The sequence below is a fragment of the Pelodiscus sinensis genome, chromosome 1, assembly GCF_052426305.1.
Source record: "Pelodiscus sinensis isolate ZL-2025 chromosome 1, ASM5242630v1, whole genome shotgun sequence".
Lineage (NCBI taxonomy): Eukaryota > Metazoa > Chordata > Testudines > Trionychidae > Pelodiscus > Pelodiscus sinensis.
In genome coordinates, this window is record NC_143052.1 from 248,057,863 (window position 1) to 248,129,951 (window position 72,089).

General features: G+C 44.3%; 1 long non-coding RNA gene across 3 annotated transcripts; it reads right to left on the reverse strand.

Annotated features, from left to right (window-relative positions):
- Positions 1–9,417: 9,417 nt before the first annotated feature.
- On the reverse strand, positions 9,418–27,470 carry LOC142827059 (uncharacterized). 3 transcript variants are annotated; one of them, XR_012901438.2, is made up of 4 exons: positions 27,238–27,470; positions 13,792–13,888; positions 12,983–13,094; positions 9,418–10,224 (listed from the first exon to the last, which is right to left on the reverse strand). It is a non-coding gene; the product is annotated as an uncharacterized LOC142827059 (long non-coding RNA). The 3 variants fall into 3 exon arrangements; XR_012901433.2 differs by having other exon boundaries at positions 27,226–27,470; XR_012901434.2 differs by having other exon boundaries at positions 13,690–13,888; positions 27,226–27,470.
- Between the last annotated feature and the right edge of the window lie 44,619 nt (positions 27,471–72,089).

Here is a 72,089-nt window from a genome sequence, read left to right on the forward strand (position 1 = left end):
CTAAAGTCTTTCTTCATCTTTGTTATCACTGAAACCTATCCTCAGATTGAAGCAGCATGCATAAGAAGTGCAGCATGGCCCATTCAGACAGAGCTGCCAAGCCTGTAGCCACAGGGAGTTCCCAGTCATTGTGGCCCAATCTTTCCTGGAAGATGAGGAAAGTGCCACATTTGCTGTGACTGGTGTTCTGATTGATTCATGCTAAATGAGCCTTGTGCTGATCACTTGCACCTGCCAGGGAAGCAGGCTGTTTTCTGCTTGAAGGTGTCTCTGGCTGGTTTCCTACCACTCCTGTCAATAACCCTCCATCCACTAGATCTCCACAACATTCTGGAGACATGTTCCTTACTCATTGCCTGCCCCCTCTTTTACCTCTCATTGGGCATGGTGTAGGAGACCAGAGCTGCTAGGGGGGGAAATTCATTGGGACCCAGCTCTGCCTTGACATACAGCCTGAATCTCTCACTGTAAGTAAGAATCTATCCCTTAATATGAAAGCTACAATAGCTATAAATGTTCATCTCCCTTATGCATCATGAAGGAAGCATTTGGGCATTGAATGTGTCATTTTTGGGGTCATTTTATACATTATGCTCTATATTTTTGTTCAGCTCAAGAAACAAACACAAATCTGTGAGTCCTAAAGGACTCTTTTTTTAAGCACTGAAAATGTATAAAGCTTTTTTTTATACGTTAAGATATTTATTTCTGTATGTAGGGACATTTTAATTCTAAGCAAAATGTTTGAAATGTTACTTAATTGAATCAATAAAATTTGTTTCCCCAAATGAATCTGACTTCACAATCTTTCATTAAGTTGATTGATGCACTGACATCACCGTGTTGTTCTTACGTTATTGAAAAGTTAATCATGCATGCACCTCCCACCAATACTATATTAAATGTGAAAGAAAAATAACTGATCTTTCATATCTCTCCTGTGTCTAAGTAAGGGCCAACTGCAGTATGGCTCCTGCCTTTCCAGTACAGGACTGAATAGGAATGCTGTTAATTTCTGGAAGACACCTTCAAATACTGGGAATGTCAAAATGATAATATCCTTCAGAGTCGAGCTCTGGAAAGGTTCCTTCAGTGATGGCAGATTTTTCTGAGATGCAGGTGAGGTGAGACTAAGACTCAAGTACTGTAGCCTGAGACACACTGAGGTTGGATCTAGACAGTGGTGCTATTTTGGGATACTTTTGGTAACCTGAAATAGTGTTTTCTGCATCTTGACAATGCACCCATTATTTTGAAAGTAGCTACATAATTTGTGTAGCTTAAATTGAGTAGCTTATTTTGAGCCAAAGGTGCAGTGTAGATACACCCTGAGTGAGCACTGGAAGATTCCACTTCAAGTATTTTTGTGCCTAATGTCTGACATGCCCTGAATGCAACAGGAAATGTAGCCACAGCAAAGTGGAAAGTATCCTAGAGAAGTATTTTTTCTATTAATGGGCTAAATCTCTACAGATAGATTGTGTGACTTCAGTAGTCTTCCTATCCATTGCTCCTAGCAATACCACTCTACAGTGGATGGTGAGGGAACCCAGGCTCACCCTCTACTTCGGTTCCACTCCAGAGCCCTGTAGCAAGCAGTTAGTATATACGTCTACACCAGCCTTGATGCTCTTGCTCCTGGTGGACACTGATGTCACCAATGCCTCTTCCTTATCACAGAGAGCTCTGTGGTGTTCACTAGGGTGTTGGCTGCCTCCTGGCTTAATAGTGCTCTCCACACAGTCTAAATCACCCACATTTGCTGCTTAATAAGTTGATTGGGCCAACCTGTCCTAACCCACCCCTTTCACATGAGGTTCATACTGATTTCCCTTTCAGCAACCGTCCTCACTGATTCAATTACAGCCTTGGTCACCAACCCATCAATTGCGATCAACTGATTGATTTTGGGGTCATGACTGGTCGATTGTGAGGTGTTCCAGCCCCCTTTTATTGTTCCCCCCACCCCTGGGAACAATATTGTGCTCCTTCCTGGGAAAATGGAGGTAGTGCTGGCTTCCTATGGTGTGTGTGTGTGTGTGAGAGAGAGAAGTCTCCAGCTGTACGCCAGATCCGGTGTCTCAGCAAGTGCGCGTGCTGTTCCTCCCCTCCCCAAAATGGGAGATGAGAAGTCCCCGGCTGCACACCAGCTCCAACTTCTCAGGAAGCACGCTGGCTGTTTTGGGGAGGGGAGGAGCAGTGCGTGCACTTCCTGAGCAGTTGAAGCAGGCATGCAGCTGCAGGACTCACCCCTTGCAGGAAGACGGGCAGGCAGCATGGGGAAGGAAGTTCACGGCTGCATTCCAGATACAACTTCTTAGGAAGTGCGCTGTCTGTTTTGGGGAGGGGAGGGGCAGTGCACACCATGGAATCCCCAGGTACTGGCTGAGCTGTTCCTGTCTCCACTCCCTGGCCAGACCCCCCCTCCCCCCACAGCACCCTGCCCCCCCACCAAATTCCACAACAGCACCCTGACCAGGCTCCCATGAGTCTGCAGCCTGCCCCCTGCCCAGGCCCCCATCAGCACCCTTCCCCCTGCCCAAACCCCCACCAGCACCCTGCTCCCTGTCCAGAAACCCACCAACACCCTGCTCCTGCCCTGGCCCCCACCAGCACCTTTCCCCCTGCCTAAACCCCCATTAGCACCCTGCTCCTGCCCCCTGGCCAGACCCTTACCAGCACCCTGCCCATATACTATCCAGCACCTTGCCCCTGACTCATGGCCAGAACCCCACCAGCACCTTGCTACTGGCCCCTAGCAAGACCCCATCCAGCACCCTGTCCCTGCCTCTCCCTCCTGGCCAGACACCTATCCACAGCTTGCTCCTGTACCCTATTTTCCACCCAGTGAGGCTTGGGGGGCTTTGGAGGGTTTTTTTTTTTTGCATCTCACTTGTGTGGTCCCCGACTGATTTTTCTGTGGGTTAGTGACCCCTGACCCAAAACAGGTTCCCCTCCCCTCTCATAAATAAAGACAATCCTGAAACATTGTGTGTTTGACGTAATCTTTTATTTAAAAATGAAGCTTGGCCAACAAGCCCCCAATTGGGGCCAACCCCCCATCTGGCCACAGCATCGTAAAACTCATGCACCCCCCCAGGGCTCAACCCTGAGCCTATCCTACACCGGAACCCCCAGTCCTGAGCCCCTTACATCCTGAAACTCCTGCACCCCCACATCTCCAGTCTTCTGCCACAACACTCCTGCACCATCCACACACTGCAAATCTGTGTCCTGAGCCCATCATACTCCCAACCTCCCGGCCTTGAGCCCCTCATACACCACAACTCAAACTCTTGCACCCTCACATCCACAAGTCTGCTGCTTGCTCAGCACCCCAACCCTCCACCTGACCCCAACACTGTCCAGCCTGGAGCCCCCTCCCTGAGCCAGCATCCCCTTCTCCACCTCTTCCTGCTCCCAAATTCCCTCCCAGAGCTTTCACCTCTCACTCCTTCCCACACCCAAATCCCTCATTCCCACCCCAGACTCCACACTTCCTGTCTCAACCCAGTTAAAGTGAGTAAGGGCTGGGAACAGCAAATGATGTAGAGATGGGGAACAGAGAGGGCAGGACCTCAAGGATGGGGTGGGGTAGATCTTGGCTTGCCCTGACATTTAAAAAGTGATCTTGGGTGTAAAAAGGTTGGAGACCACTGACTTACAGATAAGTGAGACCTGGTCTAACTTATGGTTCTATCTATTGTAGACAATATCAGCATATAGGCATTTTATGGGAAAGTCTTTTAAGTGGCTTAATTCTCTGCAAAATCCTATTAAAAACAGTCCCAGAGAAAAAAAGGGGGAAAAAGAGCTGTAATGGGAAACCACCTGGGAGAATATAAGGGATGCTTGCAATTCTTTTTAAGATTTTGTCAAATGAGATATCCAAACTGATATTAGTGCACCCCAGAACACTTATTTTAGGCTGCTCTTGGCAACCCTAGCAAATAGAGGAGTAGATATAAGAATGCCAAGCTTTTTCTCATTCTTTGCTTGTAAAAAATTGCAGAAGTACCTAGGTAGTATATTTAAAGCACTAGGTCAACGTGGGGCTCTAACTTTCTGTTGTCACCTTGTTTGTATGTATTGGAGATATTAGATATGTCAGGGCTCTCAATCTGTAGTAAGAAATGGATTGAAGTCTCTGTTGTTCTCACCAAAACAGCATTGTAAGATAATTGAAAACAGATATCTTGCCTGCCTATGCTTAAGAATGGCACTGGCACTGACTGAAAATTTGTTAACTAATAGAAGCAACTGGAAAAATACAATGCTATCTGATGCCTATGCAAAACCTTAGTAATTTAGTTATATGCACTCACTTCTTCCTTCACATCCTTATCTTGCTTTGTTATTATCTTGCTTTTTTCATAAACCTTTCTGAATTTAGGTATAAACATTTATATTAGGTTAGTTTAATGACAGAACATTTTGTTAAGGGCTTTGTACTGTACAATCTGTGCTCCTAGTATGATTACATTTATAAATGGAAAATAACAAATGGAAGGTTCTCTTCTAAATAAGGAAAATATGCAAGACACAATACAAATAAATAAGGGTATGTCTACACTACAGCGCTAGTTCGAACTAACTTAGTTCGAATTAGTTAATTCGAACTAAGCTAGTTCGAACTAGCGCATCTAGAACTAAAAACTAGTTCGAACTAGCGTTTTGCTAGTTCGAACTAGCGCGTCCACACTGATTGGACGCAGGGGGGCATTTAAGGGCAGCTGAAACCGGTTCTGGCAGGGCATCAGGTCAGCAGTTGCTTTGTGTGGCTGCTGTCTGAGGCTATCTGAGGCTCGTGCTTAAAGGGACCCCCCCTGGACAGCCGGTTCTCAGCTTTTCCTGCTTGCTTGCCAACCTCGCCGAGGGACAGCAAAGCGTCGGTCTCTGTGCCCGTCTGTGTCGGTGCTTCCCTTCGGGGGGGACCGCCGCAGGTGGCAACATGGAGCCACGGCTCGCCCTGCACCTTCTGGTGCACTTTCTGGACTTGCTGCTGCAAGCCTGCCAGCAATGGCTCGAGGCTGCCTGGTACCACCTGGGGAACGTCAGCCCCCTGCCTCTCCGCCTGGCCGCCCTGGGGGCCGTGGAGGAGCCGCGGCGGCGCCCCGGCACCGGCGTGCCCCGCCGCATCTGGCGTCTGGACACCAGCAGCGACTGGTGGGACCGCATCGTCCTGGAGCGCTGGGACGACCGACAGTGGACCCAGAACTTTAGGATGAGGAGGGACACCTTCCTGGAGCTCTGCGAGTGGCTCGCCCCTGCCCTGCAAAGAAGGGACACTCGCATGAGGCCCGCCATCCCCCTCCAGAAGCGGGTGGCCATCGCCCTCTGGAAGCTCTCCACGCCGGACAGCTACCGATCCGTCGGGAACCAGTTCAGCGTGGGGAGATCCACTGTCGGAGCAGTGCTCATGCAGGTACGGCGCTCGTCGGCCACCGAGCCGGGGGGGTGGGGGGCTGCGAGGAGGGGATGGGCCGCCCCAGGGACAAAGGGGGGGGCGGGAGGAGGCGAAGGCACCCCGCACCGGAGGGGTCGGGCTGTCCCGGCCGTACTACACGCCGCCAGGGGGTTGCTTCCGGGAGTGGGGCGCGGGGCACTGCCAGGGCACGCACGCTCCCAGCCACCCGGGCGCCCCACTGATTGACGCTTTGCTGTGTCTCTCTCCGCAGGTGGTCAAGGCCATCAACCGGGTGCTGCTCCGCAGGGTGGTCCGCCTCGCCGACCTGGATGCCGTCATCCGGGGATTCGGCGCCCTCGGCTTCCCCAACTGCGGGGGGGCCATCGACGGGACGCACATCCCCATCCGTGCCCCGGAACACCAGGCGTCCCGGTACGTGAACCGCAAGGGGTACTTCTCCGTCATCCTGCAGGCCGTGTGTGACCACCGGGGACAGTTCACGGACATAAATGTGGGCTGGTCCGGCAAAGCACACGACGCACGGGTGTACCGGAACTCCTCCGTGTGGCAGCGGCTGCAGGACGGGACCTTCTTCCCCGACCGCCACATCAGGGTCGGGGACGTGGACATGCCCGTCTGCCTGGTGGGGGATGCCGCCTACCCACTGCAGCCGTGGCTCATGAAGCCCTACACGGGGCACCTCAATCCCTCCCGCCAGGCCTTCAATAACAGGCTGAGCAGGGCCCGCATCGTGGTGGAGGGGGCCTTCGAGCGACTGAAAGCCCGCTTTCGATGCCTCCTCACCCGTCTGGACCTGGCCGAGCACAACATCCCTCCCGTGGTGGCGGCATGTTGTGTGCTCCACAATTTGTGTGAGCGGAAGGGGGAGGCTTTCCTGCCAGCCTGGATGGCTGAGGCTGACCGCATGGCTGGACACTACGGTCAGCCCCGCACCGCCGCTGTCCGGGAAGCCCAGCGGGGGGCCATCCGGATCCGGGAAGCCCTGCGGGAGAGCTTCCAGGTGGAGGAGGAGGAGGACTGACCTCTCCCTGCATGCCCCACTGGGGCCTTCTTCCACCCTTCCCCCCCTTCCCCTTTCCCCTCCCTACCTACTGTCAAATAAAGACACCTGTTTTTCCAACAAAAACGTCTGTTTATTTCACAGAACTGGGGTGGGGAGGGAGGAATGAAGGTGGGAGAAGGGAGGGGGAAACCTGGGACGAGGGAGCTGGAAGGGGAGGGGAGGGAAGGGAGGAAGGGAAAGGAAAGCTCAGGGGTGGGAGTCCGGCTGCCTCTCCCGTCTCGCCACACTGCGGGTCCGGGGGCGTCGGTGGGGAATGGTTGTGGAGGGGGGGGCAGAGAGGACAGGGGGTGTGGAGGAAGCAGGAGCGGAAGCAGGAGGAGCAGGGGGAGCAAGAGGGGGAGCAGGAGGGGGAGCAAGAGGGGGGAGGAGGAAATGGAAAGCGGTCCAGCAGGCTCTGGAGGTGGCCTCGCAGGGCACGGCCCTGCTCCTCCAGGGCCTCCAGACTCCTCTGGCACAGCCTGAGGTCCTCCTGGACCCAGTGGTCCTGGAGACGGAGCTGTCGGTCCAGGAACCGGAGATGCCGCCTCTGGTAGTCCTCCTGGTTCCTGGCTGTCCTGCTTGCCCGGGCGCGGGCGGCTGCTGCAGGCGGTGTGGTGCGCCCTGCAGGCCCCGGTGCTGCAGCTGTGGTGCAAGAAGACCAGCGGTCAATGACCCCAGGGGCCCAGGTGTGTGAAACCCAGCTCCCCTCTGCAAGGCCAGGGCCCCTGCAGGATCCCCAGCTGCTGCTCCGTGGTGGGCAAGGCCCAGGCGCACGGTCCCGGGGCTCCCTCTCGCCCCAGCCCCCCCGTACACATAAGGGGAACACGAGGGTACTCACAGGTGGACGCCTCCCCGGCCTCTGATGATGCAGGCGAGCGGCTCTGTGGGGTGCCTCGGGGGTCCCGGGTCCTGGGAAGGCTGGCGGCAGGCTCCTGGCTCTCAGAGCCCTCCTCCTCCTCCTCCGTCTTCAGGAGCGGTCCCTCTGCCCCGGGGTCAATCACGTCCCGGGGGGCAGGGACGGCATGAGGCCCCAGGATGCGGTCCAGGGCATGGAAGTGGGGGCAGGCCTCCGGGTCAGCCCCTGGCAGGCAGGCCCGGGAGTAGGACTGCCGCAAGTCTTTAATCTTGCAGCGCACCTGCTCCCGGCTGCGCTGGTGGCCCCTGGCGGCCAGGCTGGCAGCCATGCGTCCGTAGACAGCCGCGTTCCGGTGGCTAGTGCGGAGATCGTGGACATTTGAGGCTTCCCCCAAAACCTCGATGAGGTCCACGATCTCCGCACTTGACCAGGCGGGCGCCCGCCTTTTGCGCCCCCGGGCAGGCTCCCGGGAGCCGCTAGGCTGGTCGTGGGGAGCAGTGGAAGGCTGGGAGCCCTCGGATGGCTGGCTCATTGTGTGGCAGGTGCAGGCTGTGCAGGCACGGGTGCTTGCAGCCTTGCAACTGGCACAAAGTGAGTAGCCAGCCCGTGGCCCTTTAAGGGCTCCGGGGCCGGGAGGGGGGCAATAGAGTTTCCCTGGTGTTGGCCAGAGTGGCCACCAGGGAAACCTGGGAAGCCTTAGCCTCCCACTAGTTCGAACTAAAGGGCTACACAGCCCTTAGTTCGAACTAGCTAGTTCGAACTAGGCGTTAGTCCTCGTAAAATGAGGTTTACCTAGTTCGAACTAAGCGCTCCGTTAGTTCGAATTAAGTTCGAACTAACGGAGCGCTAGTGTAGCGCCTAGGAAAGTTAGCTCGAACTAACGTCCGTTAGTTCGAACTAACTTTCTAGTGTAGACATACCCTAAGATATGGGCTTTCTAGCCTCTCATCACATACATTTCAATGTGCTTTCTCTCTCTCTGCAGTAACTAGATGGGCAGACCTTGGAATCTCTATAAGACAAATAGTAATATGTGGGACATAATGAATGTGTGTAAATAAGTCTGGAAGAACTAAACATGTTTACAATTTTTTATGCATGTAGGGCAAATTTCCAGAAGCCTGCACTAATGCAATTGACCTGATACATACTCTAATGTGGTTTCAGTACAGTTTTAGGCACTCCAGGGAATTTTCAGAACAAGTTTTTGGTTGTGTCTAACAAAAGTGGTTCCTGGTGGATGAGGGGCTGGGCTGTCAATCCACATTTTCAAAATGCTTAGAGGTGTCTTCCGTGCTCAGCCACATGTTCCTGACTCAGTCATGTCAAAGGCCCAGCTGAACCCAAAGTCTCAAGTTAAGCCATTCACACATCTGCATACAGATGTTGTTTTGTACAGGATAGATGTGGGAGTACCAAACAGATTAAAAAACCCCAATCAAAGGAAAATACAGATTAGAGAGGGCAAATGCATGGAGAGTTTCAGACATCTAGTGCAAGTGTAAGAAAATAAGCAGTGACTAAAGGGTCTGGGGTCTAGGACCAGATGCAGAAGTGCAGGAGAATAGGAAAGGACAGGACAATAATGGAGGGGAAAAAGAGGGGGATCAGTAGTCAGCTGCATAAAGGGGTTTGCAACTCAGAGGGGAAAGCTGCATCTGTAACTAACTGCATCACAATACTGAATCATGCTGGGTGGGACGAACATTAGGGAATGCAAAGCTAACGTTGGCTCTGACAGAGGAAACAGTCATGCCCTTCAGACAGGATCTATGAGCTGAGAAGGACCTCCCTTGACCTTAAAGAGCTGCGGGTTCTGGATAGGTAGAGACTTGCCCCACACAACATCATGCATTCCTCTGATGACCTGAGGGGGTCTGACTAACAGGACACATGACCACCTCTGAGGCACTTCCTGGGCTCCCAAGTGATGCAGGGGTGTGCCTAAGCAGCCCAGTCTAGCTCATTGGGTGTTACTTCCACTGATGTTAATGGGATTTGGGTGCCAATATCCAAGGATGGAATTTGACTCACATATAAAGTATGACATGCACATTTATGCCCCGGAATCAATTTTACTAGATCCAAGGCTTGTGTGACTAGAAGCCCTTTATTCTTCACATTTCTCAAAGATGAACATCAGCTGTGACAAAATCAAGTGGGCCATGTTTGGTTACTTTTAAGTTACTTTCTTTGTCACTGTTCTTTGGCTGGAGCATGGTTCTTTTAACATACACATGATTATTTCCAGGTGCCCAAATCCTCCAGTAGCAGTTCAGTTGACCTGTATTGTCTGTATGGCATTCTAAACAGCCTGTTGACTTTTGGTAACATCTCCATGAAACATTCCAAGTAAGTTACAATCAGTCAAAAATCACAAATCTCAGGAACAATGATACTTCTTTCTTAAGTCACTTTCTCCTCTAATCTTTGCATTAAGCATAGTCAACCTGAAATGTTGTTAGACAGATATACTTTCCTCCTTGGGCTCTCCCCCTTTTGCTGCTCTACTGGCCTTGATCATCAAATTCCCATGTCCCTGAGCTCTTCATCTAAACACGAATCTCAAAGGATTAGTTCCTTTATTAATTGTCAAATTATAATAATTTACAACACCATAATTGTACCCAAACTCAGATATTCACAGCATCTTTTTGCAACCTTTAGGATTTCCTCTGTGAGAACTTTTAGTTTTTGCTGTTAAATTTTCCTTAAAAAACACAGTTTTACCTCTTATTATCCTAAACTAACAACTTTAAAAAGAGCCATGTTTTCATGTGTTAATTGCTCAGTCATAAACTGTTGCTTTTCTTCCTGTGATACTTCTTTCCTTGTTTTCCGGGGAATCTTTGTTGATCTTTCAATTAACTCTTCCCAGGCTTGTCTAATTACTGTAAACTAGAAGACAGGGTTAGGTTACTGGAACTTTTAAAGATAAATTTCTTTTAGAGACACACATCTCCTCTGCTTTTAAACACTCAGAAAGTGCCAGACGATGCTAATAAAATAATCTGGTCCCATTGACCCATGAAAGTTCAGGTCCTTTCCTGATAGTTTTCTTAAAAAGCAGAGTGACGTAGATAATTCTGTCATCAAGTCATAGGAACTCTGCAAGGGAGTAAGTTTTGATTTTGGAAAAGCAATCTTATCTGATTGTTTGTTTTTCATAAATAGTATCAACAATGTTCCAGTACTGCACAAAGGGCCAGATTAAAAAAAAAAAAAATCAGTGAGTTGCACACCATTTCTACTCTAGTTGGTCTGTTCACTGTACAGCTGATTCAAGAAAGAAACCATGAGATGTTACACAGACATATAGGATATTAATATAAAAAAATTAGAGAATTCAAATGCAGGTATTAGACAACAGGCCATCAAAATCCAGACACCATTGTCTTTATAACACTATTCTCATCCTGCCAGCAAGGACTCAGTCATATACACAATGAGCATCTTTCCCTACATTAGTTGAAGAAGTGAAAATAGTGTAGCCAGAGAACATAAAACTCCAAACAAATAAAACACACTCCAGCTGTTCCTTTCACTCTTAGCCCGTCTTCTCCCAAGGAGATAAACCTAGTGAGACTCTGTTGTGATTAGTGCAGTAGAATGAGTTTCAGGGTTCTTGTCTTCCCCCACTATTTACCTGTGACTATATTAATGTTATATATTATTAATCATACCAGTGGTTTCCAACCTTTTTAACCACAAGATCCCTTTTGCAATTTAAGTGCAATGCAAGATCTACCTCATACCCAAATACCCTTGTCCCACATCCTTCCTGCCCCTTCTTTGAGGCCCCGCCCCTGCTCCCCCCTTCCCTAATGCCTTACCCTGCTCACACCATCCCCCTTCTTCTCCCATCCTCACACACTTTCACCCACTTTTCTGGTCTTGGACCTAGGGGTTTGGAGTGTGGGAGAGGCTCTGGGCTTAGCCCAGGGTGGGGGATTGGAGACCAGGAGAGGTTTCAGGGTCCAAACTCTGGGAAGGACTTTGGGTGCAGGGGGACTCCTGTTTAGAGCAGGAGGTTGGGTGCAGGAGAAGGTTCAGGGCTGGGACAGAAGTCAGGAAGCAGGCTCTGTCTTGGCACTGTTTAACTGAGATAACTCTACTTCTCCGCATACAAGCTAAGACAGGCTTACTCCTGCCCTATCCTGCACCATTCCTGAAAGCAGCTGGCATGTATGCAATGGCTCCATCGTACCATGTACTGCCCATCATCTACAGGCACTGAGCCCACAGCTTCTACTGGACTTAGTTCCCTATTATTGGTCAATGGGAGCTGCAGAAGTGGTGTCTTCACACAAGGACAGCATGTTGATACCCCCTGCTCTGCCTTCTCAGGGGCTGCAGAGACATGCCTGACACTTCCAAGAGCAACAATTACCATAAGGATAATTACTCCCACCACGACAAGTTAGGCATTTTAGAACTCACTACTCAAAGAATTAAATTTAAGCATAAGAGAGAAATGAAAATTATGGAATGCACAGACCAGTCAAAAACCAAAATTAAAATACTTTGCAAGCAATAAAAGAAGTAACAACAACCCTCCACATATGTGTTGGGTCAGGAGATGAGAGTGAAGAGCAGTGTGTGTGTTTGTGAGAATGACAGATACACATACAGGCTATGTCTAGATTGGCATGATTTTCCGGAAATGCTTTTAACAGAAAACTTTTCTGTTAAAAGCATTTTCGGAAAAGAGCATCTAGATTGGCACGGATGCTTTTCCGCAAAAGCACTGGCCAAACCAGTCAGGATCACCTATCAGAGGCTCCAAGATCTACTGGTAGATCTTGATCTACTGGTTGGTGACCACTGATTTACACAGTACCATAGTAGTGCATGACAAATGAAAAATATGGTCCTTGGCTCAAAGTGTTTATCAGAGCTATAGGACAGTTTGGGGAAGCTGCCACAGTCCCCGTGCTTTGAGAGGTCCTGCGGTAGCTGCCCCAACTGTCCTATGGACAGGATCCATGGGGCCCAATGTGGCCTGGGGGATTACCTGGGGCGGGGGGGGGGGGGCTGGCATAGGATGGCAGCAGGGGTTGGCATGCCCCTCTCTGCAGCAGTGGAAGCCCAGGAGGTGGAATGACACACACAGCAGTCTGCGTTGCTCTGCCACCATCTCGCAGTCAGGTTATGCTGCTTCACTGCAGTGGCGGGAAGCACAGCCCCTTGGCGCAGCCTCAGCCCACTCTTCTGAGTAATTCAGGATTTGGAGGAGTGCAGCAGGCTGGGGCTGGGCCAAGGTGCTCAGTTTCCTGCTGCTACTCTGATGAAGAGGAGAGCAGTGGGCTGGGAGATAGGCAGCGGGGCAGACAGAGCAGCGCAGGCTGCTGGGTCACTCTGGCTCCCACTACTGCGGTGAGTGTGTGTGTGTGGGGGAGGCGACCCCTGCTGCCGCCTTGTGCCAGGCCCCCATACACCTCTGGCTGGCATAGCTTGGGAGGAAGGGGCTTTGGGGAAGGAATGGGAGGGGCAGAGAAGGGACAGGAAGATCCAGGGCTGGAGCAAAGGTAGGGCTCCATCTACCCTTTGGGGAAGAGGTGTAGTGGAGGCAAGGTAGGGCAGAGCAGGGATGGGAAGAGGAGGGGCAGGGGCAAGGCCTAGGATGAGGAAGTAAACAGGAACAAAGATGACTTACCAGTTGGAAGAGAAGGAGGACATATACAGCACATCAGGACCCCATCTGCAAAATGGCTGGCTGTTTAGGGCAGCATTTATGTGTATCTGCACATGTAAAAATCCAGCAGCTCCTTAAAAGGTGATCCAGGGAAAAAAATCCTTAAATTAAAAAGTGCAATCACCATCCTGTTGAGGAATCAACATTTGTGTGTAACAGGGTACGTCTAGACTGTGAGGGTTTTTCGGGATACCGCCCGAAAAAACTCCGCCGCGTCCAGGGAACGTGTTTGATCTTCCGCTATTTTTTGCGGAAGAGCAAATGTGCTCTTTTGGAAGCCCCTGTATTCTTCATTCCACAAGGAAGAAGGGAGCTTTCGAAAGAGGGTTTTTCCCAAAATTTGGCCCCATCTAGACTGGGCCGAATTTTGGAAAAGCCTCTTCTGACAAAAGTATTGGAAAAAGATATGCAAAATGGGGGGTGCATTTTGCGTATCTTTTTCCGATAGATCCTCACAGTCTAGACATACCCACAGTCTGTTTGACTTCTCCCTGGTAACCTGACCCAAAGCCCAATATAACGAAAGGAAAGACTTTCACATAGGAGTGGAACTAAATGGAAGAACCGACAGCCACCCTGGGGTATTGCTATTCCCGCCAAAACTGGAGAGCTAGAAAAAAAATGGGAAAGTTTTACGTGTAATTTAATCAAAGGTATTGGTGTGACACCTCATGCATGTTTCTTAACAACAGCGAAAAATCTCAGCTGAGTCATTCTTTAGTTCAGCTGCTGTTCCGGTGAAGCACTGAAACATCCAACGCTGAGCTCACTTGAATGTGCATGGGGCTGCAGGCTCCTCCACTCCCCTGCCTGAGTAGCCTTGTGTCAGGAAGAGCTTGTTCCTCCCAGCCTTTGTAACATAGCAACCTGTGAGGATGAGGACAGAGCATGATGAAATCTGCAGCAATCATCTTCTGAGCCTTCTTCCCCAGCCACCACTTCCTGAGCCTCAGTGAATTAGGAAAAAAAGTGCTGCAGAAGCTGCCAGCGCTGCTATTGGATCTGCCAGATACACCTCTGCATTTTTGTTGGTAGTGCAAAGAATAGTCAGCCAGGAGGACTGGGAAGGGATGAGTGAACTGCCAGTGTGGCTGAGCCTGGGGGAAGAGTTTAGCCTGGAGAGGAACAGCAGCACAGGTAGCTTTTGGCTGGTGGGGGGAGGAGAGCTAATGGAGGTGGCTGCTCATCTTTGTGTTTTGCATTTGCTGCTGCAGTTCTGTCCTTGCCAAGATGGAAACAGTATCTCAGGAGCTCAGATTCTAACCCAGCTGCACCTGATTTCAGCCAGGAGCCAAGCAGCAGTTTGCATTTATTGGGTCTTTTGTTGTGCTTGATGCATCTGTATTCCTTTCACTCGGATGAGTGGGAGGGAGAGTGAAGTAAACAAAGGAAGATGCCTGCATTTCTTCCATTCCTGGCTAGAAGGGAGGCAGTAGACAGTGTCCTACTGCAGTAGGAAACTTGGGGAGGCGGCTGTAGCCCCCCCTTTATCCCTCTAAATGGCACCTTTGTATTCTACCCTGGATATTCTGTGGTCTAAACGTGATGCTAGGTGAATTACAATGGCGTGGAAAATGAGCCATTAAAGCTCCTACTGAAGTATTTTTATTTACCCAGCACAATATTACCTGAAGCACTGACATTCAGCCATCCCCCTACTCTTTTGAAAGGTGACATGAGTCCTTTAGTCTTTGATCCTGCCAACACTTATACATTTGCATAGCTTTTAGCATATAAGAGGCCTACTGAAGTCAAGACAACCTCATGAATAAGTGTTGGCAGGATCAGATCCTCACACTGCACAGTGACTTTCATCATTCTAGAAAGATCCTAATATGCTTTGTGCTGTATGAAACACTTTGGGATCTTTCAGCATGAAAGTTACTATATGATGTAAGGTTACTATTAGCAGGGCTCGACAGATAATGCAATCTACTCGCCCGTGGCTGGTTCCTCCCTGTAGTTTATTCCTTACTCTAATTTGCTCCGTTTTTTGTTTCACAAAGTTATGGTACATGAACAGTGCAACCAGACTGACCACATATAGACATATAGAATATTTAGTAGAAAGATTGAAAAATTGCATTACAATGATGTCTGACAGCTAGGGACTAGTCTTTTGTCTTTGACCTCAGTAGGAGAAATTGGGAGCTTGAAATTAGTGAATTTCAGTTGATATTTAGAACCTGCCTCTGCCTCACATTTAAATCAGTTGAGAATTTTTAGAGCTTGACAGGAAATGGTTTTTCCAATAAAAATTCTCAAGATTAAAAATAAAAATCTTGTCCCAAATTGGGATGAAGAGTAAAAATCTTTACATAAAACATAAAATTCCATTTTGTTATCAGGTCAGTCAAAATGTTTGATTTAAATTTAGAATTTTTTATTTTAAAACATTTTAAAATCGAAATGAATGTAAGTTTTAAAAAAATCATTTTGAACTAAAATATGGAAATTTGCGACAATTTTGAAAGTTTTAAAAAAAATTCAAGGGAAAATTAATTGAAACTAACCATGTTCCAGAAGAAGTTTTGGTTTCAACGAAACAACTTTCTTCTAATGAAAAATATATCATTGAAAAATTCCCCAGTCACTCTAAGTTTTTGTCATTGAGATCAGTGGGAACAGAACGAGGCCCTACATATTAGCAGGGACTGGAGGACTGCTTGCAATGCAGCTAGCTGAAGTTTAGATCTGCAATATAATTAATTATTAATATGTAAATACAGCTCATGCTGGGATGGGGAAGGAAGCCGGGGTGTGGTTATATAAACCCAATTCAGCCAGGGCTGATGGAGGAGCCATTATTAGAATAGAATGTGGTGTATTGTAACTAATTTGGCTGTTGTGGGGGTCACAAACCATGCTACCCCCAAATGTAGGAACAGTAAAATATGATACCAGTGCCTGCAGGAAAGACACCATCATTGTAAGGGGTCTCAAATAAACAAGCCTCTCCCTTCCAGAGTGAGTGAACTGAGTTGGGGGGAAGGGGCTTGAGCGAGCCTGCTTCATGCCTGCCAGGTGTGAGCTGTAAGACTGGTTCAACTTGTCCTCCCATCTTCCTCCCATTCTAAGGATAGACCAAAAGCAGACTCCATCAGGAGTCTTTTTGTTTTTCCAGTGTAAGCTGGAATCTTTTGCCAGCCTAGGTGGTGGCTGAAGAGTTGAAATCACTAAGACTATGTCTATACTGCAAACCTCTTTCGAAAGAGGCTTTTTCAAAAGATACTTTTGAAATAGCCTCTTTTGAAAAAGAGCGTCTAGACTACAACTGGTAGTTATAGCACACAGTTTGGATGCTCTCTTTCAAAAAAGCACAATTTGCATTACATAGTACCTTTTTTCGAAAGAACACTTTCCTTGTAAAATGAGGTTTTCCGTGGTGGAAAAAACTGCTGCGTTCTTTCGAAAGATCACTTTCGAAAAAAGGCGTTCTTCCTCGTGAAATGAGGAGTACCGCCATCGAAAGAAAAGCCGCGTTCTTTCGATTTAATTTCGAAAGAACGCGGCTGTAGTCTAGACGCAAGTGAAATTTTATCGAAAAAAGGCTATTTTTTTTTAAAAAACCCTGCAGTCTAGACACAGCCTAAGGGTGCATCTACACTGTGTGGGAGAAAAATCAAATAACTCCAATTGTGTCTAAAGGGGGGAACTGTGCAGAAATCATAACTTTCTAAAAGAAAACTGCTGTAAGGGTTAAAAGTTTTCCAGACCTCTCTCCCTGTAACAGAGAGAAATCAAATTAGCTCTAATCAAGACACTTACAATGCCTCCCATCTCAAGTTCATGGAGAATCCTAGTCTGTCACAATTTGTCATGTAAACCCTTATCTTTGTCACAGTTTGCCTTGTAGACTCCTCCACTCAAGTTCTCATGTGGCTTTGTGTACTGTAAAAACTTACTTCTAGCACTCCTGGGGTGAACAGAAGTCTCAAAGTACTTCTGCTGAGACTTTGATATGTTAAAGAAGAACAATCCACAACTGAGCTGTCTAAGCATTCTGTATAAAGGATACCTGAATCTGTCTGTCAGGGCTGCTGCTTCACTCTTGGAAGTGACAGCCTGCATGCATGCATCATAAAGTTTTCTCTTCTAAGTTTCTTTCCTGCCTCACTGATTTGACCTCCGGCCTCGAACCCTTCTGGGGGCTCTGTACCCCAGGGGAGCGAGATTTCCCCCTCAATTTGGTGTCAGGGGTGGGATGGCTTGGAACTCCAGTTGGAAAGGCTGATGATGGGGAATGGGAACGGACTACAGCGCGCATCTGGAGGGTAAGGGATCCATTTAAAATCCCCCGGTCCGCCTCCCTGTTCTCGTCACCAGCTGGACTGGCTGGCGGTAAGAGTCATCTTTTACTTAAAAAATTTTTGTTAAGAGGCTTGAGGGAAATTTAAAATGAAAACACTGGGTATAGCCAAATAGGGGTTGAATTTTGTTGTTGTTGTTGTTGATGACTGATTGGTGGCGAGTCCAAGCGCATGGTTTTGAGTGAGTGAAGTCCGGAGTGGGACCGCAGCCGCACCAGCACTGTCAGTGTCACTGCACAGCTGCTGAAAGCAAGGGCGGTTTCCCCCGGCACATAAGGAGTGTGAGTGAAGCTGACAGTTTGTGTGGACTCCCACACTATCCTTGGAGAGGGTAGTGTTGCTGGACGCCTGTACTATCCTTGGGGAGGGTAGTACTGTTGGGCTCCTGCGCTGTCCTTGGACAAGACAGTGCTAACATGGATAAGATTGCTCCCTCAAGTCTGTCTCCTACTGAGGGAAAAGGTTTCTCACAGCCTGGGACTCCCTTGTCTCAGATGATCAGTCAGCTAGGTATTGCCTGCAGGTTTGAAACTAAGGAGACTTAAGGAATTATTGAGCATTTGGAATGGCTATACTCAGGGGAATTCCCAGAATACATGACAATTAGAACTTTGACTTACAAAAGCTTGCTTATCTTAGAGTTTTCCTCGAGGAAAAACATCCTAACCAGATGGAATATTGGTGCCTCTGGAAGGATGTGGCAGTAAAAAAATATATAATCAGAGCATTATGGCTAGCAAAAAAGATTCTATTGAAAAGCTGCAGCAAGAATTGGCTACTCTAAAGAAACAGCTTGATTCCCCAGATGTGCCATTTGCACCCCCACCCCGCTTTGGACCCTTGTCAGCTGAACATTCTTTCCTGTTATCTCCCTGTTCTCCTGTAAACCTTATGGGACTTGACTTGTTGTGTAAATTGGGTGCAAACCTTCTCTGTAGAGAGGAAGGGATATTTGTTGACCTTTCCCCCTATCAGGCTCCAAATTTGATGGCATTACTACTCTCAGAGGAATCTGATGAGACCTCAGGACATACACCCCTCCTGGACCTCTCAGATGTCCCAGAGACATTGTGGGCAGCCCATTGTGAATGAAGTGGGGTTGCTAGCCTCTGCAACACCAGTGCAAATAACATACAGACACAACAAGCCTTTCCCAAGGGTAGCCCTGTATCTATTGGCTAGGGAGGCACAAGAGGGCATTAAGCCTGTAATCTCTTCCCTCCTTAAACAAGGGATACTTGTTTATACAACTTCACCATGTGATACACCTATACTACCTGTGAAAAAGCAAATCTATAGATTTGTAGAAGACCTAAGAGCCATTAATAAGTTTGTAATCCCTAGATTTCCAGTAGTACCTAACCTGGTTTTCTGTAATAGATTTATGTTCTGCCTTCTTTTCTATTCCAGTGCATAAGAATTCCCAATTTCTCTTTGCCTTTTCCTTTCAGGGTCATCAATTAACCTGGACATGTTTTTGTAAAGTTATTGTAAAAGCCCTACTCTGTTTTCTCAGTTTTTAAAAAAGCTGACCTTAACTCTCTCTCTCTTCCCTGCAGTTCAGTATGTTGATGATGTGTTAATTGCTAGTGAAACTGAGGAAAGATGTAAAACTGATACCTCCTATGTGTTAAAGTGTCTTGCTAATAAGGGTCACAAGGCTTCCAAAGCCAAATTGCAATTTGTAAAACAAAGAGTTCAGTACTTGGAACATTTACTTTCAGGAGATGGCCGCCAGTTAACACCTGAGCGAATCTCAAGTTTTTTTCATTCCTCACCCTTTCACCAAAGTCAGGTATACAAATTTCTGGGTACTGCAGGATATTGCAGACAATGGATTCCTAACTTTTCTGGACTCACCAGGCCCCTTACTATTCTACTCTTAATCTTAGCTCCTGACCCAGTGACCTGGTCCCCAGAATGTGAATCTGCTTTCCTTTCCCTTAAAACTCTTCTGCACAGTGGGCTTACCTAAATATAGCAAGCCTTTTACTCTGTTTTGTCATGAACAGGATGGAATTGCAGCTGGAGCTCTCTGTCAACCCCTTGGACACACACCTCGTCCAGTAGCTTATTTTTCTGCAACACTGGACTTAGTAGCCCGTGGGTTCCCACTTTGTCTGAGGGCAGTTGCAGCTACTGCTGAATTACTTTAAAAAGGCTCAACCTGTCACATTAGGCCACAGCATTATCTTACAGGTCCCTCATGCTGTCTCTGCTCTCTTACAGTGATACCGCACCCAGCACCTATCTGTTCAGAGACAAACCCTGTATGAGAATGTTATCCTCTCTTCCCCAAATGTGGTAATTCAAAGATGTAATGTACTTAACCCAGCTACTTTTTCTCCTTTACCCTCTAATGGTAAAGCACATACCCATAACTGTGAAGAATTGCTTGAACACTGTGTAAAACCTCCCCAAAGATTTGTCTGATCAACAGCTGGAAAATGCAAATCTTGTATTGTATACTGATGGCTCATATAAAAGAAATTCAGTTGGTAAACTAAAGGCTGGATATGCAGTGGTCTCAGATAATAATGTTTTAGAGGCCTTGTCTCTTCCAGGAACCAAAATCAGCTCAGGCTGCTGAGCTCATCGCTTTAATTCGTGCTTGCCTTTTAGCGTCCGGACAGTCTGCTGCCATTTATACTGATTCAAAGTATGCTTTCTCTGTCTGTCATGCCACAGGACAAATTTGGAAACAACGAGGTTTCCTTACCTCTTCTGGCTCTGCTATCTCTCATGGTCCCCTTATCTCCCAACTCCTTGATGCTATTCAGCTACCCACATCCCTTTCTATTACCCATTGCCCGGCCCACACAGGTGCCACTGATCCTGTTTCTCTGGGTAATGGGAATGCTGATGCAGCGGCCAGACGTGCAGCAGCACATGGACCTCTGGCTCCCTTTCAGATTCTGGTCTCTCTTTCCCTCCCTGTTTCTTTGCAGGACCTGATAGAACTACAGCAAGCTGCTCAACCTGCAGAGAAAAACCTTTGGGAGAAAGCAGGCTGCTCCTTATCCCCAGCTGGGATAATGGGTGCACCTGATGGCTGCCCAGTCGCCCCAAAAATCTCTCACACGGCAGCTTGCTCAGGTGTCTCATCAAATGACACACATGAGCAAAAGGGGGGTGGCCTCACAAATCCCAAAACAATGGTACCCCAGGCATGCACCTAGAAGCTGTCTCAAGAATATCTAATTCATGTGTGATTTGTAAGCAGTTTAATGTTGCAGGAGGCCCACAGGCTAGCAGCCACACAGAAAGAAGAAATCTAGACATAAAATGACGGTTAGGAGAGCTTGCACCTGCAGGTAAAGGAAGCCCTCCCAGCACCTACTGATGTGCCGTGCCACAACAGCCAACCAGGCGACTACGTGTTCGTGAAGGAACATAGCAGAAAGAATTCCCTGACAGCCCGGTGGGAAGGACCGTTCCAATTGCTGCTCATCACCCACACAGCAGTAAAGGTGAAGGAGCGCCCCTCGTGGATCCACGCAAGTCATGTATGCCGAACTGCAGATCCAACAGAGCTGATTGACCCCGTCACCCAGGACCCCTCCCTGGAGGAATCACCTGAGGACGAGGTTCAGCGGACCGAGGCGGCAAACTTTCAAACCAGACTGTTACCAAACCGGCCTCCACCAGGAGCTTCGAGGTACAACCTGAGAGGTAGGACTGTGCCAGCAAAGACCTCCAGGTGAGCCTGGTGCCCCATAGCTCTCACAAAGGGGAATCCATTCCAGTACTGAGTGAACTAAAAGACTACGAAATCTCGAAGAGTGCCTGCAGAGGCAAGCCAAACAATACTAACTGATTAAGTTTAGTTAAAAGACTGCTTTGCTAGTTGCTAGATAATTACTATATTATTATTATCCTTTCTACTTTAGAGACTTAAGATACTATAATAAGATGGGGATTGTTTTCCTTCTTTTAGTAGACAGAATAGCCTTAGTATATAACTATCCCCACCCTTATTGGGAAGCCCTGCAAAAGGTTGTGTCCCTCACCAATACAAGTGATACAAGTGACTGTTGGATATGTGAACAGCTTATAGAAGGCTCTGAAGGCCTTTTACCATTACAGTTTATCCCAACTCCTGCCTCCCTGTGGACCAGACCCCTAAAATTCAGATCTACTGGTAGTCAGTACTCTACAGGAGAGCGGGAGTGGGTAGATGCCCAGAATGATAACACTGTGCCAGAAGTACATAGTCATGGGGGGGAACAGGCAGATTTGGCATAAAAATCTGATTGCCTCAGGGATTTCCCTTACTCAAGCATTACATCCATCAGGGAATGCTTCCCTTATGTTTCCCTTATGTTTTAAAAGCAATATTGGCACTGGTAAAGATCTGGGGGTGAATGGGCAGTGGATCATTTACCCAACTGATAAAGAAAACCTCCCTCTAAGATAAGAATTCATCCCAGCAAAAAAAAAAGAATACCTAAAAATGTCTAGAATAACTTTGAGTAATACTCCAATAGGAGTATTAAAGGGGGGAATTGTGGGAGAAAAATCAAATAACTCCAATTGTGTCTAAAGGGGGGAACTGTGCAGAAATCATAACTTTCTAAAAGAAAACTGCTGTAAGGGTTAAAAGTTTTCCAGACCTCTCTCCCTGTAACAGAGAGAAATCAAATTAGCTCTAATCAAGACACTTACAATGCCTCCCATCTCAAGTTCATGGAGAATCCTAGTCTGTCACAATTTGTCATGTAAACCCTTATCTTTGTCACAGTTTGCCTTGTAGACTCCTCCACTCAAGTTCTCATGTGGCTTTGTGTACTGTAAAAACTTACTTCTAGCACTCCTGGGGTGAACAGAAGTCTCAAAGTACTTCTGCTGAGACTTTGATATGTTAAAGAAGAACAATCCACAACTGAGCTGTCTAAGCATTCTGTATAAAGGATACCTGAATCTGTCTGTCAGGGCTGCTGCTTCACTCTTGGAAGTGACAGCCTGCATGCATGCATCATAAAGTTTTCTCTTCTAAGTTTCTTTCCTGCCTCACTGATTTGACCTCCGGCCTCGAACCCTTCTGGGGGCTCTGTACCCCAGGGGAGCGAGATTTCCCCCTCAACTGCACCATTATTTCGAAAACAATGCAAGCATCTACACAGACATTCCGTTATTTCAAAATACTTTCAAATAACGAATGACTTATTTCGAAGTCTGTAAACCTCGTTCTACGAGGAATAATGCCTACTCAAAAATAGCTATTTCGAAATGAGATGTGTGTAGATGCTCCACTGTTGCTATTTCTAAATAGCCCCTCACCAGGGCCATTCTAAGTTATTCCTCCCCAGTGCCTCCTGAGGCTCTAAATCAAGATAGCACATCTGCATTAGGGAAGCCTGCCTTGGACTAATTTTGAGGCTTCCCTACAGTGTAGACGTGCTATTTCAAAATAAACTATTTCAGAATAACTATTCTGGAATAGCTTATTTTGAAATAAGAGTGCAGTGTAGACGTACCTTAAGTCCTCCAGGTGAACTCTGTCAGGTGCACTATGTGTTTCTTAGTGCATATCAATGTAGTCCTGTTTGAAACAGAAGTTTATTAATGCTCAACGGCAGGGTCTCCACAGAGGAGTTAGAGAGCAGCATGCTGGTGCATTGTACAACTCATATCTCAAACCTGGACTGTAAGTGCCCTTAGTTTTCTCTATGAAGTGCCAGGATTGAAGCAGCACACTGCAAGCAGACAGTACCCAAAATATCTGAATGATGGCAAAAAGGCAGGCTTTCATGGGTAAGGTGACTGAGCATTTAAGTTCAGCCACTGGTTGTTTTACCAAGATCAGACTAACACGGCTACCTCTCTATTACTTTCAGACATGAGACATGAAAATCTTTCAATTCTGAATCAGTCATAGAAATTCAGAAAATCATTTGTTCTCTAAGTACAGACAGTATCTGTATGTTTCAATAAATGTAATGTTCAGCCCCTCCATCTGCACTTCAAAATTTGCATTGTCAGCATTTGTGCTTTTCAGCAGAATTAGAAAAGGCAAAATGCCAAAGCAAAATCAAGCTGGTTCCAATATTAGTAAACAAAGCAGGAATCATCTAGTCCAGTAGGAGCTGGGAAGATTTACATTAATATTAAGATGTTTTAGTTGCTTTAAAATTATACAGAAGGCTGCAGTTTCTTATGCATCATTTATATATAGTTGAATTTCATAATTGTTTCTAAACACAACTGGAACAGACAGATCCCGCTAGAATAACTGGTGTCATGAAGACTTTTACTACTGGAACCTTATTTCCAATATGTAAAGGCAAATTTATGTCTTTGATCACACTTCAAGTTTGTATGTTAAATCCGTCGCATTAGAATAACCTTTTTATTTACTCTTCAAAGAGCTTTTGCTGGGAAAGTGCAGCTGATGGCACACTAGTTGCTGTCTCAGAGCTGTAGCACTGTATTCTAACTAATATCTCTACCCAGAGCTCATTAAATCGGCACTTACTTGCATTTTACACAAAGGTAAGAGGTTCAGGATGAGTACTGGGATGTCTGATCTCGCCTTATACATCGATTATTTTTTGCCACTGCTCTAGGCTTTGCATGAGTGAACTTATTCCTGACATACAGTACAAAGAAATGGCTTCTTCCTCTCTCTTATTAAACTGTCACAGCACATCTGAGAACCGGGTAATCCACAGCAGAGAATTATGAAATTTAGAAGACCATGTAGAAACTCTCATAATGGCAACATTTAAATGTTCATTTTCTACTCAGCTACAAATTACAATTCTTTATATTAATTACTGTATTCAGTTTTATATGACTATTTTGTCCCTCCCCGTGTTTAAGTTGCCTCTTTCAGTTCCGTATATAGTACTTACGAATTTAACCAGTTTTTGGCTATCCAAGTCTAATGAAGACTTTTGTATGTATAAGATTATGGCATCAGTGGTATTGGGATGAATGTGGGAAGGCTACATTGTCAGAAAATTTAGCAACCCCTTTTAATGCTGCCATAGCCATGACTTAAAAGTACAAGGTCTTCAACAATTGCAGGTGTCTCTTCACCCTCCCCCTAACTTTAATTTCCATCTCCCTTCCAGAACCCTCTCAGACCACATATGCTGCAGTTAAGGTAGTGGAGGAGGGGAACCCATTACTTGTGTCATTGTGTGTGAGTAATTTGTCTACACTAGTAATTGAGCCACAAAGCTTTTGTCATTCACAGGTACTTAACTCTTCCCCTGCCCTTCCCCACCACAAAAGCTTTGCCACAGCAAGTACTAATGTAAGCAGTGCTTTGTCTGCAAGAGTGCTCTGTCACTAAAAGCTGTGTAATGTAGACATACCCCTTACATTTACAGCAGTTCCTGCATCCCTTACACAGGATCTGCTCTCTTGCCTCCTGAGGTACACAGTCAAATAAAGGGAGCTGGGAAACACAGAGTCAAATCTCCATCCTTAGGCGATGTCTAGACTGCAGGTTTCTTTCGGAAGAAGCTTTTCCGGAAGAGATCTTCAGAAAAAACTTCTTGCAAAAGAGAGCTTCCACACAGCAAAAGGTACTTTGAAAAAACTATCTGCTTTTTCGAAAGACAGCATCCACACTGAATGGACTCTATCTCGCATGTAAGCTGTGATTACTATAGACAGAGTGGCCACCAGGGCACTTGTGCTTTTTCCTCTTTCCTCTTCTTTCGAAAGAACTCCCTCTTCCCATCCACCCATGCCTTTTTTCGAAAGAGCTCTTTCAAAAAAAGGCTTCTTCCTTGTAGAAAGAGGTTTACCAATGTTGGAAAAACCCTTCTATTCTTTTGATTTTTTTTTTTGAAAGAACATGATTGCAGGGTGGATGTAAGTGAAGTTTTTTCAGAAAACGGCCGTTTTTCAAAAAAACCCTCTGCAGTGTACACATAACCTGGCTGGTTTCTGAGGGTACTAGACAGCAGGCCTGACTGCCACATTTGAAACCTTTTATGTTGCATTGGCAGATAGAGATTGTAAAAACAATGAATTTAGCCACTGGGACATACCCAAGACCAAGAATTATCAGACTTCATAGCACTGTGAATACCTTCTGATAACAAACATTATTACACCTCCTCATTGGGATGGAGGGACCAAAGCCTGAGCTCACTCTATCCCTGCTGCCCCAGAAGTTGAGAGTGAGCCAAAGCCTGTGCCTCACCACCTTGGGAAGACAGGAGGGGTAAAGCCAAAGGGCTTCATTCTAGCTCAGGGGCCTGTAACCTGAGCCCTGCTGCTTCTCATAGTGGAAGTCCTTGGGTTTCATCGTTGGCCCTGGGCCCTCACAATCCCACTTTGTGGTTCTGACCCACAGTTTGATAAATTCTGCCCATGATGAAGAGGTAGTCATCTCCAGTTGCCAATAAGTTGTCATAATAGCTCATAGACCCCAAGGTAAGATGTCACCGGGGGAGAGGCTTGGCTATGACATGGTTTTACTCTAGCTGTTGTGTAAGCCCCTTGGGGCCATGGACTGCAAAAGTAAGTCAGTGAAGCCCAGAAGCTCTAGCTTTCACAGAGACTGGTACAGGCACACAACTAGCCTGGGTACACAGGGATATACACAAATGGATTGCTCTTTCTCTGCTTCCCCTCTACTGTACCAAACAGCACTCAGAATGGAGAATGAACCTCCACATTCCTAGTGCAGTGCTCTCTCTTGACCCCCAGTAATTATGTCAGATATCAGAGAGAGAAACTAAGCTTAATGCCCCACCCCCTGCCTGCTCCTGCATCCAGTCTCCCAGCCAGATCCCCACCTCCAGCCTGCTCCTGCACCCATTTACCCGGTCAGACCCCCACCCCAATCCTGCACCCTACCTCCCACCCAGACCTCGCACTTCCATGCCTTTCCCCCCCACTCCAGCACACTGAACCCCTTGTTTAGGCCCCACACCAGAGCTTAGGAGGCCCCATAAAATCTACTAGCCCTGAGACCCCAGAAATTGAGACTGGTAACATACATAAACCAGTAGGAGAGCACTTCAATCTCCCTGGACACTCAATAAGAGATTTAAAAGTGGCCATCCTTCAACAACAAAAGATTTGAAAACAGACATAAAAGAGAAACTGCAGTGTTGCAATTCATTTGCAAATGTGATATTATAAATCTGGGTTTGAACAGGGACTTGGAATACCTAGGTCATTGCAAAAGCAATTTTCCCTTTCTTGTTATTCACACCTCATCAACCATTGGGAATGGTCTGCATCCACCCTAACTGAATTGGCCTCATTAACACTGGTCCCCCAACCTGATAAAGTAACTGCCTTCTTTTCAAGTGCTACTATATTTATTCCTGCCTCTGTAATTTTCATTCCATGCATCTGACAAAGCGGGTTTTTGCCTACGAAAGCTTATGCCCAAATAAATCTGCTTCAGTCTTCAAGGTGCGACAGGACTCTTCATTGGTTTTGCAGATGCAGACTAATAGAGCCTTGCAAATCCACGGATATTCACTTTATATTGAGGGATATTTGGCTCCATGGACGTGGATATCTGGGGCTCATTTTTGTGGATACAGATGCAAAATATTGTATCAGTACAGGCCTCTACAGACTAATATGGCACCATCTCTATGTATTAGAGATTTGGGCCCAGCTCTTAAAAAGCATTTAAGCACCACTCACTGATTGCTAGGTGCCTAAATACCTTTGATGAAAATGAATTTAGGGTCTAATCTTGAAGATGTAGATTGCCTTTATCTTTCCAGGAAGGTCAATAGCAAAATACCCATTGACTTCAGTGGTGCTCAATGAAAGTTAAACAGAGAGCACTTTGCTTATTGCACTGAGCAATGCACTAAAGCACAAAGAGGAAGCTCTTATCAGACAATCTCCTGCTTTGAATGGACTGTGAAAATCTAACTCGGTCAGTCGGACGGCTTTTTACCTCACCCAGTAACTAACCGAAGACAAAGGCAGGATCAGCTCTGCTTTCGGGTTGTTCAAAGTTCATTTCTTGGTCACGTGGCTCAGAAAAAAGAGTTCAATCCCACTCACTCAGGGCGAGGCCCTTCTGTAGTTCTGCAGAGCAGTCTGCATGGAGATGGTTTCACAACTCAGATGCTGAGTAAAGTGGCTGTGTTGCAGGAGCAAGTTGAAGTAGAGCTAAGGCAGCCCATTTTAGGCACTGTGGCCCTCTTGAGGGTGGTTGAATTCCCTTCACTTGTCAAATCACCCCAGCCCTGCCCTGATTAAAACAGTAATGGGCTTAGTCATTACATGACCCACCACCTTGGGCTTGGCAGCTTGGCTTGGGAGATTGCTGGGAGAAAAAAAGGCTAGGGAAGTTTATTCTTGTTTTTACAGCATGCCTTCCCTCTCCCTGTGACTATCTGGCATCACAGGTGAATAATTATGAGGCTGGTATCTTGGCTTGCCACACGCTCTCAGGCTCTGCAGGGAGTGTCAGGACATCCACACTAATGTTTAGTGCAAAGCTGTGAAAACAAAGGTTCCCAGATTAGTTGGGCTGCTGACCAGGTTATTTAGTGCTAACCACTTTGTTTGCCCTTATGTCTCAACCAAACAATTCCCCTTTTCCATTCTTTTATTTGTACATGCACTTATCAATGAGAACAGTTTGCAGGGGAACATTTTACTAAATAGGATGATTCATGTAAGCCATGTTTCTTAGACTGTGGAATGCCAATATATTCCCTTTCCTTTAATTAAGAAAGCAAATAACACACAAGACAAATATCAAAGTGTTAGTAATCTAAAATGTCTTGATTATTTGAAATAGAAATTAAAGAGGGTTCAAGGAATACAGGAGCCTGGTTCTTCCATCTTTATAGTAGCATGCTACTAAGCCTGTATCACGGATTTCAGTGGGACTACTCATGGAGGAAGGTACTAATTATTGTGGGTAAAAGCTGGAGAACAGGGCTGATAATACGGTTTTAAAAAATAGAGAAAGTATTTCAAAGCTGCAATTGTTTTCCCTCCAGGAATGTTTTAAAATGAATTATCAACCTGGCTTGTCAGTGTTTTGTCTTGATGTACTTGTGGTGATAGGTAACTGTAGGTAAATGAAGTAGAACAGTTGTTTCTGGGGTAAAGTCAAATGGAATTAAAGAAAAATTGTTACCTGGTTTTTATCAAAGGCACCAGGGATCACATTCTCTTTAGAAGAAACACCAAATTATGTGCTTTGAAAATCGCTTTCATATTTTCTTTGACATTTCAGAGCTAGAGCATTTTCCAAGGGGCTGTCATTTGTTCCTAAGTGCTGGGACTTAGCATCAACTTTTTATTTCATGCAGCAGAAAATACTTAGCTTGCCCTTGCTTTATTGTGAGTGAGCAGAAGCTGTCAAGTGACTAATGCTCCTAGAATATCACTGAGATATTTATTCTATTCTTATTGCTCTAAGGCTTATGCTCTGTTTTCCTGGGGTATGTGTTGGCTACAGAAAGGCAATATTTATTGAGAATTACCTGTGAAACTGTGATCTACTAATATGATCGTTTGTTTGGCCACACAGTCCTGTAGGATGGGATTTGTGATGAACACCACTCTGTACAAAGCTAGCTTTTCTGACAAACCTGACCTGAAATTAATTATTTGCATCTCATCGAAGGATTGAGTTTAAGATGACTCAGAAAAAAAGAGAGGAAATAAAATCCTCTCAAAATAAATTTCTCAAACTATGCACAAGATGGTAGATTTGTCTCTGTACAGAAAAGAAAAGGAAAAAAAAAAGCCAGCATGATAAATTGCCAAAAGATCCTCCTGAGATGTACACTAGCACTAGGAGATCACATTTCATCCTTTCCCCATTTTGAAGCATTAATTTTAATCTCTGAATCAGAACATGCAAACAGGAAAGCGAGATTACTGCAGGGAGAAAGGAGTTAAAGAAGAGTCTTGAAAGCCAGTGCAAAGCTCAGTGTTTAGATGTACCAAAAAAAGAAGATATTTTTACTCTTTGAGTACACAGTTTATAACTATTTTTTAAAATGTTGAATCAAAGATTGCTTGAGGTATAAACTTTGGTTTTAAAATCTGGACATTTAACAGCACATCAATGCCAACACCACTGTCTCAGCTCAGACAAGCACTCAGAGTCTGTGTTTGTTGATTATGCCATCACATATGCCATCATATGTGGGTATGGGGTGAACAGGGGTTGGGTAGGACATAGATCTCCTTTCCAGAGTTAGTATTGTCTCAAAGACAGATTTCAGGTTGTGGCCAGTTATGCAGCGGGCAGAAAGGCCACAAAGAACATCTCCTTGTTTTGTCCCAGTAAGGCACAATTACAGCTGGCATGAAGGGAGGTGTTCAAACTTGCACCAGTTTAATTAAATTCTTAATTTTGTTTAAGAGTGTCTTAATTTTGTTGTCGCTTAAACCAGTTTTTAACTTACTTCAAATACATTGAAATAAGCCTAGCACAAACTGAAATGAGGGTCCTCAACTCAGTTGCACCATTTTAACAACATAGGTTTAAAATCACAACTGAGTTAAACTGGTGCCATTCTGCTGGTAGATAAAGCACGAGAGGCAAGAAACTAGGCACTCTCAAGACATTAAGGCTATGTCTTCACTGGAAAGATTTGGCAACAAAAGTGCCGTCAACGTGCAAAAGTCACCAAAAGTAAAAAACAGTCAAACTGGTTTTTCTTCCTGCAATTGTTGACGTTCCATGACTACATTGTGAGCACCCATTGACAGAAAGAGCAAAGCAATATGGGAAAGCATTCCAAAGTGCCTAGAGTCACCCTCAGCCACTAAGCACTGTGGGAATACACAACATAGTCCTATGCATTTGGGGAACATGAGAAAATGTCCCATCAACCAGCTCTTTGCTTCCCAGCATTCCCTGAGCTTCCATCTTACTTTCATGCCACTTGAATGACAGTCCTTGATGCAAACTCCCGCATATGCCATGAGAAATCATGGATTCACAATTCTCTCCCATTTTGTGAACAATGTGCTTAAGACATCGCGCCTTACAGCACAGCTACAGATATGCCCCATTCTGTTCTAAATGGTTTATGCTTTCAAAATGTGAATATATTGTTGAGAGCTTGAGGCATTTTTCTCTGGGGGCTTCTATAGAGGCAGTATACTCCCAGATGCCCCCAAATGCCAGGCTGTGCCTTAAAGACACACTGCAGCCTTGTTTTTAAATTGTAAATCTTCTGTAAATTAGATAATACTCTAAATCTTAACTTGCCCTGAGGATAAGCATGTGCTTTTCAAAGTGTTTCTTTCAGTGCAGAATTAAAAATTTAGATTACCAGAGTGTGTTAAACAATGAATATTTTATTCTAGCACCACTGGGGAATTTACATGAAATGCAGACATAATCTCTCTATTGCAGCCTATTTGTCAGATTACTTGTACATTGGCCCTCGGGCACAATACTATGGGCCCTATTCTCCAGCTCTTACCCACAATAATTACAAAAATTCAGAATCTTCTGAAAATGGTCAAAATTGAACCCAAACATTTAGATTTCCATCAAAACAATTTTGTTATAAAAAATCATTTTACGGTCAAACTTTTCAATTCATTGAAAATTTTTGAAACATTGCAGTTTTGATCTGACTCCAAAAGACTTTCAAAAACCTTTTTGAAGCTGTATATTAATTTAAAAATACATTATTCACCTAGCTCTAGTCCTCAAGGTTTGTCCATCAAAGACCTATGCATGCTCTGCTTACAGAACAGAAAAAGAAGGGACATATTGAGGGATGAAATCAGAGCTTAAACTTTCAGAGTATTTCTCGGTGCCTCCCTACGTGCTATAAAAATGCCAAGGCCCTGTGGGGGAGGGTGGGTTTGGGACTCTGGGCTTTAGACTTTGGTCTCGATGGGGATCTTCTACCGTGCAGCAGGGTGGTAGACATGGGTCTGAGTTAACCCTGGCTGTGGAAGGCCAGTCCCAGTTTGCCCCTTCTGCCCAAGTCCATGCTCCATCTCCAACCCCCAATGGAGTCAAGCCCACCTCTCACTGCATCTTTCCACTTCTCCCTCCAACCACCTGCCTCAGTTCTGGGCCAAGAGCAGCCTGATCCATGCAAGTAGGAGAGGGCTTGGGGCGGAGTGTGGGTGGGGCCACCACTGTCTTTTTGGGAAGGCAGTGCCTCCTCTGTCTTCATTACCCTTCATCTGTAGTGGTGAGGCTTGGAGTTTCTGTTCTGTGGGGTGGTAGGTTTCCTGGCTTCAGCTCTGGAGAGAGGGGCTCAGGGCTTTAGCCCTGAGGGAGGTGCTAGAATCCCACGGGTTTGAAGAAAATTTACTAGAGCTTCACTCCGGACAAATTCAGCTGAATTTAAGCCCTGAAAGAAGTCATCTCAGGACTCTAGTGTCTCCCTCTGTGTGTCATGCTGTACAGCTATGTGGAAACCATTCTGCTTGTCTGGAGATACTCTGTCTTAAGACAAGAAGTAGCTCTCCGTATTCACTTTCTCCAACCCCACACACCAGCATCGCTCAAACGGAGAATAACAGAATGGAAGGATAGGGAGTGGAGATGAGACTCCTTCCACATCTCTCCTCCCCCGCTACTCATAGAAATTAAAGAGTTCAGGAGAGCCCTTTGCTTATTTCTTCACGTCCAGACCCAAGGTCTTAGGGAAGCCACACGGAACTGCCTTGAGGGTGCCTCTTACTCCCTTTGTACATGTACAATCCAACCCACCATCTACACCCTGATTTTCTGTGTACATTCTCAGTTTGTTATTGCACATTGATGCAAACAGAAATGTCAGCTGAAGAGAGTTATGAATATGCCAGGAACTTGCTTATCTGGTGTTAGTACTGCTTGTGATTTCTCATAGGCTCTGAAATCTTAGCCGAGCAGTGCCCATTTCAAGGAAAGCATGTGAGAGGAATTTCTTTATCCCTCCTTCAAAATTTCCTGAGACCAAAATCAAAATTATACCAAAATTCATTTTGCATGGCAGTGAGTAAAGTCATATGTCTCAAAAGCAGAACTGTGTCTGCAGAAGGAGAAGATGTGTTTGGCTAAGCATGTTGACTAGAGGCGTTATGGCTGTGTAAAGCAGATCTCCAAAATGCCTCCTCTATTTTGCATCAAACACTGCTAAAAATTTCCTTCTGCCCAGAAGAGCATGCATGAAACATTTTCAGACATGGGTATGTGTGTAAATCGTGCTTAAAACAAAAAGCAAGCTTCCACCTTAACGAAAGAGAGTCGGCTAGCTTGCTATAATGAAGTAGTTCTGGACAATAAGGAATGCAATCTCACAAAGCCTTGTACTCTGATACAAGTTTGTTTAGAATTACCATTAAATTGTAGTGCACTTCACAAAGACATAGCTGTGAACATTTCAGAATGCAGTCATCAAACAACCTGTTACGTTTGCCAAGAAAAATAGGCAATTATGAACATTATGTCCAACTATGCATCATATGTGCTCCAATCAAAACCATTTAAATGCAGTCAAGCATTGCTTTCACACATAAAACCCTAACCTATGCTTGATTATAACTCAGCATACCAGGTATGTAGCCTAGGATGTTGGCCAATAACAATATTCCATTGTCTAAGAATTTTAATCCATGCACCCATGCTTATAAACAGCACAATTTTGATTGAAAAAGATTACAATTATTAAAACCTTTGCTGCTTTCATGAGTCTGCCCAAATCTATAAAAGCTTTTTGAAATGGACAACAAACAAACAAAAGCAGATTACAAGGGTTACTGTCAAAAGTAAAAGGTCCAGATCTGGGCCTAAAATAAAGTACTTTAAAATTATTATATCAGAAATGTTATTTGGATTTTATATTTCTAGACTTTAAAAATTGCTTCAGGTACATTTTTAAAAGTATGTAGCCACTTTTTCTGGGTTCTCAAAAACCTTATGTTACATTCCTTCTGCTGTTTCTGTAGTGGTATCGCAGTAACTTTCTAGCAAACATGCCTACCCTTTGCCTAGTTGGGACAATTTTTAAAACCGTCCCACTTTTGCTTATACGTCAGCAGCACTGAAAGCCCCAGAAAGTGCTGCTAGTATTTTTACACTATGTTGATTAGAACTGCTCACAGCACAGCTGGACATGGTGTTTACAACATGAGCAGTCCATCTGCACTGGGGCTCTCAGCATTGCAACAGCCGGTGGAGTTGAACCAATATTAGCAATAGCAGGATTTTTTAGAAATAAGGCAATCGTCTTAGAACTCTTCTGATTAACAATTAATGATGTTATTTTATTGCTGCAATAGTGTATAATTCAAGAGAATATCCACCAGTTCAGCCTTCTAGCTGTATATTCACTAGTATTAGTGTTCCAAATTAAAACATAAAACAAACAGAAAACCTTGGCTTATTATATGCACAACATGACAGGAAATTTATATCCCAAATACTTTGATATTTGTGTTTTCGATAACTGGAATACGAAAGGAAAATCCTGCCCTTGCTATATAGTTAGCAAGGAGAAGGGAGAAGATATAACTAAGAAGGCCAAGTAGGTCATGATAGTTCAGGATGGAATGATATGCTCTTTAGTAGCTGTGTACCTCAATACTACTCTAAAAAGCAGAGATGACTAAGGGTCATGTGCCCCACTTCTTGGCTTGTATTGAGCATGCTCACAGTATTCACTCTCACCCTAATCTACCTGGATCTACTGCTAGTACATATGATTAATGCTGAACTTTTTATTATTATTTTTTTACAACAGCAGCTCATCTGTGTCAAAATTAGAGCTGTGTGACTCTTTTTTTATTTTGACAGATGTTTTAGTCACATAAAATTGCAGCTTTAGCGGAGCCAAAATGATTTTTTAAATTTAAATTTGCCACAAAAATCCAGAATAGTTGGATTCTATTTCATCTGAATCAGTTCTTTTGGCAATTTTTTGAAATTGCCAGTGAACCAAAAATCAATTATCCACTCAGCTGTAGTCAAATTACTCTTTCCCATGTGCTATGTTACTACCAGACATGCCTGGCTTATGATATAGATGTATAAATAGATTATTTTAGCACAAAGCCCGCTACTTGACTGAAAAATAAGTATGTTATCCGCTGTGACTGGGTGAATTAAGTTTGGAGTGCCCCTGCTTTGTGGCCCTGCCCCAGAAAAGAATAAAGGAGAAGTCCACCAGATAGCCTAGAGTGGCTGTAGGGGAGCAGCTAATCAGAGGGGCTGCTGGAGTGACCAATCAGAGGCCAGAAGGGCCATATAAAAGGAAGCAGCAGCAATAGAGTGGTCAGTTGTTGCCTGGAGCTTGAAGAGGGAGGAGCGGACAGGACTATGGACAGATTTGCTCAGACAGACTGAGCCGAGAACCTAGCCAGACCAGATGAGGGGACCATGATGAGCCCTGATATATGAATAATAGAATCACAGAACACTAGAACCAGAAGGGACCTTGAGAAGTCATCAAGTCCAGTTCCCTGCCCTCATTGCAGGACCTAGTACCACCTAGACCATCCCTGATAGATGTCTATCTAACCTGCTCTTAAATATCTCCAGAGATGGAGATTCCTCCACCTCACTAGGCAATTTATTCCAGTGTTTAACTACCCTGACCATTAGGAAGTTTTTCCTCATGTCCAACCTAAACCTCCCTTGCTGCAGTTTAAGCCCATGGCTTCTTGTCCTATCCTCAGAGGTCAGGAAGAACAATCTTTCTCCCTCCTCCTTGTGACACCCTTTTAGATACCTGAAAACCATTGAAGACTGAGCTGCTAAAAAGACACCAAATGAGATGGGCCCCTGTTGAATGGTTAAAGAAGGGAGGAAACATTGTTGCTGTGACCTCTGTACCAGGACTGTGAGTAAGAACTAGAGACTATATACTTTGGAAAGGAGAACAGTATGTGCTGAAGACCTGCAGAAAGAACTATCAGCTGTGGTCAGTGAGCACACATGAGAGGCAGCTATCACCTCTTTTGTAGGAAAGGAAAGAAAAGCAGGCTCACACTTGATCAGAAAGGAGATGCCTGCAAGAGATGGGTGCCCCATTCAAAACTGAATGACTGCAGGCACATATTGATTAGAGCTGGCTCAGGACAATCTCTCTGTGATTGGCTACTGCTGACATAGGAGAGAAAACCTTCAAAGCCAGAGGCGGAGTGACCAAGGGGAGCTAGTGAACAGGAGACTGACTGCAAATAGGAGAGTTTATAATTGGAGTCATAATATAATTTCAGTAAGTTAGGAAGGTCTGCATCATTAGTGCCAATACTGCTTCTCTTGCCTCTGTGTGCACCTATATACAGATAAAAATCCTAAGCACAGATGCTTCTGCCCACATCCTGATATGGATTTACAGAGACTGTGGCCTGTATTTCCCACTCTCAGAAAGCCAGGTTGGGGGAGATCATCTATTATGGAAGGTGCTTACTGGTGGGATCTCTCAGGAAGAGGATGGGAGAGCTACAGGTGAGGTAGCTAAGCTGAGGAGCCTCTGTGCCAACAAGGAATTCACTGAGTATTATATAGAGATTTCCAAGTGTAGCCAGACACGAACCCCATCTTGTTCCCCCCCCAGAGAGCAAGAGAAAGGCAGTCAGCCTTTGATGCCCTGGGAACGCAGGTGTGCTGCCTGTCCCTGACTCTACCATAAACAGAAACCAGACAGTAAATGGGCTAGCTGATGACCCGGGGCCTCCCGTCGCCCTGATGGCTAGTACCAGTAATTGACACACCTGCACTGTCCCAGAGAGGAATCTTCACCCATCACATACCAGAGGTGCCCATTGTCTGCATTTTCCCAGGTGTAAATTATGCTTTGCACCCTTCGTGGGAAACTTGGCGTTCAAAGCCATTTTTCCTAATTGGCCACTTAAGACCAGGAAGAAGCCTACATGACCCAAGGGGTATAAAAGAGGTTCAGCAGCCCACCCCATTTGAGCTCCAATCATCTATACCTGCTGGCAGGTATTGATTGTCTCCCGAGGTCTGTGGGACGCCCAACCTCGCCCTACTTCTTCCCGAGGGATTGAGAGAAAGACGCTGGCCACGCCAAGTCTGGAACGCAGGGGTGAGAATATATACCATCTATGTGTCTATTTGCATGCATTTAATAAGAGCTCAGAGAACCAAAGGGGTTTCATGGTACCTATAAGTGACTTATTAGTGTAATTTCTGTCCTGTCCTTTGTAGTGACTGTGTTATCTGTAACACAGTAGTAGCATTTAACAACTAAGTTTACCCTGGAACAATAAAATAGTAACTGTTTAAGCTTTAACCAGACTCCTTCAGTTGCTGTAACAGAACCAAGCACAATTTTAAAAAATCTTCAGCCGGTCATAAGGGACAGATATAGGGAGAGCTTGGGTGTTTTGGATCGTGTCGCTTCCAGGGGACAGATCTGTTGGGGCACCTCTCAGCCTCCCCAGGCTGCCCGCTGCGAAGGGATTTCTGTATCCTAGCAGCTAAAATCTGAGGTGTTATAAGCTCTCCCTGTAAACTTATTGGAGTGCCCATCAACCTCCTCCAGGTTGCCCGCTGCAAGGGACCCCGGTCTCAGCAGTTGAAGTCTCGGGTGTATAACACACACGCACACACTGCCCTGACCGTCGGCTGACACCAAGGCTGAGGAAGCTATCCAACTAGAGTGGACTGTTGTCCTTCCACTGGGGGAGAAATAGATGGCTCCATCACAGGGAATACTTCTGGCAGCAGGCAATGCTCCATCCCTACTCCCATCCCATCCACCCGAGGGATGAAGAACCATCATGCTTCCCTGGTATAAGTTATGAAGAATCACTTCAAAAGGTGCTACATAGTCCTGTTTTTTGTTTCAGCTACACCAGACTAACACGGCTACATTTCTATCACTATTCTGAAGGTAGAGGGAGAGAAGCGATGTACACCTAAGGCAGGGAGAATCATAGCCACCACTAGCAGAAGGAAAAATAGAGTACTGGTGGCTGGTGACTTTTCTGAGGAGGGTGGAGGCACCCATCTGTTGGCTCTGATGTGGCATCCCAGAATATATGCTGCCTGACAGCAGGCCATATATAAGACATATTGAGAGACTGTTGAGGATCAACCAGCCCTCTGACTACTCCCCCATGTGGGCTCTAGTGATACTGGGAGGTATGACTGAGCACATCAGATGTAACTAGAGGGCTTTGGGAGAATGCATGAAGCAGTTATGGGTAAATGCAATGTTCTCTTTGAACACAGGCAGACTCAGATGCATCCTAGATGTGAATGCCTGGATGTGAGAATCATGTCACCAACATGCTTTGGATTTCTTGACCATGAGATGGTGTTCAAGGAAGATGGACTGCTAAGCAGAGATGGGGTCCAACTATGAAGGAAGGGAAGGGGCATATTTGGATACAGGCTGGCTAACCTAGTGAGGAAAGTTTTAAACTAAGTTTGGTAGGGACAGGTGGCAAAAGCCCACAGGTAAATCATAAACATGAATCTGAGAACATCATGGGTCATTACAGCAAGGAGAAGAGGGATATAAGCCCTGGTCTAGACTAGGGCTTTATTTTTAAATCCCCCCCTTACGTTGAATTTATAAGTGGAGCATCCACACTATCAAGCCCGTTATTTTGAAATAAGGGGCTGCTTGTTTTGAAATCTGTACTCTTGCTTTTCTTGGGGAATAATGCTAATTTCAAAATATTTATTTCGAAATAGCCTTAGTGTGGACGCTCTAGTGCCACTATTTCAAAATAACTACTCCCCCGAGTAATTCAGACAAATTACTCCCCAGTGCTTCCTGGGGTTCTAAGTTGAGGTAACAGGTCTACCTTAATGGAGCCTACTTCGGGCTAATTTCGTAGCTTCCCCGTAGTGGGGATATACTATTTCAATTTTGTAAAATTGGGAGTTTTTAAGTTTGTCAAGGCTGTTCCCCACTCTGTCACTCCAAGTGCAAAAGGTAGGGGCCCACAAGAGAACTTCAAAACCTTGCCTCTGCAGGCACTGGTTACCAAAACTTCCCCCCAGAATCATAATGCACAGATTTTGGGGAATCGCTGCCACCATCAATTACTGCTTTTTCCCTAAAACTCGGGGGTGGGGGTGAACACTCAAAATCACCCCTTGGGGTACCCCAAGTTCTTTTCTCCAAAAAGAGCTTGCAAAAAAAAAAAAAAAGAGAGAAAAACAAGCTGCAGTCTCTGGTAGCTGATCCCTCCTATTTATTTTGGTCTTAGACATCCTATACTCCGGTCATCTGAAGAAGTGGGTTGTGCCCACGAAAGCTCATGATGCCATCTACATGTTTTGTTAGTCTATAAAGTGCTACCAGACTATTTGTTGTTTTTTCAGCTTACCTGTACAGACTACAGGCAGTCCCCGAGTTACGTGGATCCGACTTATGTCGGATCCGCAGTTACGAACGGGGTTCCTCTCCCTGGTCTCCAGCAGACCAGGGAGAGGAAGCAAAGTGGCGGAACACGTGGGCAGCGGACAGGGCTGTCCGCTGCCCACGCGCTCCGAGGCTTGGCTCTGCTTTGCCCCCCCCCCCCGTCCCCCTGGTCTGCAGACCAGGAGAAGGGGGGGGGGGGCAAAGCAGAGCCAAGCCGCGGAGCACCCGGCCAGCTGACAGCCCAGACCTTCTGGGCTGTCAGCTGATCGCGCGCTCCGCTTGGCTCTGCTTGGCTCTGCTTTGCCCCCCCCCTCCCCCTGGTCTGCAGACAAGGGGGATGGGGGGGGGGGCAAAGCAGAGCCAAGCCCCGGAGCGCCTGGCCAGCTGACAGCCCAGACGCGTCTGGGCTGTCAGCTGATCGTGCGCTCCGCGGCTTGGCTCTGCTTGGCTCTGCTTTGCCCCCCCACCCGTCCCCCTGATCTGAATCTGGACGCCAGTTCTGACTTACATACAGATTCAACTTAAGAACCCCAGGCATCCCCAAGTCAACGCCTGCTGAAACTGATCAGCGGCTGATTCCAGGAAGCCCGGGGCAGGGGCTTCCTGTAGTCAGCCACTGGTCAGTTTCAGCAGCGGCTGACTTGGGGACGCCTGGGGCAGAGCAGCTGGGGTGCTGCTGGGTTGGTCCAGTAGCGCCGCCGCTCCTCGGCGCTACTGGACCAACCCAGCAGCACCCCAGCTGCTCTGCCCCAGGCGTCCTGATTCAGCCGCTGCTGACTCTGACCAGCAGTGGCTGAATCAGGACGCCTGGGGCAGAACAGCTGGGGTGCTGCCCGGTTGGTCCAGTAGCGCCCAGAGCGGCGCTACGGGACCAACTGGCAGCGCCCCAGCTGCTGTACCACAGGTGTCTGGAGCAAAGCCACGGAGCACGGGGGCAGCGGGACAGCCCAGACGCGCCGTGGCTGTCCACTGCCCGTGTGCTCCGCGGCTTTGCTCTGCTTTTCTTCCCCCCCCCGTCCTCCTGGTCTGCAGACCGGGGGGGGAGGGCAAAGCAGAGCCAAGCAGAGCCAAGCCGTGGAGCGCGCGATCAGCTGACAGCCCAGACGCTCCACGGCTTGGCTCTGCTTTGCCCCCCCCCATTCCCCTGGTCTGCAGACCAGGAGGATGGGGGGGGGGGGCAAACTGATCAGTTTCAACAGCGGCTGAATCTGGACGCCAGTTCCGACTTACATACAGATTCAACTTAAGAACAAACCTACAGTCCCTATCTTGTACGTAACCCGGGGACTGCCTGTAATTCAGCTGCCCCCTGAAATTTCCCTCAGCCAGAGACATGCACATACACACAGATAAGCCTTCCAGGACAAAAGAATCAAATCATCACCTTAAAAGAAGTGATTTTTATTACAAAACAAAAGATAAAGTTGATAAAGTATGCTTGGTTGCTGAATGTTACAGAACAACTAAGGAGAACAAATTCAAATAGAGGTTAAAAAAGCTCTGACAGTGCTTAGATGGTAAAGGCAGAGGGAAGGCATAGAATCTCACAGAACAGTTCAAACAAATCCACAAAATAAAGAAAAATTACCCTGAACATTACTGGATTCACATTTCCCTGGTACTCACTTCTAATTTTCTCTTTGTTCATTCTGCTCTGATGCCCTGAATTCCATGGAGGGACATACTAGTACTGCCTGGGTTTAATTCATTGTGTGTCTCTCAAATCCTGGTTTAGCTCTCTCCACAAAGATAGCAGACAAGGAACCTATATCCAATTCAAATTTCAACCCTCTGTCTTGATTGGTTCCCTGGTCCCCTGGCTGACACCTTTGCTAGGTACCTGAGTTAACACTTTAATCACCGGGTGCTGGTCAGCACTCCCCCTGTTCATTACAAAGTTGAATTTAGTTATTTCAAAATAGTTTCCTAGTGTAGACAAGGAGCATCTACACAGCACTTATTTCGAAATAGAGCACTCTTCCTCCACCTTCCCTTATTCCTCGTAGAATGTGGGTTACAGGAGTCAGAGTAAGAAGTCCTCCAGCTTGACAGTATTTTGACATTATTTCGAAATAACTGCCTTCTCTGTAGATGCAGAATAAGTTATTTTGAAATAATGCTAGTTATTTTGAAATGATGTTGCTGTGTAGAAGTACCCATAGTTGGCATCACAAAGACTTGATGGGCTAATATGCATGTCTGGAATATTGGTATAGAAAAGTACAGTTTGCTCAGGAAGGCAGGCAGGGGAAAAAAGGGAGAGGCGTTCCCTCATATATTAAAAATATAGTGAGGTTAAGATGGAAATAAAGATAGACTTGTTGAAAATCTCTAGGTAAGGATAAAAGAGGTAAAACCAAGGGCGATGTCATAATAGGGGTCTACAAGAAAACACCTAGGCAGGTAGAAGAGGTTGATGAGGGGTTTTTTTTAAGACAAAAATTATCCAAAGCACAGGCCTTGAGGTGATGGGGGACTTCATCTACCAAAATAACTGTTAGGAAAATAACACAACAGGACATAGATTATTCAACAAGTTCTTGCAACACAGGAGAGTCAATTTTTTTGTTTTGGAAGGTGGAAAAATCTACTCATGGAGAGGCTGTTCTGGAGTTTGATTTTAACAAATAGGGAGGAACTGGTTGTGAATTTGAAAGTGGAAGTTAACTTAGGTGAAAGTGATCATGAAATAGTAGAGTTCATGATTCTGAGGAATGGTAGGAGGGAAAATAGCACAATAAAGATAATGTATTTCAAGAAGACAGACTTTAGTAAACTCAGGGAGTTTGCAAGATCCCATGGGAAACAAGTCTAAGGAGGAAAACAGTTTAAGAGTGTTTGCAATGTTTCAAAGACATGTTATTAAGGGCACAAAAGTACACTATACCACTGCAAAGGAAAGAGAAAGTATGGCAATCTCACTCTTGCTTAACCAAGAAATCTTCAATGATTTGAAACTAAAAAAGAGTCATCCAAAAAGTAGAAACTAAGTCAAATTACAAAGCTTGACTAACCAAATAGTGCAAGTATGTAGGACTAAAATTAAAAAGGCCAAGGCATAACCTGAGATTAAACTAATGGCAGGTATAAAGAATAACAAGAGAACATTATATAAATACATTAAAAGCAAGAGAAAGGCAAAGAACAGGGTAGGCCTGTTACTCAGTGAGGGGAGAGGGAATAATAGAAATAGCAGAAAATGTGGGAATGACAGAACTGCTAATTGACTTTTTGTTCAGGTTTTACCAAAAACGGTTAGTAGCAATTGGACATTTAACATAGGGTGTTTTTTTATATTGCACATATGATCTAAAATAAGAAAAAGATGAGCTAGTCTGGGCTGTCACCTAATGGTCAGGCATTCCAGGAATCTCTGGGAGACACTTACACAGGGAAAAATGTGTACAGTAGCTGATAGAAAAGGTATTTTAGCAGATATTATCATGGGCGAGGTTGCACAGAGATAGCTCATTTTGTTTTATTACACTTAGTTGTGGAATGTAGCTGCCACAAACAGGAATGTTTCCTTTCATTTAATCTGATTTATCATTACAAGAACTAACAGGGCTCCTTCATAAAACAGGGTTCAACTATTGCATTAATCCACCATTAGCTATATAATTAGCATAAAACTATTAACTTAGTGCTTTACATTTTTTCAGAATCTTGTACAAGCATTCATCTATTACTTTTCAAAACACACAATAGCTACAAAGTATTATTCCTATCTTACAGATGGGGAACAGAGAGATTGTTAAGTAATTTAGGTACCTAAACATGCAGATAGGCACCTAAGGATGTTATGTTCGAGGATTTTGGGCACGGTTGCTTTTTCAAAAATTCCATTAGATACCTCTTTGCATCTCTTAGCTGCCTAAATAACTTTAAAAATCTGACTGCAAGACATTTTCCTACAGTGTATTAATTTTAGTGGTTCTGGAATTAGTAAACAGAAATCAGTGGCTATATACTCAATGCTAAATCCATATTGTTTCTGTGTTTGGATATTGCAGGTGGTGCTGCAACCTATTAATAATACAAACCAATACATTACTGTAATTCAGGGCTACTCAACCTTGGAATCCCCAGGGGCCACAATGATACCCACAATACATACCAAAGGCCACAACTTAAGTGTGGTTGCATATACATGCAAATATATATTGAAAAATATGCAAATAGCTTCTTTCACACAATGCCCTGGTGCTCATTGCAGGAGGAGTAACGGTAGTTCAAATTAGGAGCTTTAGTTCGAACTACCTAGCCCATGCCACGTGTAGCCGCAGGCAGGTAGTTCGAACTACCGGGCATTTAAAAATGGCGGTGCCCGGGAACATGCAAATGAAGCTCGGGATATTTAAATCCCGGGCTTCATTTGCAAGTTCAAATGACTATATTAGCCATCCTAGTCCGAACTAGGGTGGCTTGTGTAGACATACCCTCAGTATCTTCATAATCTTCCTCTTAAATCTTGCAAATACCTGATTTAGGAACCTATTGTGCAATAATATTCTGAACTTCAGGTGAAAAGTTTTGCACTATTATTTAGTTTGGAATCACATTTAAAAGTATTTTAAGCTTTCCAAGAGTCTTAAGTAAGCATAGGCACTCACTTCAGTCCACTGCTCAGTATTGTTCTCTGTTCACAAATATACAATTTGAACTGCAAACTGAACAGTAAACCTTACAATATCTTAGGGAGTACGAACTAGAAACAACATAAAAAACAATCTGCAATGCTTTTACCTGCACCTTGTGTGTAACTGTATTTGAACTTTGAATTTTTCAAAGGTTGCATATTATTGCCTTGGATTCTTAACCACATTGTGTCCCTTGCCTTATTTCTTGTCTTCAACAAATGTCAAGTGGGAGTTGCATAGAGCTGAGAGGGAATATTCTCCTGAGGGCACCCATCTTCAATAAATGGAGCGCCAGCTCACATAATGCCATAGGCATAAAAGCAGTTGAAAAAGCAAGTTCAATTTGAACACTTAATCATTTTCTTTAGAAAAATGAACACGAAAGTCTAAGTGAGGACCTAAGTGAAGTCATCACGCTTTTATAAAGCACACTTTATTTTTTAATGGTGCTGCATTTGCAGTCAAATTAAACGTGTCACTGGTTTTTAAAGCTTTGCTTTCTTTTCCCCAGATATGGCATATTTATATACATAGGCAAGGCCAAATTTGCACCGTTTTTGAAAATTATAGTCCATTCAGTAAACTTAAATTTCCCAGTGAATTCAAACAAAACTTGCTTATATATAAGAGTTATTTAGGCACTGGGAGCCTGACTTGAATCTTTCTCACACTAGTATATTTCCACTGATTGCAAAGGAGCTCCTTTTGATTTATTATGGTGTAAGAGAGCTGAGAATCGGGTCCTTGTAACATTGATGTATTGGGTGTAGTGAACATGTGACAACTGCAACTATGAAAATGAAAACCATCCGTGCAATCTCAAAGCTCAGCCAAGTTTATGGAAACATTAAACTAAAGTCTTTGAATTTTTAAACAGATCTATCATTAATTTTGAGTGAACTAGGCTGATTTACTGTTGCAAGTGTCTGACATGTAACAAGCTGAAATTCTGCTTTTTTCCCTCACTGTAAATTGCTTTGTGTTAATTTGATTTGTTGAACCTGAAACCCAAAATGAGTGTCACAAGGTGGAACCCCACAGAAATTAAAACCAAAATAACCCTTATAAAACCCTGAGGATGGAAATTGCAGATCTTTCAAGAGCTGTAAATACAACTCAGTCCCCTTCTTAACTTTAGGCTCCCAAATCTGGCAGTCCTCATTCAATGTAAAATTTCTATTGGTGTAATTGGGTGTTTTGAATGTGTAAAGTCATCAAGATTTAATTCTTAGATGTTTGCAAGGGTGGAACTGAAAGGAGATATTTATCTCATCCCTTTGTATCACCAACATTTCCCTCTGGGGCATTTTCCCAGGATAGGAGGTCTGCCCTAGAGGTACAGAGTTAGAATAGCCGTCTGGCCACTGGGACTCCCATGATGACTCAGAACAAAAACAGTCAGGGACAGAAAAGAGAAGAAAGCATGGCCAGGGCACTGTCTAATCTTGAGTAGTCATCATCCATAGCAGGCTTTCCCAAAGGTTTTCCCTGTGGCTCTGTGAAATGGCTCCAGAAGCTTTGTGAGAAAATGTGAATGACAGTTGTATGACCCTGTTATTTTGTTACTAATTTTCTGATGGTTTTCTTTAAGAAATGTATAAGAAATATACAAGATATAAAAATAGAATTCCAAAACTTTGTCTATTTGGGTTCCTAATAAATTAAAAATCACACTATTTTAAGAGCTCTACCAAATTTTCAGGACCCCGTAGGGATTCTGACTCTGACAAAGTTTGGGAAACCCTGATCCATAGCATAGGAGTATGTCACTGAACTCTGTGACAACCTGAAGCTAAGGGAAGGGCATTGTCACTGTCTCCTTTCTTGTACTTAGCTCAGCACCAGCACACAAACGAACTGAGGCCTACGTGTTTGACAGTGGTTTAAATAATTTAAACTAACTTTATTTTGAAAAAAATCTTAAAACAAAACTCCTCTGCCAAACTTAGCATCTGGTGTGACAACTTTCATATCAGCCTTCAGCTTGATGTCCTTAATTCAAGTGGCTCTATAAAAGACACAAGTGAATACTCTCAATACGGAGTCTCTTGTTTCTCGTCATCTGGAGTATGAGTTTTATTGTTCTAGGTGATTGCTTTAGCTTGAAATAGAATTCTTGTAATTGTATTGTTTACTTCTCTGGAGGAGCCAGTTTGTTTTCTTGTTTTCTTGTGGAACATAATGAATTTCTTCATGAAAGTGAGGAATTGCATCCAAAGAATCTCCTTATGGGCCAAATTTGTATGTAGGTTCAAGTGCCTGTCAGGCTCAATACAAAGGAGCATCCAGGAACTGGGCCCAAGAGGCAGCCAAGCTATGGGGGAAAGCATTGCAAATAATTTACTAACTACTACATCGTTTATTTCTTACTGAAAATAAACTGAGCCTATGACCCTCTATTGTTGGTGACAGAAATAGTGAAGATATAAAACATCTAGCTGGCACTAGCTAACTTCTACACAGAGCTAGTTAACAAATTTCATGGTCCTTCAGAGAGTGAATAGAAATGAAAGAAAATGGGAATGGACCACGGATTACTGGAATTGTGTCTTACGTTGCCATGTGATTCCTTTCTTAGGCAATGGAAAGGGTTATTTACAAATCAAAAACAAATGCACATAACCAAGCACTGTTTCCCCTTTCCCCCTTAATCAGTGTGTCTGATTTATTTTCACTTTAAATATTCCAAATCATAAAAAGGATATAGCATGACATCTGCTATATTACAATATATCACAATCTTTTTCTTATTCCTGAACTTTCAAAGGATATTTTATTGCCCATTTATTGGTCTTTCAAATGACAGAGTCCAAAGCAGCAGTTCCCTATCTCTGGATATCCCTTTTTAGCCCACATTTCACTAGTTGGGGACTAAGCAATTGGCGAATAGTGCATTATTTAGGCTGGTAGTTATTATGTTCTGAGCTGGGTTTTAATTCTTTGTGCAGAAATGCCATTATCTCTCAAATGTGCTTTGCTCATTAAAGTTACAGGGACTTGGACTCCTAAATCCCTTAGAAACTTTTGAAAAATTCCCCTCTGGGTATATCTACACTGGAGGGTTTTTCCGGGAAAATTGCTGTTTTTCTAGAAAAACTACACTTACGTCTACACTGCTATTGCATTCTTTTGATAAAAAGTCAAAAGAATGGAGGGGTTTTTCTAACAGCTTTCTATGAGGAAGAAGCCTTTTTCCGAAAGAGCTTTTTTGGAAAAAGGAATGTGTGGACATGGAAGAGGCTTTTTTTTTTTTTACTCGAAAGAAGAAGCCTCCAGGAAATAACACAGATGCCCTGGTGGCCACTGCATCCAAAGTAATCAGAACTCTATAGTTTCTTTCTCCTGGTAGCTCTCAAAGCTGCAGGTACCTGGGACAAGCCTTGTGGCAGGAAACCGGCCCTGGGAGCTGCACCTGACCGCACAGATTTGGACCTATGGCCTAGCCACAAATCTCCTGAGACTCCCCTGGCCCTCACAGGGAGCAACACCAGGACTCCCAGGACCCAGCCAGAGGCATGCACCCTCCTGGTCCAGAGCTGAGATCCTGTCCCTCCTTGAGATGTGGAGGAGACACTGCAGGATCTCCACGCCTAGCACAGAAACATTGACATCTATGGCTGGATGGCCGAGGCCCTGGCAGAGAGAGGACACTCCCCCAGACAATGGAACAGGTCCGGAGTAAAGTTAAGGAGCTCCGCCAGGGCTATGCCAGGTCTAGGGAGCTCTGCTCTTGCGCTGGGACAGAACCCCACTCCTGCCCCTATTTCCAGGAGCTCCACCAGATCCTCGGGGGTGGGAAAGCTCTTTCCCCACCTGTGGTGGTGGACTCAGGGCTCGAGACGCCCATCGTCACACACCTGGAGCTCCCCACTGAGGAGGAGGAGGAGGAGGAGGAGGAACATCAGGTGCAGGAAAAAGAGGACATGGCCAATACGGTCACTCTCACACTCGAGCTGGTATCTCAGGGCCTGGATGTGTCACAGGCATCCTCTGATGGTGGGAAGGGATCATCAGGTGATTGCTTTCAGTTTTTCATGCACATAGAGTGGGAGAGGCGGGCGCAGAGGGGATGGGGTGCGATTGTCGCTTGGCCTTCTTGGGCTGGACATCGTGCTGCAGTCGGTGCTCGGGGAAGCACGTGCAGTGCCAATCTAAACCATGCAGCCTGAGGAGGCAGCCCCAGAGCACTCTTGTGATCCTGCTCACAGGCTCGCAGGAGGCCACACACACGTCTGACCCCCGAGGGAGATGCCCTCCCACCACCAGCCGCCACTGGAACAGACTGGGCACAAGGGTGGATGCACGACCCCATACACACCAAGGAGTGCTGCACATAGCACACGGGAATGCCTGCATGCGCAAGGCACCACCTGCTCCCGCAGACAACGCTGCCAGGTGCAGGTGTGTGTGCGGTTCCCATGGAAGGCCAGGCTGCTCTAGGCCCCTCTCCCACCCCATGGGATCTCACCATGGTCTGACACTTCCCTTGCCTGCTTGTCCATGGGGGAGGAGAGGAAGCAGGTAGCATGGTCCCCTGGGCATCTCAGGGCCCCTCTGAGGCAGGGCCTGTTTTGCAGTCCACACGTGGCCTTGCTCCCAGGGCCTCCCCATCCGCTAGCCTGAGGACTGTTGGTCACTGCTCACAGAGGAGGGCACGGCCTCAGGGATAGTGTGTGCACGTCTGAACACCTCTCGCTCTTTATTCTCCACAGCTGGGGGAATCACAAGCGCATGAGGGTCCATGAGGACCTCCTGAGGCATCATGTGAGCGTCCTGCATGACATGTAGCAAAGCCTGGCCCAGAAGGTCTGGGAGGATGCTAAATGGTGGAGCCACATGTGGGACCAGCTTGTGCAGCAGGGCGATAACATGTGTGCCATCATCCAGGAAATGATGGCACACCCACCCGGCTGTTGTCTCTGTTCCTGTCTCCCACCCTCCTGCCCCCCCTTCTATGCCCATTCCCTCTTCCCCGGTTCTCCATGCAATGCCTCTGCTCACTCCCCTGGCCCCCCAAGCGATCCTTCTGCTCCTTCCCCAAGCAATGCCTGTGCTCCCTCCCACTTCTATGCCTAAACCCCTCCCCGTGCCATCCCTAACCCCCCCCTCCTGACCACCCTCCAGTTATCCCAGGCCCCACCAAACCCCAAGTTTATTGAAGTCCCCGGACCTGAGGTGGCACTTCCAGCCACCCCACACACCACTCCCAGACCTGAGCCCCCCTCTTCCCTCTCCCATCCAGGTTCTCAGCCCCCCCTCCTCCCCAGTTTATTTTATTATGAACAAAATGCAAAGTTCATTTTGTTCAAATCAGAATAGGTGTGTTTATTGAGTGTTCAGGGAAGCAGGGAACGGGGTGGTGGTGGTGGGAAAGGTACAGTGGAGCAAGGCACAGGCCCCTACTGGGGAGGCCCTGGGGACAGTTACTGGGTCCTTGAGAGAAACTCCCTCTCAGGGCCTCCCAGATGCGCACTCCAACTGATGGGCCTGGTGGGTGGCAGCTGTCCACAGCTGCTCAAAGGCCCTTCCTTCCTGGCCAGCCTCTGCCCCCCACCCCAGTAGAAAAGCCTCCCCCTTCCTCTCCATGAGATTGTGGAGAACATAACATATCGATACCACCTCAGGGATGTTGTGCTTCCCCATGTGGAGGCAGGTTAGGAGGCACCTGAATCTCACCTTCAGTCATCCAGAGGTGCATTCTAGCTGCATGCAGGCCCAGCTGAGGTGGGCACTGAATTGGTCCCTGCTGGGGTCCAGGTGGCTGGTGTACAGCTTCATCAGCCACAGCTTCAGGGAGTAGGCCATGTCCCCCATGACGCACAGTGACATTTGCACATCCCCAGTCCCAAAGTCAAGCTGGGGGAAGAATGTTCCAGCCTCTGGTAGAGGCTAGAGTTTCTAAGTACACAGGTATTGTATGCCCTGCCCAACCCCCTGACAAAAATGTCTGTAAACTGTCCATGGTGGTCATCCAGGGCCTGCAGCACCATCAAGAAATAGCCCTTCCTGTTGATGTACTGGGCCGCTTGATGATGTGGTGCATGGATTGGGATGTGGGTTCCATTGATCACTTCCCAGCAGTTGGGGAACCTCTGAGTGGCAAATCCTGCAATGATGGGATCCAGGTCTCCCAGGCAGATGACCCTGTGAAACAGGATGGAGTTGATATCCCTCACAACCTACAGAAGGAGACAAAGAAACACACAAAACAGAATGAAAGGGAGTGCCTGAGCCCTTGGGAAGTGCCCGCCTCCCTTCTCTCCCTCCACAAACACCCCAGGAACCACCCCCTATGTGGCCACCCCCCCCACCCCCCTCCCAGCAGCAGGGATGTGTAAGGGCAAGATGGCACAATCCCCTGGGGATGGGGCTTCTCCCCTTCCCCAGCCCACTCCCATCTGCCCCCACTCTTCCTTTCCCTAGGGTCCCATTTTCCAGGACCCCCCTGCCACAGGGACTGCAGCCCGAGAGTGTCTTACCTCCATGAGGAGGGCCCCAACGGTGGACTTCCCCATGCTGAACTGATTGCCCACCAACCAGTAACTGTCGGGGTGGTGAGCTTCCAGATGGCGATGGCGACCCACTTCTCCAGGAGGATGGCGGACCGCAGGTGGGTGTTGCGTCGTTGGAAAGCAGGGGCGAGCTAGGCACTGGGTTCCATAAAGGTGGCCTTCTGCATGAGAAAGTTTTGGAAGTGTTGGACCTCCCACCACTCCATGACCAGCCGGTCCCACCAGTCGGAACTGGTGTCCAGCCTCCAAAAGCATCTCTGCACTGTGAGGTGCGGTTGCAAGAGTCTTGCTTCCACACACAGGAAGAGAGTCTCAATGATATGCTCGGTGTTGAGCTTGTGCAGGGCCATGAAGGCAGCCTGCAGAAACTGCTGCAGAAACTGCAGCATATCAGTGTGGTGCCATTGCATGCCATGGGGCAGCTCCAGCTCCATGGCAAGAAGAATGCTGTGGTGTCCAGAAGCTGGGGAACCAGAGCAGTCACTGCAAGAGCTTTGCTGTCCCTTGGGGTGTATCTAGACTACAGAGTTTTGTCGACAAAAGTGGACTTTTGTCGACAAAACTATACCTGCGTCTACACTACCGCTGAGTTCTGTCGACATAACGTCAACAGAACTTAGCGGTTTTGTCGACGCTGGTAAACCTCATTTTACGAGGCATAACACCTTCTGTCGACAGAGTTCTGTCGACAGAAGGTGTTATTGCATCTAGGGTTGTGTCTAGACTACAGGGTTTTGTCGACAAAGCAAGTTGCTTTGTCGACAGAACTGAATGTAGTCTAGATGCTCTTTGTCGACAGAAGCTTTGTTGACAGAATCTGTCGACAAAACTTCTGTCGACAAAAGCCTGTAGTCTAGATGTACCCTTGGAGAGGTAGGCAAGCACGCAGCAGAAGCAGAGAAATGGCTGTCCAGGGGGGTCCCTTTAAGCGCGTCTCTCAGATAGCCTTAGGCAACAGCACTCGGAAGCAACTGGTGACCTAATGCCCTGCCTGAACTGGTTCCGGGTGGCCTTATATGCAAGATAGTGTCCAATCAATGTGGACGCTATCTTTTGAAAAAGCACATTGCTTTTTTATTGTGCTTTTGCTATGTAGACGCTCTCTTTTGAAAAAAGTTTTTCTGGGAGATCTGTTGTAGAAAAGCTTCTTCCGAAAGAAGCCTGCAGTCTAGGGCTATGTCTACATTGGCAGCTTCTTCCAGAAGAACTCTTTTGCGGAAGAGCTTTTGTGCAAAAACTCTTCCACAAGAGAGTGTCTACACTGGCATGTGCTTTTGCACAAGAGATGTGCTTTTGCGCAACAGCATCCATGCCAGAGTAGATGCTCTCTTGCACAAGAAAGCTCTGATGGCCATTTTAAACATAGGGCTTTCTTGCGCAAGAAAGTCATGTTGCCAGTCTACACTGGCTTCTTCTGGAAGAGCTCTTGCACAGAAGGGCTTCTTCCTGAGTGGGAGCGTCAGAGTTCTGGCGCAAGAAGCCCTGATTTTATACATTAGAACGTCAGTTTACTTGCTCAAGAACACGCGGACAGTGTAGACAGGCAGCAAGTTTTTGCACAAGAGCGGCCACTTTTGTGCAAGATCACGTCAGTGTAGACACAGCCTAGATGTAGCCTCTGAGTCCAGCTGACATTTTTATTTCTATAGATTTAGAGTAAATAAAAAGTGGCTCTCCCCCAAGTTTGGAACACCTTGCCAGTTATTTAAAATTATAAAACCAACATACAACACAATCTGACCATCCCTATTAGCAATCCACAGCATATGATGAAATAATGCCATCCTAGGCCTCAGTCTATTTGCCCTCTTTGAATGACACTCAGCAGCACTGATTCTTGTAGTAAACTCTAAAAGCCAGCAAACCTTGGCTACTTCAGAAAAGGCATGGGATGCCATTCCTTCCAGCAGCCCTCTCTTCTCTCTCTTCTCTCTCTCTCTCTCTCTCTCTCAATCTCTCTTCTCCTCACCCCCTTATATCCAGCAGATCTAGCATGAGTACTGCCACTAATCACAACAGCAGTAGTACATCACCCAAAGACAGTCAATGCAAAAGTAACAACAATTCCTTTGGCAAGCATTTTTTATGGGGGTGTTTCCTACATTTGTAATAGAAAGATCACTAGGGTTAAGCAGACTTCTGCTCATCCAGAGTTGCAGTCCTTATGTTGATAAAACTCTCATTGTCTGCAATGGGAGTATTGCTGGCATAAGGACTGAAAAACTGAGCCCATACTGGGTTCTGGGAGCACGGGCAACCTTAATTCTGGCATTCCCTAATTCCTGACTCTTCAAACTAATGGCCTCTGTAACTACCTAGGTTTTTAAAAAGCAAACTGGAAAAAAAAACCCAGAAATTCTGTCACGTGGCATCATATTGACACAATTGTTTTGATTTGGTTGGAACCTTTAGATCCACCACTCTGACCTCCGCCATTCAAAGTTTCATTGGGAATTGGAGAATAACAATCTATTACTTCTATGAAGACGAGCTCTGTGGAGAAGCGGGTGGGAGGGTGTAACACCTTGCCCAGGGATAGGGTAGAGGGTCACAGACAGTAGAGAAATGGTGAGGAATCTTGGGTTCCATTCCAGGTTCAGAAAATAAGTGTATTGAGAGGGCACAGGTTTCTCAGCACACTTTTGCCTAAGCTTAACTGCTTCTGCTCTTTCCCCTCCAACGTGTCCCAATCCTATCCCTTCCTCCTACCCCAGGTTTCCAAATCTCATTTTCCTTCCCTCCCTAGTCCCACAATCCACTCCCTAGACTTCCCATCCCAGTCTTCTTGATCAACCAGTCCTAGCCCTAGCCAGCCCCTCTGCATTCACTAAGTCCCAATCTCCCTGGCCACTCCTGATCTTACCCTATATCTTGCCCTAGTGTTCTTCCTCAGCCAACTGCAGTTTCTTCTCCCAGTTCCTCATCAGAGCTATCTTTCCCTTTCCCACCAGATGACAGTCCCAGTTCTCTTCCCAGGCTTCTCACCTAATCTCTAGCTTAATTCTTGAAAATATTGAATTGTTTTTCCTGGAATTTTCTGAATGGGAAGTGTGGAAAAATGTTCATAAACAATGCAACTAGCCTTTGCCTATAATATATACACATGCATGTGTTTGGGCTGGGGTGGGACGGATTTGGGAGGGAAGAGGTTACTTTATTTGTAGATTTGAAAAAGCTGTTCAGCAAATGTAAAGCCCAAATTCCCAGCCCTCAAGCCTGCAAAAAGCAAGCAATGTTTGGTAGTCTGTATCTGTGGGTCAAGAGCTTTAATTGCACTATGCTATCTTTTCATTATACAATCTGGACAGCAGTTGCCTTTAGGTTGGGATCCAAACTGATAAGGGAATTTTATCACTACCTACTACATCAAGCATAGTTTGTAAGAGATAGTTATCTGCTGTACCAACCTGCCTCTTCTTGTTGGAGTTCCCTCCAGGGAACAGATACCAGAAACTGTACACTTAGAAAACTTAAGGGAGACTGCTAGGAAATGTAATGGTTTCAGTGGTCTTTAAAAGAAAAGATGTGCAATATAGTACCTATATCAGTTTATAGCCTCACTGCTATTTTAGTATGCCAGTGGGATAGGTGAACCACTTGCTCTTGACTTGTACCTTGTCAGTAATGATGTTATGCATAATGCAGCAAATAGAATTCTTCATTCCTAGGCAGCGGAAGAGACGTGTGTTTTACAGCTCATCTCCTGTGGATCAAAGCAAACTGGAATCTCACCTTATCATGTAAGTCAGGTTACTGTCCATGAGCTTTCTACTACATTTACACATGATTATCCCACATTCTTTGTACATTTTTAACTTAAATTGCACCTTTGATATATTATGCAGGCTCCTTTTCTGTTACTATAGTTAAATGGTTTATGCTTGTTTTACAAAGAGATATGGAAAAATGATTAAATCGGTAAGTAGTTGCTTTGGGCTAAAGTTTGGTACGCACAATCTCGGCTCAGAAATATTCCATTTAGAAAAAAAAAACACTTGAAATTAATCCCTTTATAAGTGAAGCCATCATTGTTTAATTCTTATTTCCCCTGCCAAAGTCGATGCTTTAAAATGCCTTTTTGTGTTCATGCAGTATAACTCAACAATAGCTTTGATTTAAAGGCGGAAATTTGGCAAATGATGAATCCATGCCATGGTCATATAGGTGAAATGAGGGAGGTGGTGTTATTCAACACATATTTCTTACTGATTTATTTTATACCTTCTTTCAAATTAAGTGAAAATCAAGGCATGTAACTGCTTTTTAATGCAAATCAATCACGGACTCAATTATATTTTCAAGATCAAGCAAAAGGTGCAGGGCTCTGAAGTGGAGCATCATTTGGTGGCAATCTGGTATATTATGTGCCTGGACTGCATTGCTTGACTCATTTAAATTTCAAGCTTTTTAGGAAAAGCATGTACCCTTTCTGGGGTTTGTATCTTGCTAAGCACTATGATGCTAACTATTACTGTAACTCTTGCCATTTGGGAAGGGGTTTGTGACTGGGGTCCCACCTCCTGCACTTGCTCTGCCGGCGGCACCACGCTTGCGGCTGGCAGGCTGCTGCTGTTCTGGGCCTGTGGCACTTGCGCAGAAGCGGTGTGCGGAGGGGCTCCCTCACAGTGCAAACACGTGCCGGCCAGTGTGCAAACCAGAGGTCAGGTGGACACAGGGAGAGCAGAGACACTAGCAGGTAAGCTAGTGTGGGAAAAGGCGCCAAAGTTTAAAACCGGCACCGGGGATCCAAACTGATAAGGGAATTTTATCACTACCTACTACATCAAGCATAGTTTGTAAGAGATAGTTATCTGCTGTACCAACCTGCCTCTTCTTGTTGGAGTTCCCTCCAGGGAATAGATACCAGAAACTGTACACTTAGAAAACTTAAGAGAGACTGCTGGGAAATGTAATGGTTTCAGTGGTCTTTAAAAGAAAAGATGTGCAATATAGTAACTATATCAGTTTATAGCCTCACTGCTATTTTAGTATGTGACAACAGAGGGGAGAGAAGGAAGGAGGAAGGGGGAGCTGAGTCGGCTCTTCTCTTGTTTCCTTTTCCCTAGTGTGTGGACGGGGCACCCGGTTACGGCAGTGTCGGAGAAGGGAGAGGAGACCTTGCGACGACGCCTGGAGGACATGGAGGTGGAGGTAAAGGGCTAAAGCAAACAGTGGAGGAATCGACGGAGTGGTGAGCGGAAGGGACCTTGAGAGGACTTTTGAAGGGACCTCGAGGGGATGTAGAGAAGGGGTGCTGCGGGACTGCACTGCTGCCCATTTACAGGGTTCTTGAAAACTGACACAGACAGACGGACTCATGCACAAACACTCTCAAATCTATAGTAGATTGTCTTCACAAGTTCTCCCATAATAAATGTTACATCAGACTTAGGCCTTCATGTATTTTCTGTGCTTAGAAGAAGAATAGGATTAAACCTTCCTTTCCTTATTTACATTAAGAACTGCCTTTGATTTCAACAGGACTACTTAGGTTAGTGAGAAAAGCAAGATTTGATTATGTACATGATGCACATTATTCTAAATTTTCTAAGATATCTTACCACACATTTATTGTTGCTTTTTTGTTCCAAAATCATTTGACAGGAATCAGATGTGCCATTTGTACAGCAGCTGTTGTTATGATTATGTCATCTTTCTAACTTTTAAAATTGTTTTAACCATAATGTAGCTGATTAGTTACATATGCTTCTAGTGTTGATTAAAATATTTCTGTGGGGAATGTTACATTGTTCCTCAACCTTCTCCCATTAAGGTCAATAGGAGCATTGCCAATTATTTCAATTGTAGCAGGATTGGACCCATAATTTCATTTGAAGAACTAAGTAGAGTCTCTATAGATGAGTAAGGTGGCCAATGAATAGGTGTCAATTTTTTTGAAGTAATACACTGGGGAAGATTATTTTTGATGAAATATGGAAAGAAATGCTAGAATGCGGAGTCTGCCTTCATGTTATTTTTTTCATACCATGTTTTTACACTTTGTGAATGTTTCATCTTTCAATGTATACCTATTAGGAGCAACTGCACTGAAACCAATGAAATAAGACCAGTGAAAAAAATTGGTACCAGACCTATAGCAGGGGCTTGTTCCAATGCTTATTCAAGTTATTGGGAATCTTTCCATTGGCATGTGTCTGAGCTGTGGCCCTGTTCCTGCAATAAAGCTGGGAAAATATATTTGATTAATAATTTATTCACGAAAAATGCACTTTCACTCAACTTGAAACCATCTATGAATTTGACACAAATTTACTAAAGCATTTTAGGCTTTTTAAAAAAAACACTTAGATATTATTCACATAATGGCCAGAGGAGGTAATTGCTTTAACTTTTTATCCAGGGGTTAGAGCAGTCACTTGACATGTGGGAGGCTCAGCTTCAGTTACCTTCTTTACCTCGTGTAGAAATGGATTTGAATATGAATACAGAAGGGCTATAGGTATATTCATATTAAACAAACCACTGTAATCCAAGGACCTTTTGATGCCAAGTGCCATAGGCCGAAGGAGTATACAGGAGTACAAGGATCTTATGCATTCAACAAAAGGGGTAATGTAGTCCTTACTGAAAACCCATGTCATACTGTTCCTAATCATTACACATAAGGAAACTATCTGAGGGGTTATGTACATACACTAAATAGTATGTTCTGTAGGTCTGTAGTTAAAACCAGGTAACATAAAGATAATCTATTTGGAGAAAAATGTCTTCCCAAAGATGACAGAAGGCATTTATCTCCATGATAGAATACTGTATATTATATGTATATTATATGGCAGACAAATAGCAATCTAGGTCAAGCTAATAAAGAGCTGGGGGAGACTTCAGAAGGAAATTAACAGGAAGAAGTAAACAGCAGGGGGCACTCTATTTTGAAGTCAAAGTTCTATTTTAATAAATTTGGAGGTGCGGAGAAACACCCTAGGATCCTTCACTTAGGGCATGTCTACACTAGGAAATTATTTCAAAATAATTTATTTTGAAATAATAACTCCCCAAATAACTATTTTGAAATAAGTTATTCCTCATGGAAAGCAGGAGTTATTATTTCAAAATAACCAGCTCCTTATTTCAAAGTACGGGGCTTGGTAATATGGAGGCTCCGCTTCTTATTTCAAAATAAGGGGAATTATTTAAAAATAACTCCCTAGTGTAGACCAGGGCTTAGAAACAGTGTTTCCTCTATGATATTTCATCCATGAGCAGAGTAAATTTTGTCTTGTGCACCAATAATTAGGTGATGTAAGCTTGTTCGGATGTGTGCCACTGTGGCACCCAACATATAAACCTCTCCCTTTCCCCCTCTGCTTACATGTCTCCCACCCTCTCCTCACCCCCACCTACTCCCCTGGTGCCTGCTTCTGCCCCCCCATTCCACACCCTCCTCTTCTGTCCTGGCTGCTGCCTTTCTCATTTCCCTGAACACTTTGGGGACTTGGCCCCCTCCCTATCTTCTCTGACCCCTGCACCCACCCTTCCCTTCTCCTCATGCCCACCCCTCCTCTAGTCCCCCTCCCCAACCCCTCTCCTAACACCTCCCTTTACCCACCTGCCATGCTTCTCTGCTCCACAATCATCTTGACACCTGTACCTTCCCTTACCCCCTGCTCTGTCCTGGTGCCTCCTCCTTCCAACACTGCCTCTGCCCTTCCAACACCTGCCTCCCTTGCCCTATTCCTCCCTGGTGCCTACCCTCTCACCACACTCTGCCTCAGTTGTCGCGCATCCTCTGCACCCTGACACATAACTTGCTCCATCCCTCACCTTCTTCATTACATCCCTTCTTTCAACCCCTCTTCTCCTGGCACCCACTCCTCCCCTTTCCTCTTCCTTCCTCTTGCCCCCAGTGTCCCTCCTCTCTCCTCTCTCAGCATCACCCTGTCCCCTCCCTTTTTCCATCTGCCAACTCTAGTGAGGGTTGGGAGTGTGTGACTGGAAGGCCAGGGTGGGAGGATGGGAAGAGACCAGGAGAGTGAAAAGGGTGGACTAGGAGAAGGGAAGAGAAGGCAGGGCCCTGGGGAGGGTCGAAGAAATGGGTAGGGACTGAGGAGGGTGGCCTTAACACTCACGGAGAGGTGGCTGCAGTGTGCAGCACAGGACTGGCCCGGGTGCATCTCCAGGAAGAAAGAAACACAGCTCAGTCGCTAGCTAAAAGCCAAACCCAGCTACCAGCACACTGCTGCCTCCTTTCTGCTTCCTGCGGGGTTGAGGGCTAAAGTGGCAACTGCCTGTCTCTGCTCCTTAGGGCTCTCCGGGAAGCATGCTCTGTATGCCAGGACTGGAGCCGAGCCGTAGTGCTATATTTTAGTACTGTGGCCCAGGCTACAGCTCCGGCAGCCACCACATTGCCCTGCCCTCCGGAGCAGATGGGGCCATGACTGCATGGCTCTGCTGAGAGTTAATGGGATTGAAATTCTTGGTGCACGCCTGTGGAGGTGTGCGCCTTACAGGGAACCCTGCTTAGACAGTAAATTGACACAGGATTTTCTAGGAAGGAAGGAAGAAAGGAAGAAAGAGATCTGCCAGGCTTAGTTGAAAATAATAGAGAACACTTTGGGTGAAAAGCTAGTTTAGACAGGCTTACTAACAGTTAACCTCAAGAACTCCTGATATTTTGTTTTATATGTAACCACTTGTTTCCATCTCTCTTTCTGATTTTTATTTGAAATCTCTATTCTCTCTTACATCAATTATTTTGTTTTATAATTGAGCTCAAGTGCCGTGCATGATACAGGAGCAGTGGTCTGAGATAAAACTGGAGTACATTGTTCCTTTGGGAGCAGATGGTCTGGGAAGTCTGTGGGCAGCTATTGATCAAAGACTGGATACCACAAGGGGACACCTATCAGGGTCTTGGATAGGGATGTGAATGGGTTACCGGTAACCCAGTAAGCATCACTCTTAATGGGTAATACTTGCCAGGTAATGGTTAACTGGGACCCGAGAGCAGCCCTCTGCCCCTGGCTAGCCATGGGTGAAGGGCTGTTCCAGCCCCACCAGCAGCTCCACTCACCTACGTGACACATAGCCCTAGGTGTCATGAGAAACATCACAACTACAGCTACCAAAACAAGATATTGTGCTGCGCATGCATCTCGCTCTGGCCAGAGGGTGAGAGGACAAACATGACAGATGTGTGGTCATGTTGCTTAGATCACTACTGGAAAGCTCTCAGATAATATAGTGATGAGCCCTGTATGGCAGCCTGTAAAGTACAGAGACAAACTTGGAGCTCCTGTATTTCAGGATCATTTCCTAGTCAGTGAGCTATGGGATACCCTGATGTAGGTGTTTCTCAGTGTCTCCTTTTGAAACTGGTCCACTGTTCATAAATAATTAAATAGACACAACTCCTTGCTCCACTAGCTAACACATCCTAGGTGAATGCCCTTTCTACTTAGCAATGCAGTCATTCTCTCTTGTGTTCTGTTTCAATGCCTATTCATTGTCTTTCATAAGACAACCTAAAGGGGCGGGGAATCTTGAACCTGAATCTTTCCTATCCCACAGGGCTAAAAGTTATAAAAGCAGCAAGCTTGCCACCAGCTTATATAGGATCAGTACTCCTCTATCCTTCAGCCATATTGTGAACCTTACCCTTTATAAATGCCTAAAGAAGTCCATTTTGGATTGTATGAAACATTTGACTCAAAACATTTTTTTCCCAATTTATTGAGATTTTTCACAATTTTGTGATTTAGTTTAGGCTAAAGTGAAACTTTTTTTTCTCAGTTTTTTCAGGACTTGCAATTAAGTGAGAAATCAGTTATTTGCTATGCTCTAATCAGGAACCCCCCTGTTGTTCTCAGAAATTGAAATTCACCCCAGGCAGAGAGCCAACAGAAGCCTATAAACCCAACAGATCACATTTAAAGCCTCAAATTAGGGTTAACAGAAAAATTAAATGGTACATAGGTCTTTTGTTGGCCCCGTACAGAAAATATTTATATGGTGGATAACATTTATCTATGATTCATTATTTAGTTCCAGGATTCTTGTACAGTTGTTATAGAAATAAGAAGAATGTTGTTGGTATTTATTAATTTATTTAATTGCCAGATGATTTAAAAAAAAAATTAGTAAAAATATTTTCCTCATCTAACAGAACCTTTGTGCACTAATTCCAGTAATAAAGCTTAACGTGATTGCTAGTAAATAGCAGACTGAGGGTCCTCATTTCAAACATGCTTGATAGGTTCTGGTTTTAATAACACCATATAATTATTTCTGGTGTGATATTGATGAAAAATAATGTCTTTCCAGAAGGGCAAAATACTATTCCCAACCTCTGAATGTCAAAAACAACTATCACATTAAATTAGACCTCAGCTCAGTCAGGGAGGGTTTCATGCTGTCCCATGACTCAGGTAATTATTATTTCCCAAATACAAGCATTTGAGATTCATATACATGATGAGTTCTCTTTTTGGACAGGTGCTTTGTATTTTGTTTTTATAAAATAGATATTTTTAGAAAAATGTAAGAAACCCCATACCATTTGAACTGCACAAATTGTAAACTCTGATTTTCTTTTTCCCCTTGAACCAAACAAACCCCATTAACAACCCAACTTTTGCACTGTTCAAAGGGCTTTTCATTTGTGAATGGCTTGACATAGTGAATTAACATAAGAATGCTCCCTCTTTGGTATTCTTGCATAATATTAAAATCACAGCATTTCCTTAAGGGAAGCCCAACCATTGTATGGTTTGTGAAAATACCACAATTTGTAAAACTAGCTCTTTACTTCTATGAGAACTGGTCTCTTAGAACACTTTCAGGTCAAGAGAGGAAGAAAAAGGAATTTTTTTTATTTATTTTTTTGTTAACACAGAAGCTAAAACAACAGGCTGGCTGTACAGGAACATTATTAATGGGATCTCAAGCATCTTCAGTGTATGTAATGAATTCACTGGTCCTTCTGTACACACTTATTTTCTAATGCTTTAAAGTTCAGAAAAATTGTAAATCCTACTACATGGCATCTTTCTTTATGGATGGAAAATAAATTGCTTCACAAGTTTTAGCTGAAGATCTAGGGACTAGGAAAATAGCTGTGGCTTATAGTGTACTTTCCATATGGAATGAAAAGATCACTGGGCTTTAGCAGTCTTACTAGACAAATAAATATTTTCATTTGGTGCAATGTGAAGTGAACATGCTAACAGATTAATCTCAGGAAAAACTTAAAAAAATAACAAATAGTTTAGTAGCATTTGTAGACTAACAAAACATGTAGATGGTATCATGAGCTTTCGTGGGCACAGCCCACTTCTTCAGATGACCACAAAAGCTCATGTTACCATCTACATGTTTTGTTAGTCTTAAGGTGCTACTAAACTATTTGTTGTTTTTTAAGTTTTTCCTGTTACAGACTAACTTCGCTTCCCCTCTGAAGATTAACCTCAGTGTGTTCTTAGAGATCAAGTTAGATTATTCCAGCAGAAATCTGAAGAACTGTTGAAATTATTATGTTAAAGAATATTCCCCTGAAAAGGAAGAGCAGAAGCAATAGCAGTGTCAATTTGTCCATCAGTAGCCTACTTTGGGGAAGAGGGGGCATTGAATCCAGTCTTTCTCATAAGCTTCATCTACATTGGAAACTGAATGTCAAAATTTTTTTTGTTCAAAGGTGTTAAATGACACCCCCCTGAAAGATAGAAGTTTTGCCCACGACAAGTGTTGATGTGAACAGTGCTCCATCCAATGCCGCTTGTTGGGGGTGGAAGTGTTTCGTCTGCAAAAGAGCTGACAAACAGCAGCTATACTGTCCAACTTTTAGCAACACAGATGTAGCGATACGGCCTTATCACTAAAAGCTGGGTAACTTAGATAATTTAATACTGTCCCCTCTTTGCCCATACGAAAGAACCCGAACGCTGGATTAAGTGATTTGGAGAGATTTTTTGAGGTGTCCCAACTTGGAGATCAAATTCACCCCTCTGTAGAGGACCAGCATAGGGCCTATGCACCCTAGTAACCCAGGCCAGCCCTGCAGGGTGTCTTCTTTTTCCTTTTGTTCCCTTATTTCAGTATTGTGCTGCATCTTTGCATAGGGTTGAATGTCATATGTCAGATGAATTTAGCTTACAGGTTTCAGAAGTATGCTGCTGAATGGGACTTAAAGCTGTATTGGGCAGGCACTTGTTTTCTTGGGTCAGGCAAAAACTGGTGTCTCTGTGAAGATGTCCTCTTCCTGGTACAATGTGCTGCGAGAGAAAATGGGAGAGATTGTGCAAAATAGTTTCCTGATGCTGGGCACCAAATAACTAAATAAACATGTTAGAATACAAAGGATTCTAATTTGAAGTTTGTTATAGGGCTTTACTTTCTGTCAATGATTAAATTAATTTCTTTATAGGTTTCAAATTTTTATCTTTTCATTTTTAATTAAGCATGAAGAAGGATTGATATTTAATACAAACCTGGCAGAAGAATGCATAATGCTTTAGATTAAAAGCTTGTGGTGGCACTTAACATATTGTATCTTTTAATCTAATTTAATAAGACTTGTTTTTGATAGTGGTGGAATTAAAAAAAGATACAGCAATGAAACAGAGACCAAATGTGGCATATGAGTTATCATCCCACTAATGGGTATTGTCATTCTATAATAGTATTTAAAGTCCACAAAAACATAATACTTTAAATCTGCATGGAAAATCAAATTTTAAATATGGGAAGGATTAGTTTGTGTAACATTTTTGTAACATTTAAAATACCTTTTTTCAAACCTGCCCAGAGGTCTTTGGAGATACTAGATAGGAAGAGTAATATATTTTATTGGACAAACTTCTGTTGGTGAGAGACACAAGCCACAATAACACTGCAAACAGAAAGCTTTGAACAGTCAAGGAATTTAGCCATAATTTGGCTTCCAAATGCCATAATTTGGGTGACCTGTTTTTGGACTCTGCTGACTTGAATATATTTAACTTGTCTAAATATTCTGTAATCTGTTCTTTTCCTGTCTGGTAATAGTACTGGAGAATTTGATTACTACACCTGTAGATGGTTGGGTTTGTGATGACTAGAGGTCCATCTGGTGAATTGCTTGCTATGTGTGAAGCTTGCAGACCCTTAAGACATCTAGATAGGCTTGTGTGCAGAGCTTGGTGGTCAGGGTACATATAGGTAAGAGTGGCCTAGGAAATTGTTGAAGAGAAGTCATGTAGGCCAAATTTAGGCTGCTAGATAAGATCTTAAAGTCCAGGACCTCCATGGTCTCATTCTCTAAAATGCTTCCAGTTCCACACATAGGACCCATTAGACTGGCAGAATTGCAGGATCTCAGCCAGTGGAAGAGACAATGGTGTTTCAAAGATTGATTTAGATTTATTAGGAATCGGGGGATCTTTTGGGAAAGGAGGAGCCTGTACAGGTAGAATGGGTTCTGCCTCTGCCTAAACCAAAACAGAACCAGATTGCTGGCATGTAAAATTAAAAAGGTTGTAGAAGAGTTTTGAAATGAAAGGCTAAATGAAAATTGCTATGTGTGGAGGAGAAACACATGGTTTAGACCAGGGTGGGCAATAATTTTTGCCTGGGGGCCACTTCAAATTTTTTTGAAATAGCTCTGGACCACTCCAAAAGGGCTGGAGCCTAAACAAGAAGGGGTGGGGCCTAAATGGGAAGGGGCGGGGCTACCTTTGCCCCCATTTCCCACTAGGCACCCGTGCTCTGGAAGAGGTTTGGCACGCTCCCCCACCCCAAAGCCAATCAGGACCTGGAGGCTGGGGAGCGCGGAAAGCCTCCTCCTGCCCTGTAAGGAGCCTGTGGCACTTTGAAATGCCATGGGCTCCTCAAAGGGCTGGGGCAGGGAGAAGGAAGCTTCATGCAGCACCCCCCACCCCCATGCCCTGATTGGTGTGGGGGTGGGGAAACATGCCAAGCCTCTTCCAGAGCTTGGGTGCCTTGTGGGAAAGGGGGGCAAGGGGGCTCTCCCATCCCCAGACCAATCATGTTCTGGGGGTGGGGTAGCCCTTCCCCTTCCCATTTAGGCCCCACCCCTTCTGGGGTAGCCCTGAGCTACTTAAATTTTTGAGTGGCCCCCGGCAAAAATTATTGCCCACTCCTGGTTTAAACCATGTGCTCCTCCTCCACACATTGCAATTTTTGTTTAGCCTTTAGTTTCAAAACTCTTAAGGCAATTAAGCCCTGGGAGCAGGGGAGCGCATGAAGCCTTTTCCGCTGTGCCCCCGCCCTGCGAGCAGTGTGCTAATTGCCCCGGGGGCGGGGGAGCAGCAGGACCTCTGTGGGCTAGATCCAGCTGCTTGGTGAGTCAGATCTGGCCCATGGAGGCCCTTTTATCCACCCCTGGTTTAGACAGATGTCCCTCATGGGAGAACACAAGAATAGCCATACTGGTTCAGAACAAAGGTCCATCTAGCCCAGTATCCTGTCTTCCAACAGTGGCCAATGCCAGATGCCCCAGAGGGGCATCCTCACATGATCCCTCCCCTGTGACCCATTTTCAGAGAAACAGAGGGTAGGGATACCATTCCTACCCATCCTGGCTAATAGCCATTGATAGACCTAACCTCCATGAATGTACCTAAGGGTACGTCTACACTAGCCCCCTAGATTGATCTAGGGAGGCTAATGAGGGCGACCGGAATTGCAAATCAAGCCCGGGATTTAAATATCCCATGCTTGATTTGCATGTTCCCGGCTGGTTGCCATTTTAGAAATTGACTAGCCCGAAGTAACTGCCCATGTCTACACACGGCCGTGAAAAAGGATTCCTCTGTCAAGGAGTTCCTCAGGTTGACTGTGTGCTGTGTGAAGAAAAACTTCCTATTTTTAGTTTTAGACTGGCTACCTATTAATTTGGTGACCCCTTGTTCTTATGTTTTGGGAACAAGTAAATAACTTTCTTTTATTCACTTTTTTCATGCCAGTCATGATTTTGTAGACCTCTATCATATTCCCCCTTAATCTCCTTTTTTCTAAGCTGAACAGTCCGAGTCTTTTTAATCTCTCTTTACATGGGACCTGTTCCATACCCCTAATTATTTTTGTTGCTCTTTTCTGAATCTTTTCCACTGCCAATATGTCTTTTTTGAGATGAGGTGACCACATCTATATGCAGTATTCAAGATGTGCGTATACCATTGATTTAGATAGATTTTCTCCATCCCTTTTTTTAATGATTCCTAACATTCTGTTTGCTTTTTTGACTAATGCTGCACATTAAGTGGATGTTTTTGGTTTCAGAATGGAGACCATTTATTCCTACCCTTTATTTCCTGTCTTTTAACCAGTTATTAGTCCATGAGATGACCTTCCCTCTTATCCTATGAAAACTTTACTTAAGAGTCTTTGGTAAGGGTCCTTGTCAAAGGCTTTCTTGACCCCCTCAAAGAACTCTAGTAGATTAGTAAGGCATGATTTCCCTTTATAGAATCCATGTTGACTTTTCCCAAGCAAATTATGTTCACCTATAGGTCTGACAGTTTTATTCTTAACTATAGTTTCAACTAATTTGTCTAGTATTGATATTAGACTTACTGGTTTGTAATTGCCAGGATCACTTCTAGAGCCCTTTTAAAATATTGTTGTCAAATTAGCTATCTTCCAGTCATTACATAAAGAAGCTGATTTAAAGGATAAATTACAAGCAACAGTTAATAGTTCTGCAATTTCACATCTGAGTTCTTTCCGAACTCTTGGGTGAATGCCATCTGGTCCCGGTAACTTGTTACTGTTTGGTTTATCAATTTTTTCCAAAACCTCCTCTAATGACATCTCAATCTGGGACAATTCCTCAGATTTGTTGCCTAAAAAGAATGGCTCAGGTTTGGGAATCTCCCTAATATCCTCACCTGTGAAGACTGAAGCAAAGAATTCATTTAGCTTCTCTGCTATGACTTTATCATACAAGGCACTCTAGTTCACCCATCTTATTTTTAGACTTCTAGTATTTGTGTATAAGCACAAAAAAATTTCTCACTTAGCTGTCTGCCATTTCCTGGTGTGTTTGAATGACACTCTTTTTCATTTGTCTGTTTCTCATCTGATCTTGCCCATATTTTATCATCTTCCATCCTCTCCTCCTTACTAGAACATAAAGAATCTCTATTAATAGACACTCCCCTATTAATTGATGTCTCTGTTCGATCCATGTGCTCCTAGGCACCCATCAGCTTTCCTCCAGCCCTTAGTTTAAAAGCTTTTCTATGATTTATTAAAGGGATTTATTAAAGGGAATACTCTATAGCCAAGTAAAAAAGAGAGGTTAGAAGTTGATATACTATGGGTGGGAGTAGAAAAGTCAAATTAAAGAGTCCCATCCAATCAAATCACGTGAAGGAAGATAATTAAATATTGACAAATTTAAAGATATTAAATGAGGATATTGATTTAATAAGAATCTGTGGATCCACGGATTTTCCGGTTCTACCTATGAGATCACCTTAGAAAGTAGGAGAGAAGAAAAGACCCATTGAAAGACTGGAGTTGCATAAGCCAAGACAGGTAATGGTGTTAATAAATATACAATTATCAACACTATCAAATGCAGCTGAGATGAGACTGCAAAAGAAGCCAATAAGATTTTGCTAGGAGAGCTCATTGGAGACCTTAGTGAGAACGGTTAAGTGGAATAAAGTGGAGTGAAGAAAAGTCAGTTTGTAGGGGCTCCTGGAGCAAGAGCTTGGAGGTGAAGCAAAAAACATATGGTCAGTTCAAAGAGAAGCTGGTGGGATTAAGCTCTGATTTTTGAAGATGAGAGACTAATGGGGCTAACCTTTATAATGTTTAGGTTTTACAATAAAATATTTCAATATTTTTCAGCATTTCCGTTAATCATTGCAAGCCTGCAAAATCATTTATTTTTTTAGCATAAACAGGTTTGGTTCTTTTTAAATAAACATCACCATTGATCCCTAATAAGAGTAGTTACATTCAAGATTAAAATAGAAAATTCAGCAAGTACAGGAAATGAGTCAAACCTGTAAAATGAGAATTTGCTTTTTCCCTAGGAAAAAGAAGAGAGCTGTCCTATGCACAAAATTCATAGCTGTTGGCCATCTTAGCTCAGTGAAAAGCAATGCTGAGTGATTTCATATAAGAATTATGCAATGAAACTTACTCGGTGACTATCTTCATATATCACAAGGACTGACAAGTCCCATATTTCTGCTAGAATACCAAAAGACTATTTTACATCAGTGAGTTTCAAACCAGCAGCAGCCAAAGTTAGCTAGAGTCTGTCAACCATTTTTCATGGGAATAGGGCAACTACTGAAACAATTCCCCAGAGTCCCTAACGTCAAACTCCCTGGAGAAAACCGATATAAAGAATTTGATTTATCATCATAGCATCATTGTCAAGGAACAGTACAAGATTAATAAAACTATTAGATTGGTCAGCCCAGATTGTAACAAGTATATAAGGTTCAAAGACATTTCCAACCCCACCCGGCCTTCAATTGGCCAGCATTACCCTTCCTTCCAGGAAATTGGATCTGAATGGCCAGTTTTGGTTGGATTCATTCCTGGCATTTTAATCAAATGACATCATCATTAATTAAAGATTACTCTTTAATTCCTAGAGACTCATAAGAACGGCCGTACTGGGTCAGACCAAGGTCCATCTAGCCCAGTAGCCTGTCTGCTGACAGTGGCCAGCACCAGGTGCCCGAGAGAGGGTAGACCGAAGACCATCATCAGCGAATTGTCTCCTGCCATCCTTCTCCAGCTTCTGACAAACAGAGGCCAGGGACACCAATTCTATCCCCTGGCTAATAGCCTTTTATGGACCTAACCTCCATGAAATTATCTAGCTTCTCTTTAAACTATGTTATAGTGCTAGCCTGCACAGCCTCCTCTGGCACGGAGTTCCACAGGTTGACTACACGCTGTGTGAAGAAGAACTTTCTTTTATTAGTTCTAAACCTGCTACCCATTAATTTCATTTGGTGTCCTTTAGTTCTTCTATTATGGGAACTAATAAATAACTTTTCTTTATCTGCCCTCTCCACACCACTCCAGGATACCCTGGAGGGTTGGTAGATCTAAGGAGAACTGCTGACTAGATAGAAAGACTCATTTTTAGAGAAAATAAGATTAGTTTAGTGCATGGGGAACTGGACTTGGTTTTAATCCTAGCTCTGCCAGTGACTGAGTGGGTGTGACATTTAGCATGCCATTTCCCCTTGCTGTGCTTCTTTGTCAGTTTCCTTTATTTAGGGCAAATTTTCCAAGCATATCTAAAAGCCTAGACTTTTAAAGATATTTAGACATTGCTCTGCTTTGCTTTGCAAGACCTCAGCAATTTAGATGGCGATGTGTCATTTTCAGATATAGGCACGTTTGAAAATGGATTTAGCTGTCTCAGTCACTTATATCTAGCAGTGCTGAGCAGAACAATGCTTAGATGCCTTTAAAAATCTGTGCCTATATGATTTTGGGGCCTAAACCCATTGATTTTAATGGCATTTAAGCTGGTTAATCAGTTACCTTGTGAAAATTTTTATGTTTAGAATGTAAGCGCTTCAGAGCAGGGACTGTTTCTTGTTTTAGGTTTATACAGTGACTCGCGCATTTAAGTCCTGATTTCTGCTAGAGTCTCCAGGTGCTATCGTAGTACACATATTAAAATTAATAGGGGATGAGCCTACTAGCATTGAACATCGATCCTTTTCTCTTGTTATACACATAACTACTGTGATAAAGTCCACATGCTGTGCCATGTGCACCAAGACTCATTGTACTACAGTAGCTTTTATTTCACTAGAGAAGGGCTTTTCTCTGTAATCCAGTCAGAAAAGGAAAACAGGTAAAAATAGAGAGTTTTCAACTTTCTCGTAACAGCAGATCTTGTCATTTTCAATTTATATGCCAAATTGTTAAAGTAGCTCCAGAGGGTCATCACAAAACTTGGAAAATAACTTGCCATATTACAAAAGGCAGCCCTCTTAATAAAAATGCATGCTGTACAGGTCTCCTAATGTAGAAGAAACTTTTTCTTATAATCATCACTAATTTAAAACTGGACTTTTCTGGTTCTTTTCATACATTTTAATGTGTGATTATGATATCATAGTTTGTCAGCTCCTCATATGTAATCACTGTTTCAAGCCAAAATACCTTATGATTATATAAAAAAATTGCGTATTTAAAATATGATAGGGTTCTTAGGGGAGTTTCTGTGCTTCTGTGGACCACAAGTTTAACTTCTGCCAAAAAGAGATTCCAGCCAGGATTCTTTGCCAAAGTACACTTTGGTTATGGTAATAAATTTGAGTAGGTTAGATTACAGCTTTTAAAAGTAGAAATCCATAAAATGTAGAGTTTTAAAAACTAAGAGTGACTTTTAACATTCCTATATCATAAAATACTAGGAAAAACACCTCAAAGACCACCTTGGCACCCTAATTCAGTGCCAAGTAACTTGGGACAAATATGTTCAAGTACTCTAATATTAATGTACAAAGTCATGCAATATGGTAGGTTTTAAATAATCTCTCTTAAATCTTTCTGATTGCTGTCTCTCTGAAACATTACTCATATGTCTGCCCAAAGGATCTAGATACTACAGGAATATGAAGAATATTTCCTCAAAAAAAAATGAGGGTGTGATCCTCAGTAGTGAGAGATATTTGAAAGCAGGACACAGCAGTGAGGGCACTGTATATTTCCTTCTTTTTGTTTTTAGCTCCTTCTCCACTCTCAAACACACACAGGAACAAGTGAAAATGTGAGCACCTTCCTGCCCAGATCCCTTGAGTCCTTGACTTCTGCATCGGAAAGCTGAGAAGTACATGACAGTATATTTTGAAAGGTTATTACAAAGGTTACACTTTCAATACATAGTATTTATTATTTTTATTTCTAATGGAGGAAAAGCATGACTTGCATTATTAAAAACTTTAAAATTCTGCCACATTCTCTTTTTTCGAGAGTTCCAGTGTATTTGTGTGGCTTTTAAGTGAATTTAGTGCACATTAAGGGTGAACCTACACTGCAGCGTTATTCTGAAATAACAATGCAAGTGTCTACACAGCAATCGCGTTATTTTGAAATATTTTTGAAATAACGGATGGCTTCTTCTGAATTCTGTAAACTTCATTCCACAAGGAATAACACCTATTTTGACACAACCATTTCAAAATAGCTGTAATGTGGACACTCCACTGCTGCTATTTTGAAATAGTTCTAAGTCGAGGTAGCTTGTCCACATTAGGGAAGTGTGCCTTGGACTAATTTTGAGGCTTTCCTGTAGTGTGGATATGCTATTTCAAAATAAGCTATTTCGGAGTTTTTCTTCCAGAATAGCTTATTTCGAAATAAGCATGCGGCGTAGGTGTACCCTCAATGTGTCAGATGGACTTTCCTGGAGAATGAAGTCCTTCATTAGACTAATGTCAGAAGCAGCAGTACAAACTGCCTTACTTTGTTCATGAAAGAGCACTACATTCCCACTTGTAATGGTGAGACTCTCCATACCTATGGGCTGTGTCTAGACTGGCAAGATTTTCCACAAAATCATCTGCTTTTGCGGAAAAACTTGCCAGCTGTCTACACTGGCTACTTGAATTTCCGGAAAAGCACTGACGATCTCATGTAAGATCGTCAGTGCTTTTCCGGAAATACTATGCTGCTCCCGTTTGGGCAAAAGTCTTTTTCCGAAAGACTTTTGCGCAAAAGGGCCAGTGTAGACAGCACAGTACTGTTTTCCACAAAAAAGCCCCGATCGCGAAAATGGTGATTGGGGCTTTTTTGTGGACAACCGCGTCTAGATTGGCCACGGACGCTTTCCTGCAAAAAGTGCTTTTGCGGAAAAGCATCTTGCTAATCTAGATGTGCTTTTCCAAAAATGCTTTTAATGGAAAACTTTTCCGTTAAAAGCATTTTCGGAAAATCATGCCAGTGTAGACGTAGCCCATGTAGTCCTAGAACGCTTTGATGAGGTTGCCAATAAGAGTCTAAACATGATGCCGTTCCTGTGAAATGTTCCCTTATCCAAAATAATTTAGGCTTAGACTATCAAGCCATTTCACGTAGGCCATCATATAGCTCTAATCTTTTTGCTTGCTATTGGGTGAGATTTTCAAAATCACTCTGCACTGATTTAAATCTCCTCTGACTGAAGTCATTGGGAATTCAGTGGGAGCAGAGTTTAATCAAATCCAGGCACTCTTGAAAATCCCATCCTTTGTACCAAGGCAGCGTGTGAATTTAGGAAAAGTATGCATTGTCAGTATCGATGGGCTTATATGCTGTTATTTAAAGAATGATATTTGTTCAGTGACTATTTTGCCATGTATAAGCCTGGTTCATATCAGCCTGATCCAACCCATCTGAAGAAGTGGGCTATTCCCATGAAAGTTCATGATACCATCTACATGTTTTATTAGTCTATAAAGTGCTACCAGACCATTTGTTGTTTTTTAACGTTTATCCTGTACAGACCAACTCGGCTACCCTCTGAAGCTTCAACCCACTGAAGTCATTGAGCATATTCTCATTGACTTCAGTGGACTTTGAATAAAAACACCCTATAGGATTTAAAGGCAGAACTATCTCTTCCTTATTAGGTGGCAAAACATGCAATTAATTTTTGTCCTTCTCTGAAATCTGTAATTGACTTTTTCCCCACATTACCTTTTGATAACTCTGATGGCAACTCATCCTCCATCTGGGTGGATCAGAAATGGCTTTCTTTAAATTAATGTGAATATTGTACCAGAGATCAGTTGGAAGCAGGTGATTTAGGAGAGAGATGTTATGCCCAATAGCACTTCAATTCAGGATGTGACCCTTTCATGTAGCTACTCAAAACTTTTTCTTGTTGCATTATGTGAATGTATACATCTTTAAATTGCTTTCTCAAAAACTGCTTCATTCTTATGTGATAGGTTTGTTCAGCTATGTGAATGAGAAAAATGTGATACTGACATTTTCTTGTGATTGAATTTCAGAATGGGCATAAGCTATTCAAAACACTAAATACCTAACTCGTCAGGTGTTTGTAAAAATCTTTCCTTGTCAGATGTCCAAAAGAATTTGTTAGGCAACTTCTTCATGAACCACGGATGAGGAACACTGTGCCCTATTTGTGTGGGCAACAATTAATCTGTGTTTCGGTTTCTGCATCTTTAAAAGCTCAATTGTGACGTGCCATTGCACTTTAGTACTGTGATCCTTTTTTTTTAATGTTTGTGTGGTTGCCTATTCATGATTCTGAATATGTATTAACCAAAATGTGTAAATACCTTTAAGCACGTGGTTTGTGGTGAAGATTCCCGAGTTGACTATTCGATATTTAAAAAAAAAGTTGTAATCCTCAAACATAACAAACAGCAATGGAT